Here is a 72,089-nt window from a genome sequence, read left to right as displayed (position 1 = left end):
CTTCCTCTGAATGCGCAAGAGAACCGATGCCACAAGGCATTTACCAGGAAAGCCGAAGGAAAGGCAGGGTCTAGAGACTTGCCATAAGCAGGGGACAGACAATGCATGAGTTATCATCTGGGAGGAATCTAATTGGACGATTGTTACAAACTAAAAAGAGCTGAATGTGGGCAGGCATTAGTGTGAACTCCAAGGGGGCTGCTACCACAGAGACTCTGAGCCTTCAAGTCTGCCCTCCAAGGCTCCCTCCTTGACACCAGAGAAGAGGGTAAAACAGAACTGGGCTAGAACTGAGACCAGCCACAACCTCATTTGGTCCCATCAGCCTACAGGGGACTGATAAGACCACAACCTAAGGACACAGACTGGAAGAAAGGGCAGTCGAGAATATTCCACAAGCTAAGATGAAAGGTACCTTTAGAAGGCCTCAGGCCAAACATGTTCTAAGTTTTGAATCTATCATAGCAAATTATAATTTGCTGTTATGATAACATGCTATAGTAACCGCCTTCTCCAACCATGCTTATAAGGCAAAACTAAGTATGACCTGAGCCACCCAAGTGCCTGGTGTTCACAGTCACAAGCCCAACACTGGAGACTAGAGTAATCCACTGGAATCCTAATCTAGTGGTGTCCACATCAAATAAAACCCCATGGTAAGTACCTGGCAGAAGGGATGTAAGACCCCAGTGCCCAGGGTCCTGTTGGCAAACACAGCACGGCATCACGAGGGACACCAACAGGTAGGAGAACAGCCTTGACAGCCAAAGGCAGCCAAGACCAGTTCGATGCAGGTACCAGCAAGCGGGAAAGTCCAGAGAGATGAACCGTGGATTGTACGCTGAACAGTGAAATGAAAATATTGAGATTAAAATGGTACCATAACAAAAACTGCAGATCCCATCAGTGGGACGAAGACATGACACACCATGTCCCCTGTAAGAAATAAAATCTAGTCTGTTGGGAGCAGTGAGACCCCAGATCCTGAATTTCTTGTAAACAACTTGTTTTCCCCTGATCCGAGTGCCTACAGCTGCTCTGAACACGAGACCTTCAGGAGTTCAGGAGTTCTCCTGATTGCAGAAGAGTAGTTTCTGGTAGGTTTGGCTGGGGCGTGGCTATCTCTATAGAATCTGCCACTGAACACAATAAAGGGGGTATTCTTGAGAAATTCAAAGATGACCCGTGTCGCTGTCTCTCGTCTGTGTGTGTCTCTGTATTTTAACCTCCAGCCCCTTGCCCAAAGATCGCGAACTAGGTGCCAGCGCACCCAGCGCAGAAACGGGGGCGCGGTGCGCGGCACTAGTCGTTCATTTTCAAGGGACCTCAAGACAGCCTAGGTCCAGACAGATAAACAGAAAATGTGGGGCCTCTGCTAGAGTGGTCTGGTCTAGCTATCAGATATCCAGACCAAGAGAGCAGAAAACTGCTCGCACCCAGGCTTGCCTGAAAAGCCGTGCATCTGACACGCTTTGAATAAACAAAGTGTAAAACGCAGGGATGAACCTGCAGGCAGTGTTTGCTGATAAAATAACAAAGGTAAACAGCAGAGGGGACGAGAAGAGCCAGGTGCCCAGTGAGGCTGGCACCTCCCCTCTGGTTACTTGCCAGCTGAGGAAAGGCGGGGAGAGGCTTGCTGGGCCCCAGCTCTGAGAGCAGTTCTCTGTGTCCCACGCACACACCTGCCGTTCTGAGCTCATGGCCCAGTTTGCAAAGTTATAGAAATAACTGTCTCGCTTTCACTACTCTTGAGTGTCCAGAGTTGTGTTTCTCATGGACCCCCAAGACCTTCTCCTACTAGGTCTCCATGACTCCAGCGGCTATATCTAGGTGACAAGGGCCAAGAAAAGCAGGCTGAAAAGAGACCCTGGGTACGTGATATCTGAAGAGACAGTACACACACACACACACACACACACACACACACACAGAGAGAGAGAGAGAGAGAGAGAGAGAGAGAGAGAGAGAGCGCAAACAGAGCTATCTTGCCTAGAAAAGGACCTGCCGGCTTGTGTTATGCATATAAAAGCAAACTGGGTATCAAAATAGGCACAGTCCACAGGAAGATGGGCTCAGGGATCCACAGCCCTGCCTGCACCTCCATTCCCTGCGGGACAGTAGGGCAGGTACTGGGCTTCTCTCCTTTGCCTCCTGAAATCCAAGCACGTTGTTCTTAGAGCAGATCAGGGTGTGCGTTTCTCTGCAGTAGCTGTTATTTTCCCAGGAAAGCATTGCCTGGGGAGCCAGGGCAGGCCCAGCTCCTATGCACCGACTGCCCCTCAGTTTTGTCTGAGGCGACTGTATTATTTCATCACCAGCTTAGTTCATACACTTCTTTCACACAATATCTTTGCAACTGCAAGCATTCTCGAATGTCTCCCCGGTTTGCTTTGCTGACTAGTATAGCTTTATCGATGAGCCGGTTCGTTATGGGAAGAAACAAATAACGCAGAATCATTGTTATGCCCAGTCTGACCTTTTGGTCTAATGCCACCTGGAGACAATGGGGATTCTTCACTGTGCCTCCTTCCCAGTGCTGCCAGGTCTCCCCCCAGAGGGCCTCTGCAGGGAGCATTGACAACCAGATGCAGCTGGTTTCTGTAGAGCCTATGGCTCCTCTGAGTGCTGTCAACCAGGGAAGGACCCAGTGTGGGGGTGAGATGATGCCCAGAGAGTCCACACAGCTACGTCTTTCCCAGAGCTCGGGGGAGAAGGGGTCAGAGGAGAAGGAGGTCTGACTTCCCCCTTATGACCTTGCTCATCACCCTGGCTGTGTCATGCCCTGCTTTGCATTCTCCTTATTCTTCTTCCACTCTCTCTGCACATCTGATATCAGAGCGACACCTCCTCTGCAGAGAGCTCAACGGGACACACTACCCTGAGTGAAGCACTTAGTATTCACTAAAGTGCACTTGCACAAGCACTGCTCTACATTCTATAGTGATTAAAAATTACTTGGGTTTGAAGAGCCTAAATCCTCACCTTGAGGCATGGCTCGGCAGTTAGGAGCCCTAGCTAGGGTTTCCTAGGGCCACAGTTAGATTTCCAGCACCCTTGTCAGGCAACTCACATCTGCCTGTAAACTAGTTCCAGGGGATCCAGCACCCTCTTCTGGCCTCTGTGAGTACCTGCATGCAACACACAGATACACACATACACACACGCATACACACATTCATAAAGATATACACATACACACACACATGCACACGCATACACACACACACACACACACACACACACACACACGTAATAAATCTTTATTTAAAAAAGAACCTGAATCTGGGACTTGGTTCTGCTTGGTTCCAGATTCCATACTCTTTCAAAGTTGCTTCCACAGATGAGGTCGGTCCTAACCAAATAAATCAAATGAATCATGATGATATGAAAAAATTAATCCATTTGTATTGTATTTCCAGATCCCAAATGATTCCACATGTCAAGTCTCCTTTGATCCGCTGTGTTGTTTGTCTCAATATCATCTTCGCGCTTAACCTCACTGGACAAACAGAGCAGGGGGAAATCCTGAGCAATTCCACAAAGTAAAAATCCCTGCTATCTAGTCTTGAGAAAAGACATTTGATCCCTTTTTATCAAGACTTGATTTGAAATTCTGTATAATAATCCCCGCATCAAGAACACTAAGATATCTAAATATAGGAGTGAGAAAGAATGACTTTTAATAACAACCCGAAGACTTGGAATTAAATCCTGAAGCCAAAGTGCTCTGTGATGGAGATGTGTGAGGTGCTGCCACTGGGGAGCAGGAAACTGTGAGACTCTAAGTGGTGACTTGGGGTGGCATTTTCGTGCCCAGAATTCATGGTGTTAGTGTGGAGAAAATATTCCATCCTCTAAAATCTGTCAGACTTTCTGAGAGACAGCAGGCTCTGCTACATGTTTCAGAAGTTATTTTATAGGAGAGAGACTGTTCTCTATTTTACATAACACAATAGATTGGTTATGGTTCCTATGTAGCCTGTTTATGGCTAATAATGGAGGAAACTTGATCCAACTCATTCCATATTCATGGACGCCGTTTTGAAGAAGGCATGAAGAAAATGAGCAAGCCACGCGTGTCTGTACAGAAGGTCATCTTTGAGGGTCAGAGGATTGCTGACGTTCCTCAATTTTCAGTGTGCATTTAGGGGTTGACAATATGCATTTTGGTAACAAACCATAGGGAGCGAGGAGAGGAGATGTCCGAACCCTGGTTCTCTTCTAAGGGTACATGTGCACATTTCTGGATCTAGCAAGTGTTGAGGTCCCTTTCAGCACTGCCATGAGTCTACTAACTCAATCTCGTAGCGATATTTCGAAAGTGAAGCTGTATGGACCATTAAAGAGGATGCTAATCTCAGCACTCGAAAGAATGCTAACCCCAAGAGAGGTAAGTAGATCTCTATGAGTTTATGCCATTGTTTTAGAGGCAGTCACCTATTTTCTGGTTGGATTTGAGACCCATAGGAAGAAATGGGATTGCAAGCCCAGGGAAGCACCTCTGATGGGGATGGCCACGAGCCCGAGGGCAGCACCTATCACTGATACTAGCTAAATAAATACGCAGTCAACATGTCTGCTAAATATTTATATCTAATAATAACATTCATATTATAAATATAAGTACTTATACCCTTAGACCAGCCTGTTATCTGCCCTGGTCAACAGAGCATCATTTTGTAAATGGTGGCTGATACAGAGGCTAATAAACTGGTCAAACACTGAGAATAAATGGGATATTTGTGCCACCCACTCCAAGATGCAGGGAACATTGCAGAAAAGGGGGAAGGAAGAATGTAAGAGCTACAGGGTGGGAAGGAGTGCTGGGCAGTTCTACCCTCCAGATGTGACAGGGTTAATGCAGCTGTGCCTACACACAAAATACACACATGCTCATGTGTGCACACAGACACATAAACACATGCATGTGCACACACAAACTGTCACAGGCAATACATAAATGAACACACACATATGCATGTGCACATACACTTAAGTGAGAACATACATACACATGAACACACAGAAAACACACAAACACATGCATGTGCACATACAGACATGCACACACTTATGCATGTGCACATACACTCACATGAGAACACACACGCAGGCATCCACATTCATGTGCGCACACACATGAATACACACATGTACACACACATGCATACACATGGACATACATACATGCACACAGAGACATGAAAGGAGATGGACGAATTGGGAAGATGATGAGGGTCTGTAGAAGGCAGAGAGGATAAGAGGGGGCAACAGGATAAGCATGCTCGTAATAATTCTACACCTACAAAACTTTCAGAAAGGTCTCCAGCCAGTGGTCCCCAGCCTAATTCTGCATGTACAGCACTCTGCATGCTGCAGACCCTTCTGCAGGAGGCTGATTATTCAGTGCAAAGAGAGGATGATACACAGGGTATTTGAGTTGGTTCGCTAATTTCCTTATTTTGAGATGAAAGTTAGAAATTCCCTTTCAAAATAGTTACCCGCTGGCAAATACTTTAGTCTATAATAGCTAACCCCCGAAATGAGAAAGAGAGCAAGGACTGGCCCTCAGATGTCCCAAGGAACTGGCATTCTGAGGGAAAGATGCTCGACACAGTTTAGCAACATGGCTAGCTTTTTCCCATGGAGAGAGGTGAGAGGGACTGACAGCTAAAGAGTGTGATGGCTCAGTAGGTCCGTCCAGTGACTCTTATTCCAGTGAGCATGCACGTGAAGTTGCAAGTACAGATTGAGGATGAGAGGGAGAGCACACTCGTTCTGGCAGGGCCAGCACCTCATGCATGTATGTGCACATGCCTGTGAGTCCACAAGTACATACCACACATGTGCACGCACTCACAGTATGCATGCACACACTCACATACATATGCATCTCTGTGCACATAAACACTTGTGCGCGTGCATACACACACACACACACACACACACACACACACACACAATGCAATAACCCAGAGATGAACATGCCCCTCTTCTAATTCTGTGGTTACATATTATAGTTGTAACAATCTATTTTAAGCATGAAAGAAAATTTTATTTTCAGTCTTTCCCACCATTGCCCCTTACGTTTCTGAGGTCATAATTCATGTAGACGTTGAATCTTTCAATTCAGCCACCCACAGTGTGTGTGGGGGAAGATGGGTGTGTGTGTCAAAAACATGTAACAGCATAACATGCTGTTACTTAAAAATACATTTTAAAATATACTAGCTCGTTATACGTAGTTAAATAAATGATTCAAACTTATATTTTTGATTTACACTGGTGGAAAAGCCATGTGCATTGGGTGGAATCCACACTTTTTGAATGTAGACCTTTCCCTGAGGTTGTGATAAGAGGTATGAGAGCCTCTGGTGCTGCCGGGCAGGAGCTCCCAGTCATCCTCATGATCACCATGGAAACCAGATGCTCTCCAGTGCACTCTGCTGCCAAGCTGGGATGTGCTTTCAATAAGGTGTAATAAACGCATTTTCTGCTTACTCGTTTGCACCTTTCTGATGGGTTTCTCAGGATATAATCCATCATAGCCCAAAGGACACTAGTAAACAGTCTATCATGTCACCTGTGCCCAGGTGAGGTGTGTATATGTGTGTGCTGTGTGTGTCTGTGTGCGTGTCTGTGTATATGTGCATGTATGTGTATATCCATGTATATGTTTCTGTGTGTGTCTATATATGTGGACATGTGTTTGTGTGTGTCTATGTGTGTCTATATTCATGTGTTAATTGTGCTAAAAAAAAGAAATGGCACAAGCTTTTCCTCCTAATGATTAAATTCTATGCTGATTTTTCACACTTGCACATTTTTCCATTTCTTTTCTGTTAAAAGAAGTTGTAGGTTCCACGTGTTTCAAATACCATCTTGAGGTGGAGACACTCACAGATCCTCACAAGTATCAGAAATAAAAAGAATGTACATGGACCCTGAGAACAATGAGACCCCAAGAGCCAGGCACTCTGGTCAAACTTCAACAGTCCTCCTGTTGATACCATGCATCCCGGACAAAGGGACTCAGAAGAAGTTACAAAGACAAAGTTAAATGGGAACTCCTTGGATGGAGATGATAGTCCAGGGTACCCCTCAATGTGTGGGCACATGTAACAGTCATGACATTAGCATACAGAGTAGCCTCTCGGCTAAATTCAAGGTTTCTTATGTATAGAAGTTTCATGCGTGTTGTTCACACTTACATGGTATACCTGAAGCAATGCCTTGTGAATAGTGATCAGTCACATGTGTAGATCTGAATGCGGCATACCAAGACAAAAGGGAAAATCAGGAAGGAAGCACCATTGTGCCATTCGCTTGCTGAAAATCCCTAGTCATAACGGGGTCTAAATAAAGTCCTGATGGCCTCGCAGATTCCCCATAAATACCTCATGAAATTAAGTTACAGATTCCACCAACAATGGCCCTGATTAGCAATGGTGACTAGCAATGATTAAGGCCAAGGGTATCGTGGCTGATGCACATTCTGTCCCAGCTCATCAGGTGGACTTCCTCAGGCTAAACTGGTTCTGCTTTGTGAATCATTTCATTCAAGGTGTGATTTTGACACTGGCAGGGTCTGGCTTCGTGGTCCCACATCTCATAGAAGGCTGGATTATCATCTGTGTGCCGTTGTTTCTAAGATGAGTCAAAGTGAGAACTGACCAGCACTGCTCAGTTCTTACATTTAGACCCCTGAAGTCTGCCTTCTGTGGGTATCTCTCTTCCCTTCTACCTTTAAATATATCAAAAATAAAAGAATCTATTCTCCCTATGCCCTTGTGCTTAAAGTGGCCCTTGCTGCTAAAACCCTGTTGCATTCATTTGCAGGAGGTAAAATGTATCTCTTCCTGCCTTTGTAGCATCCCTGCATGATGTGGGATGTCTCTCTGTAGGCTGTGAACTGTGAATATGTTTTATTACCATTGGTTAATAAAGAAACTTATTTGATCTGTAGCCAGGCAGAAAAGAGCCAGGTGGGAAATTCAAACAGAGATACAAGGAGAAAAGGGGCAGAGTCATGGAGGTGTCAGCAGTCACCGGGGAAGCATGATGTGAGGTAACGAACCACAAGCCTCATGGTAAAATTTAGACTAACAGAAATGGGTTAATTTAAGTTGCAAGAGCCAGTTAATAATAAGCCTGAGCTAATAGGCCAAAGAGTTTGTAATTAATATTAAGCCCCAGAGTGGTTATTTGGGAACTGGCAAGTGGGAAAGAAACATCCAGTCACACCTGTGACTTTGCTAGGGTCTCATGGGACAGTACTTAGATGCCCTCATCATTTTTCCTGCTGATGCTATCAGTGGTGCACTATGCCTTCCTATGCAAAGGGAGCAAACACGTATGAAGACAGCAGCATGCCGTGTGTACATGCAAGACACCTGCAAGCACTGTGGTCACCATATCAGAGTCTCCCTCTGGTATGTGAATTCATTCATTCCTCGATGGCTTAAGCATCCTTAGGAAACAAAACACTTCTCATACAGGCTTAGTGATAAAACATGAGGCAGAGCTGGTAGAAATAGCTTATCCAGAAAACAGGAAGCAGAAACTCGTCTTCAAAACTACAACAAACTACTCAAGAGTATAGGAAGGGCAGGAAGTGTGGGCGTCAATATGAAAATCACACGGCCACTATGATTAAGACCGCTGATTTTTTTTTATGCCAGAGTTTTCTTAAAGTGACACAAATCTAATACCAAGTGACCAACACAGTGATTCAGACTTACCAGGACATGGCTGAGCAGTCCTGCGGTTCTGCCACACCCGAAGTTAGACAGTCCCCTCCTGGTAGGCTGCCTTCCTGGGGTGGCGATGGTGCAGAGCCTGGCCAGGCCCTGGTGGCACTCACTCCGGCGGAAGTGTTCCGTGCATGTTCTGAAGAGGTGTGGTTTCTCGAGGCTTGCCAGGCTGTCAGAAGAGCTCGCAAGATCTTCCCCAGTGCTCACAAATACCAGAGAACTTCACTCGAGAACGTCCGACGTGGTTCTGCCATCCTTGGGAACAGTGCATCACCTGCAGCTACTTCAAGTTTCTGATTTTTCTGAGTCCCACAGGCACCACGGGGCACTACTGATGCCCGCTCCAGGGACAGCTGGGAAGTTGCTCCCAGGCAGATAGTGACTTAGAAAGCTGTTCCCATTCAGAGCCAGGACCCCAGGACTCTGCCGTGAGCAAAACGGTCAAGAGTGTTTCTGAGGACACAGAGGGCATCTGAACTGAGCTCCGCTATCTTTACATCATTACCTACATTTGAGTCAGAGAATTCTGGGATAAAACACAACTCTTAAGGCAAGGACTTGTTTTCTTTCCAAATTAGCAGTACAGGCTTAAGTTCAATAAATTGTATATGATCATGATTCAAAGAAGGCCTCCATTATGTTTAGTTAATAAACTAATTGAAAACTCCAGACATTTGAAGCCCCCTTAATAGAGAGCAACAACCAAACAGGCTGAGATACCATGAGGCTCTCAGGAAACAACCTGTAGGCAGGATGAAGTGTACTCAGCTTGATCGACAGACAGCGATCCAGCCTTGACTCAGAGGCCACTGATAGCCCACAATCACTGAAGGTACGGTGTAGGTGTATATCTGTGGGCTGCATCTCAGCTTTGTCACTAGAATTTTCTAAGTGGTTCTGTTGGCATAAAGACGGAAACCTTTTCTGAATCTCCTGGTGCCCGCTCCCTGGCAGGCAAGTTGTTGGGAGCTCAAACCTGGGCTTTCTGTACTGAAGCGCAGATAAAGAAAAACACAAGCGTTTCCTATAACAGGCGACATTCTGAAGAGGCCATCCTCTAAAGACTGGTCTCTAATCAGGAAACGCCTGGGGCTGAGCTGACCACCGCAGCAGCTTTCGATGCCGTATGACTTCGTGTGATGGTGTCAGGCTGAGGTCATGCTTCTGAGAACCGCCAGAAGGGAAGCTGCCACACTGATGTCCCAACATTCCTGGGAGGAGAAGGAGTAGCAAGACAACATTTGACACTAGCTTCTTCCAAAACCCCATTCTGTTTCCTTCCCCACCTAGTTCTCTGTAGAAAACTGGATGCTGGGATCGCATTTAACTTCGGCAAGTGAAGCAAGTTGACCTTACACCCTTGGGATGTGATTGACAGGTGTCAGGATCTGGGCCTGGTAAATCCAGCAGTAGCTGCCTTATTATCACAGAAAACAATTACGGCGCTGTCCTTGTCACCCACATTCTGACTCCCGGAGCCCTGGACAATGGAGGAACAGTGAAGCGTCAACAGAGAGAATGAGTTGGTACACGATGCTACGGATTTCAGTTTTCTGTGCCAAAGGGAAGGGAGCCATTAAGAAGGAAATAAAATCCATGTAACAGCTGAAATGACATGTTTAGAACGACTGTCTTGTTCTCAAAGCACAACTGTTCTGTGAAGTTTGCCGGAGCATTTAAGAACGTTAAGGGCAGGGTATACATCACAACCGCCTGGAACCTTGGAACAAGACTTTATCCTAAATAAAGGACTCTAGAGGCACACTTGAAGGAAAGTTCTAGCAATGACTTCAGCCTTACTATCTCTAATAAAGATAGTAAACGAGAGATCCCAGGCGAAGGCTCTACGAGTAAGGTGTCCCTGCAGCCACCGGCAGGGACAAGGGACTCTGCCCTGGAGCGAGGCATCCCTGCAACACACAGAGCTCATGTGACAGAAGTCACTACTGCCTGGGGACCTTTATCAGAGCAGACCTGGAAAGGGAAGGGACGTCCTTAGGCAGAAGATCCGTCTTCAGTGGGACAGCCCAGGGAACCTGTAAAGTCAACCCTGCCAACAGCAGATGTTTGTAGGAAGCCTGACTAAGATTTACCAGATGCATAATCGTGCAATTCCTTTCTATGGATGGAAAATCTAAGGCACAAAAACAGATAGAATGCACAGATATTTAAACGTGGCTGACTAAAAACAAATCATCACTACCATGGTCACCGTGGCTTCTCGTTTATGACTGAAGTGAGCAATATAGGCTCAAGCCGCTGCATAAATGTGGCAAGGAGGGGAAATAGAATGTGTGAAATGTATCATGTGCTCGTTATATGATGGTTAATGATATTAATTTTAAATTAACTATGCATGTTAAAATACCCATGATACGCATCTAAAATATAACAGAGAAAATATAACTTCCCTGAAAACATGAATTGTAAGGGAAAAAAAGCAAATAATAAAAGTTCAGATAATTCAAAAGATAAAATGAGGTAAGGGGACAGGAGACAAAAAGCACAGGATGTGAAATGAAGTATTTGAAGGCTTCACACAAACCATTCTTTTGCAGTGGCGTGATGCACACTTTTAATCCCAGCACTCGGGAGGCAGAGGCAAGAGGATCTCTGTGAGTGCAAGGCCAGCTTGGTCTACAAGAGCTAGTTCCAAAACAGTCAGAGCTGTTTCGCAGAGAAACCCTGTCTCAGAAAAACAAACAAACAAACAAAAACAAAAAACAAAACAACAACAACAAAACCATCTAATGTGGTCATTTCAGCAGACAGAACAGGAAATGGAAGCTGCTCATTCAGAGTTCAATGTTTTGAGTTGTCCTGGAGCCAGAAGGACACTCAGAGGTCGGCTGCCAGGGGAGTGCCAGATGGTTCCTGCCCAGGTTGGGTGCCCACCTCACATTGCAGGAGATCTCCTACTGCACTAGTTTAATTATCACCCCCAACTAGCCCCAGATGCTAATTATAGTGTAAGTGCTTCTAAGTTGTATTCTTCTGAGAAATAAAAGACTCATCTAAGCTATGTAAAGACAATGTTTCCAGGGGACATAATCAAACTTTAGGTTCTGTGTGCATGAAAACAAAGCATAAACTTAAAAAAAATCCTTAGACTTTTACAGTAAACAAAAGTTTCTCATACAGCACTCACCTTTCTTGCATAAAAAGGACTGGGCATCTGAATGCACTGACAGCTTCAGAGAAGACAGTTACCTGAGGGATCCATTTGCAAATTGTCTCCACTTACTTTCCAAATTTCTCTGTGGATTCTCTCGGCTATTCCTGCATATCCCTGGGGACTGAGGCCCACCTATGACCTTGGGTAGGGACAAAGCAAAGCTCCAGTAGAAGAATCCATGGCCCTAGGCTGCACTGCTCAAGCACAAACAAAGGAAGCAAATGTTACCCTGTCAACTGCAGCCACATGAGAGGTAAGTGTGATTCGGGGGGAAAATGAAATTTTAAATTAAAATGTCAGCAGTAGAGAAACTTTTATGTGGTTTAGAGTAAATGAGAAGATTCTGTTGGCAAGTAACTCTGGGGAAGAGGACGAATACAGATAGGGGGCTGAGAGATGGAAAGAGAACAAAATGGAAACGGAGAGATAGATAGATAGATGATAGGTAGATGATAGATAGATAGATAGATAGATAGATAGATAGATAGATAGATAGATCATATATGCTTCCAAGTATGTTTGGATGACCATAATTACCTACATATCCTTCTTTCTACTATTGAGTATCCTTTAAATGTATCTTTAGAGGTCAGGTTATCTTAACAGGGAAATTAGCTTACAATGCTGATGCATTGTACATATTCAAGAAAATATTTCTTAAGCCTGAGTTACCTTAAAGCAAGAAGCACTAAGGTGAGCTTTGTTGTAATGTAATTCTAGGGTCAAGAGAGACTGAAATCTGATTCTGTTTGGATACAGGAGGTGAGGCAAAGAGGAAGGCGATTTAGATGCCCGCTCCTCATGGAGGAGTCATGAGCAGCATCTCAAGGAGAATCTTCCTTCAATGCTGCGTTTCATGACCTGAAGTAAGGATGAGAAGCCTTGAGGGGCAGGACAGTTGGCAGCTTTCATGACAAATGCAAATGTATCATATTGCAGATTATAGGTAACAGTCACTACCCATTTTCATATCTAATATAGAGAATTTAATAAAGCATGTAACTGGTAATTCAGGGTCCTAGGTACTTGGACCTTATATAAAAATATCACTTACAAGTATGTATAGGCTCACAAGAAAAAGATAGGCCATAAAGTCCAACAAACACGACCAACAGCACAAGGGAAAGTCCAAGAGGCAACAGTCCTATACAAAGACCTACAGGGAACCGAGCAAAGCTGGGAGCAGGAGAGGTGGCCCTCCCTAAAGAGCAAGAGAGGTGGCCCTCCCCAGGGAACAGGAGAGGCTGTCCTCCCCAGGGAGCAGGAGAGGCGGCCCTCCCCAGGGAGCAGGAGAGGCGGCCCTCCCCAGGGAGCAGGAGAGGTGGTCCTCCCCAGAGAGTAGGGTACCCATTAGTTGTCCAGTGATTTGCCAACTTTTACAAATGAAATTTAGTTGAGAGTCAATCGTCTCTCAGACATAGCATGAACTTTTTCAAGTCTGGATTTCCTCTTGACTTAATTATAGCAAACTTTCAACAGCTATTAACTTGCTCCCTGCACAGTTTAACATCCGTGGTGGCTGGATGTGTCCCACCACAGGCTCACCCCAGGTTAACTGACAGTGCATCCTTACATGAGGGGCTAAAACAACACGGTATAAATTTTAAATAAAGTCATCTTAGTTTCCATGACAGGGATGCTGTCAAGGTCCTTTGCTTCCATGACTTCACATAGTTTATAAAGAAATAATAAAAACATAAGTAAGTATTCAGATTTTATTTCTTCTACTTAGAACTATAAACTTGGGAATATCGGCAGAAGAAAGTAAGTATGTAATTGAAATTCAAAACTCTTTCCAGTATGATCTGATCTTTGAAGAAACCATAACCTGTAAAAATAAATAATAAAGCTAATATTCAGCTATCAAGTCTACAATGGATGCAGGTGAAAAGCAGAAAAGCTAAAAACGCTGTCTGCTTCTCCAGACCCTTGTTTCAGCTGTTCGTTTGTCCAGTCTGCTGCCTGGATGCTGGCAGAAGAAAACGCCCTTGCCCTGTTGCCCTCCTGCCTGGGCAGCCCCCGAGCTAATGAGCAGATTCAAAGGGAATGCAAGACCGAGCCACAGAAACAGAAAGGCAGAAAGCGAACTACCTCGGTAGCTTGCCTCCTGGCAGAGCAACCCAGCTGTCCTTCTGAAATAACAAGGTAGAATATATTAATCATCGTACATTTATGCTATTTCCCAAAAGATCAATGTTTGTCAGCATGATGCTCATTCTGTGTAAGAAGAAAATGGTAGGGACAGCATCCTTTCAATTAAAAGCAAGTAAAAATGCTAATGGTCCATGCCTAGAGCCCCACTGGTGGGCCAGGGCCAGAACAGCATGCCCGTGTTCCTTCTGACCGTGGAAAATCTCTTTTGGACCCTAGGAAAAATTTTTAATTGCATGCAAAGATTGTAGACCAGTCACTGTATCATGTAGGGAGGGAAAAAAAGAGTCTATCTTTTTAAGAACACCAGGTTACCTGCGTTAAAATGTGGGGTTAGCACTGGCTTACAAAGGCATGAGTTGGGATCCAACCACAGATTGCTGAGTTTTGAAGGAAACTGACTCACGGACTAGTACCATCTACCCATCCTAACACTGAGCCTGACTGTGAGAACACAGCTCCGTCCATAAGGGTAGGGATTTTTTAATAGATTCAGCACAGGCTAGGGTGCTAGCTCTGCGTTTAGATGTAGGTGGGATGGATGTAGGGCCAGATGTACTCATGCACAATCGATGGGTGAAGTGTCTATCAAGAGGTGTGCTGCTGTGAATCCTATCATTTTCTCAAGATGACGATGTAATCTCCATGCATCCTTGGAGAACCTTCCAATGCATACAGTCACCAGCATGGCTCATCTGACACCATGCCCAGCACCCTTCACCGTATGTATAGAAGGTGAAGAGGCTCCACCTCCACCATGTTTATACAGGGTAAAGAGAGGCTCCACCTCCACCATGTTTATACAAGGGGAAGAGTGGTTCCACCTCCACCATGTTTATATGAGGGGAAGAGTGGTTCCACCTCTGCCATGTTTATATGAGGGGAAGAGTGGTTCCACCTCCACCATGTTTACACAAGGGGAAGAGAGGTTCCACCTCTGCCATGTTTATACAAGGGGAAGAGAGGCTCCACCTTCGCCATATTTATACAAGGTGAAGAGGCTCCACTTCAGTGAACACCAGGTGGGATCCAGTAAGGGACAGAGCCGAGAGTGTGGCTTTGCTATTCTGTAACAAAAAATTACCATAAATGATTCTATAAGTCAAGGGGACAGGTACTGGGTGAGAGCCGGATTTTGAGACGTGAGCCATAGGTAAAGAATGCATCCAATTCCGTCCAAACCTGGGCACAGCCTAGTGCCTAAATTCTTGTAAAATATCTGAACGAAAGGAAATGATCTAGAACCTTCATTTTAAAAGTGGGGAAGATGTGGTGTGATAAAATCTCAGCACATGCAGGAAGAGGCTTATGACAGCCAATAGCTCAAGGGAATGGTGTATTAGGACAGAGAAGTCGTGGCAGACACTGCATTTTGAGTCAGGAGGCAGAGAGCTGTGAATGCTGATCCTCAGCTTGGTTTCAGTCCAAGACCCTCGCCCGGGGAAAGGCAATATCTATAGTTAATGTAGGGCTTCGCTTTTCAATTAACCCAACCTGTACCGTCCATCACAGGTCACCAGCGTGGCAGAGGGCTTCCCTCCTGGGTGGGTCTCTATCCTGCTGAGCTGACGACTATCAAGCTTGGCACTGGAGAACTAAGGAGACAAGAGTGCTTCCTCCTCCTAGTCTGTGCCCAGCTCACTGGAGAGCCATTGTTCTTTGACTATAACCTCAGCCGCTGGATTTGTCTGCACATCCCACTGCTCAGTGAGATCTAGAGAATGTATGTTTCTGTGCCAGAAAGCGGGAGAGAAGTACAGGTATAGCCTGTGAGAAATCATCCCATCCTCAGTGAGGTTTGACTCCTCCTCGATCCTTAAATTAGACAGAACATCCATACCAGTTCTGCTCCTGGGGTTCTGACTCTTCTTGTCTTCTGTGAGAAGAGGTTTGGGGTCAGTCACCACTCATGATCAGATTTGGGGACAACTGAGGTTCTCCCACACAGATTGACTCCAGCCTCTCAACCATTTAAGTGATGTTTATGATTCCATTAGCCACAGACAGAGAGAGATCAGTAAAATTGAATCTGGAGAAGGGGGCGTGGATATTCTTTCATTCATTAATAAAATATGGAATGACCCCTCGTTTCATGGCCATGGGAAGGTCTTTGTGATACTAGAGCGATGAGAGTTCTATATTCAAACCCTACTGACACGCCATTACATAGTAAATACGAAACACAGAAAACATACGCTGATGTTGTCTAGAAGGGTCTTCTGAGATTAAAAATAAAAAGGTCCAACCCAATTTCTCCTCCCATAGTCCCACAGTGAGTTTTTAAGCAAATTTCCGGTTGCTGCCATTACTCTTTAGAATGTGCTGACTGCAGAGATGTCTAGCGTATACACATGTTGCTCAATGACCTCCCAAGCAAATTTAGGCTTTTATTTTAAAATCCTTTAAATAGGCCAGACATGGTCTTGTTCAACTCTAATTTCAGCCCTGGGGAGGCAGATGGATCTCTGAGTTTGAGGCCAGCCTGTTCTACAGAGCAAGGACCAGGATAGCCAAAACTACACAGAGAAACCCTATCTTGAAAAACCAAAAATAAATAAAGGAATAAATAAATAAAAATACAATAAAAATCCCTTCAATCTGTCTATCCTATAAAAGTGAAATATTTAAAATTTTCCAAATTAATCTTAACATTTACTATTTACTTTTTCAAATGTAAATTTCACAATGTCTTTATTTGTTTATATGGACTCTCTTCCCAGATGATAAGGGCTCTGTGAGAAAATCTCTCTCTCTCTCTCTCTCTCTCTCTCTCTCTCTCTCTCTCTGTTTGTGTGTGTGTGTGTGTGTGTCTATCTCTGTTTCTCTGTATGTGTCTGTCTCTCTCTGTATCTCTGTCCTCTGTCTCTCTGTCTCTGTGTGTGTCTGTCTGTTTCTCTCTCTCTGTCTCTCTGTTTCTCTCTCTCTCTCTCTCTCTCTCTCTCTCTCTCTCTCTGTGTGTGTGTGTGTGTGTGTCTGTCTGTCTGTCTGTCCTGTCTCTGTGTGTGTCTGTCTCTGTTTCTCTGTGTGTGTCTCTCTCTGTGTCTGTCCTCTGTCTCTCTGTGTGTCTGTCTGTCTGTCTGCCCATCTGTCTCTGTCTCTCTCACTCTCACTTGCTCGTTCACCTGCTCTCTCCCTTCCACACCCCACCATTCAGCCATGGCTCTTCCTTCTCTGGGCACAGGCTCTTTCCATAGCAGTGTCTTTGCATGCACCGCTGGCATCTGTCACAAATGCGCCTTCATTTTCTGTGATACCAGGACAGTCCCTATTCACTGTTTAATACCTTCCCCACCGCTCTGTTCTGTCTCCAAATGGCTGCAACGGCTGTCTACTAAAGCCCTGACCCATGTACAGTGATAGACATTGTCCCCCATTGTCTGTCTAACCTAACTGGGCCATGAGGCTTCAAAGAAGGTGAATTCTTCGTTTTTGTATTCACAGTGATTTAGGTTGAGCCAAGTGGATGGAAAACCGTCAGGGATTTTCTGAACTTCAGAGAACCGTTGTAGGTATCTCCCAGCAGCAGGAGACATTAAAGCAGGAAGTGACTCAAAATCCATCAGAAGTTTTCATAATAAAATTGTACAGTCATTCTAACCTGACCTTGAAAAAATACCTAGTGGGAGAAGTTTATGCAATAGTACAAACTGTTCTCTCATGAGTTTAGATGACAACATGCATGGAAGACGGAAGAATAACAAAAACAGAGACAGGAGAGGACCCCAGAGTAAGGTGACTCATGCCAGGACACCAAACTGTTCACATCGTCTCTCTGTGAGGAAGCAGGACAGGAAGTGACACCATCTTGTCCACCATGGCATCCGTCACTACCCAAGGAAGAGCACTGAATGGAGCATCAGTCAGATAACAAGAGCAACCGCTTTTCGTGGCTGTTGGTGGTCGTCAGTAGAGGTTGAGCTCCAGCTGGCATGGAGAAAGAGGTCAATAAAAGATAGTAACACTGTTGATAGCCAAGTGGCTGATGGGTTCTAGAGTACACTGGCCACCATCTGGGATCACCAAGGAAGGGAGTCTGAAGGAGTGCTTGCCCCAGTCAGGTGACCCTGGGCATGTCTATGAGGGTTCATCATGATTGCCTTGATTGGTAAGAAGGGCTCATCCTCAGTATGAGCAGCAGCATTTCATAGGCCCTGAACTTTGCAAGTGGAGTAATCTAGTTGAGCAGCAGGCCAACGAGCAAGGACACACTCATCCTCTCTGCCTTCTCCAGAACGATAGAGTGTAACCTGAAATTGGCATCCAAACAAACCCTCTCCTCCCCTGAGCTCTTCTGAACAGGATGTTTGACCACAACATCCATGAAACCAGCACATAAAGCCCCAGCAAAACGGAAGTGGGAGCCCTTCTCCAGCCTGGCATGAAAATGTAGCCAGAGTCCGGGGAGCTCAGTTAATAACCTGAAGCTTGCTGAGGGAGGCAGTGAGGACAGGCAGTCATGAGCCGGCTGTAGATACATAGGAGTGGAAGACAAGAGGAGAAGTCACCACTGAAACTAGAAGACAGTAAATTTAAGCAGGATTGACTCTGTCACTAAGGGCTTAGAGGAAGCTAGGACATGATCAGAATAGGTCACCATCATGTCAGCATGGCTACTATGTTGTCGTTGACCCTAATCATCATCAGCGAGAGAAAAGAGTGCCAGTGTATCATCTGAAACAAAACACGGATCGGATGGGGAACTTTCACAAGGCCCCCACCCAGGTGAAGAGCTGCAAACAGTCAACAGCCATGAGGGAAGGAGAATCGGTTTTCTCCAGGGACGACACCCTTTCCCCAATAGGTTAGCCCATGCCAGTGGTCAGCCCTCAACACATGCACATATGAGCAACACTAAATGGACTCAGCAGGGTGTGTGCATGTGCATGTGCGCGTATGTGTGTGTGTGTGCATGTGTGTGTGTGTGTGTGTGCATGTGTGTGTGTGTGTGTGCGCGCACGCGCATGCGTTTGTGTGTGTGTGCATATGTGTGTGTGAGCACGCACATGTGTGTGTGTGTGTGAGCACGCGCATGTGTGTGTGTAAAGCAATATAAATTAAAGAAGAGGTCATGAATCTGAGAAGGGGGTCAGGGAGGGAGACACAGGAAGAATTAGAGGAAAGGGTAGAAGTGAAACTCTCAAAAAACTAAAACTTTTAATTAAAAAAACATACATTTTTAAAAATGTTTAAATCATTTGGTCTGTGCCCTGAGGGGGAAAAGTCTCAACCTGCTTAATATCATCAATCCTTTAGTTATCTGCAGCTCAGTCTTGCTCAATTTGCATTGACTTCTCCTTGAAACTCAGCCCACGGCTGAGAAGCAGAGAACTGGGAGGTAGCTGGAATCCGGAAGCTGCCTTGTCTGCTGGCTTACCCTGCTGAGAGACTTCTGTGCCCTCTGCCCCAGGCTCTTCCAGCTTTTCTTTCACGGGCTTTCTCATCTTGCATCCCAGGGTCCACAGTGACATCATTTCCTCTCTCTCTTGTTCTCTAACGAGGTCGAGGGCTATTACAGTTTTCTGTTCCTTCTGTCTGGTATTAGCAGGCTGATGACTAAGGACCAACAATGATTGGGCTAAAAATAACTCTCTTCCTCCAGACCACCTTTACCATAGAATTCCACAAGAACACAACTGAACTCTGCCATCCTCTCATCTAGGTCATAGATATCACCAGATATTCTTAACAGCTGAAACAACTTGTACTTCCAAACAATCCCAAGTCATTCTGAGATGAGCATGAAAACAATAGAGCCCCGGAAACAGGAAATCAGTCAAAACTTGCTCCTGTACGGTCTTTGCCCGAGTTCTAGCCACATCTCTTCAGCAAGGCAGAGACACAGACACACGGACCCCTGGACTTGAGGAAACTCCAACCAAGGCTGGAAACAGATGCTAAAATGAAAGCCTTAATTGGTAATTACGGAATCGGCTACTGTTAATAGTGTGACATGCACGGCTCGGTGAATTTTAAGAATAAAATGTATAGCTCTCTGGAAGAGGAGGAAAAATCATGCTTTATGTTCATATAATCCATAATTCTTATCTATGCTTAGCCACGTGGCATGGTAACTTTTCTAAGCACAGCATTCTCGGTATCTGTTTTGCAGCTACGTCTCTGTCTTTCCTCTTCCCAGGATTCTCCTAGTCTGGTCACCCTGCCTATACTTCTTGCCTGGATACTGGCTAATCAATATTTTATTAAACCAATATGAGTGACAAATCTTTACGTGTACCCAATCATTATCCCACAGCATGACTGTGGGGGTTGTGGACCCCCAGACCCTGAATTTCCTGTAAACACTTGTTATGCTTGCAGCTGCTCTGAGCAAAACAATTTGTTTTCCTGTGTTTGCAGCTGCTCTGAGCACGAGACCCTCAGGAGTTCCTGATGACAGGGGAGTGGTTTCCGGTGGGTTTGACTGGGGCGTGATGTCAGTTAAGGATCCCTATATAAGCTGCCCTGAAACACAATAAAGGGGGCATTCTTGGAGAATTCAAGGATGACCCATGTCCCCCATGTCTCTGTCTCTGTGTGTGTCAATCTCCAGGCCCTTGTCTGAGACTCACAAACTGTCACGTAGTACAGGTGTGTACCGTACAGTAGCGTGTAGCGAAGAGCATGAAGAGCAGATGTGGTATTGTGCTTTACACATGAGCGTATGGAAGACACTTCATACCCAAATCATAACATTTACTAAATATGAAAATAACAAAACTACTAGATAACATGGTAATCAGAAAAATCTGTCACAGTGCCAATGAGGGTTGCAACAAACATGGTGGCCTTTTACTGACATCTGTGCATTGAGCCATGATCATCACCACCTCTGCTCATCGTGACCTGTGACAGAGTCAGGTTGTGAGAAATCAGAATTTATGAACTGTGGGTAGGCTGTGCATTTTGTCCTTTGATTTTAATTTTGTGTTGGACAGCATCTTGCCTGGTTCCAGTGGACAGTGGACACTTAATATATTAACAGACCTGACATGAGTAATGAGCTGTATTATAATAGGGTGAAACTATATGAATGATTAAAGCTTCAGTCAAAGTCTATAATAGAGAACAAGGCTTAATTCAACTTAGAAAGGGCACAGAGTCCTTGCTAACGACAAGCTTGAAGGCTTGCTAATACTCTAGGAAAAAGTGTGGTCATGAACACTTGTCTACTTTGCCTCCCAGTATAGGGCTGTGTCCCCTGGGCCTTAACATGTTGGTTCGTGAAATTCAAATCTCTTATTTTGTGTTTGTTTATCAGATGCTCATTAGTACTCGTAGCCACAAACTCCTAGTTTAGGATACGCAACAGTAGGGGTTAGCATTCTGTCTCTAAGGCCATAGAATCTCAGGGAGAAGGAGGGAGAATGAGCATGTCTGAAACAGATGATGTCCGCACAGGAAGGATGATGGCCGAGGTGAGGACCGACACTTGAGCTCCATTAGAGAGCAGTTATCTAATGGTTGGGGAGAATGTCTCCTAAAAATAAATGTCTAACACAATGATCATTACGAGAGAGGTCCTAAGACCATAAAACATCATCGATGTGGGAAATGGCTTTGAGTAAGGTCACTGAAGCAGAGCCCTGCGTGTCAACACATTATCCTTGTGCTATCTGCAACTTGACACAAAAGGATGATCTCCGCTCCTATGAGTGAATAAAATATGATTTATAGACCTCAAAATCCACTTATAGAAACTCTATGAGAATGGAGTTCCATCCAGATCACCCAGATGGATTCTTGACAGTCCAGGGGATGTCTTCCCCTCTGACCTCTCAGGGCACAATTTCTTCCCATCGTCTTCTCTGAGGACATGCTTCTCTTAGAGCTGACAAGAGGAAGCCCCTCACTCAAACCCACCCATCAGTCAGATCTCAGGGCACACTGCTCATGTCAAAGGAAAACCAGAGGCTTAAGAATATAATATCCCCACCCACCCTGGGACATCGATCCTGGGACAGGTGGAGGGGCTGGCCCTAGGGTCATGGAGGCAGGAAGACTGTCCATGTCCCTCATCAGCTGCAGTGCTCAGGAGAGTGGCTCCCACACCTCACCTGGGAAACACGGTAGAGTTAGCCCTGATGGTTGGAACTGGAGACTGTTTTTTGTGTTTTATGGCTGCCCTGACCCAAATAATTACACAGACACTATATTAATCCCAACATTGTTTAGCGGATGGCTTAGGCGTATTTTTAGCTAGCTCTTACATCTTAAATTACTAACCCATTTTTATTAATCTATGTATCACCATGAGACCATGGCCTACTGGTAAGGTTCTAGCATCTGTCTCTTTTGGCAACTACGTGGCGTCTCCCTGATTCCACCTACTTTCTCTATATATCTCTACTTGGATTCACCACTTGGATGCACTCTGCTAAGCCATTGGCCAAAACAGCTTTATTCATCAACCAATAAAAGCGACACATATACAGAAGGACATCCCACATCAGATGGTGTGGATGGGGGGAGAGTTGATGCTGAAGGCATCAAAGCAGGAGAACTGGCCCTGCCCCTCGCTCGTCGCTGCAAGGGATGAATCAGCTGGTGCGGTGCTGAGAGCCCACCTTGGTGGTGTGCTGGCAGGCTGACCAACCCTGCAGGTGCCCAGGTTCAGAACCACGGTTATGACTTGGCCCTCCCCAACATCTATGATCTGCTGAAGCACATGAACGACCTGACCCGCAGACCCAAAGCCACAGGATCTCCACGACACAGGGAAACCACGGGATATCCAGAATGAATCCTGATGAAAACCCAGCATCGATAGTGTAATAGAAACCAGACCAGTGACTCTTTGCAATGAACACTTGTAAGAAAAGACACGTGGACAAAAGGGTTTAGTGTGTGACTCACTGTGTCACACTGCAGCTTCCATGGTGAGACTTTTAATTATTTCCCTTTCTTTCGTTCCCTTAAGTTTTGTTTTATTTGGGTGCATTGCAAGGGTCAGAAGGTGGATATGAAGGGACAGAGAGATGAATGGGTCGAGATGCATGATGTGAAAGACACACAATAAATAAAGAGTAAAAAAGAAAGGTATTTGTCTTAAACTGTAATCACTTTGATTTCCCATGAACAGGGAGGTCTCCTGCATGTCCTGTCCTCAGGCATCATCTTACTAGAAACTCTGTGCTTTCAGGAGAATCTCTTATGGGACAATAGCCTTGTAGACGTTCATAACACAATTAGGGCCTAATTTCTACTTTGAAATAGCCGACATTCTCAAATATCTGGAGTTTAGGGATATTTGCTTAGGATAGTGCGTTGTTTTAAAGTATTATGACAATTAATCATGATTATCTCTGTCTTGTCTGTATGTGACCTTGAGCTAGGTGCCCTGTATCTGAGCCCATTGCCTGAGTTCTCTAACAGCCCCACAGTCAGGACCCTGGTTAAAAAGTATCATCATACAAGAATCTGAATGTATCTAGTTGAGACAGAACTCATTGAGGACACACAGAATCAACACACACATAAATAAACTGACCTAACCAAACCATTAGAATTTAAACTGACATTTTATGTAATCCTCCAGGATAAATAATGGAACTAAATGTTTCTGAGAATAAACAACTTGGGGGTAACAGAAAAGACAGACATCTCAAGAACTACTCCTCCTCTCTTACTTCAGCGTTTGAGAAAGCCAACCCCATAAACACATATTCCCAACGGAATGATGGTGGCAAAGTCCACATGACAGAACTTCACTCTCTTTTTAGGTAGCCTACGATCGAATTATTCTGATTCAAATGAAACTTCGCTAGATGTGATTATAGTTTATGAAGGTTTAACTTTCAAATAGAAGGGTTACCTTAGAGAGAGCCAATGAAGAGAATCTTGTGGAATCCAAAGACCTTGATGAGTATACATACCTACAGTACTGCTGTGTGGGTCTGGGGTGCAGGGGAGAGGAAGAGGGGGAGGTGTGTGTGTGTGTGTGCGCGTGTGTGTGTGTGTGTGTGTGTGTGTGTGTGTGTGTGTGTGTGAGAGAGAGAGAGAGAGAGAGAGAGAGAGAGAGAGAGAGAGAGTTTAATTCTATGGGAATGGTTGTTTTGCCTGCATGTATGTCTGTGCACCACGTACATGCCTAATACTCACAGAGGCTAGAAGAAGACATGGAGGATCTGGAACTGGAGTCACAGATGGGCATGAGTTGCCCTGTGGATGCTAGGAATTGATCCCTGCTCCTCTGCCAGAGCAACAAGTGCCCCAACCACTGAGCAGTCTCTCCAGCCCCTGACACATATTTTTTTTAATCTAAAATTGGAAGAAGAAACCCATAGAAGAAAAATAAGTAACATGTGAGCCACATAAAAAGATGTTGTTAATAAATAGATACAAATGGAACAAGATAAGACGGCATTTCCTCTCCACCTGGCAAGCCCTGGGCTTGTGCTCCGGGAAGATGGACAGGACAGTGAGAGTTCCCTTGCTGTGGAGTGCAGCTCTGCCCTCTCACCTCCTCCCACCTGGAGGACTCCATCCTGCCAGCCTGCTCGCAGACGATTTTAAAATGCCACAGTAGTCAGTGCTCACGGCCACACTATACACAAGCAGGGAATATCTTTAATGACCATCAAAGGAGCAATGACTCTCCGGCATAAAGCGGTGTGCTCTGTGGCTGTTAGGAGGAACGGAGGTTATAGTTGCTAATATGGAAATCATTGTGAATATTCCTCACTGTTGATATTGTTAACTGTAAGCAGTCCCTAACAACAAATTCTCTTTTGTGTGTTTTGTATGGACATGTGGACGGATAGACGCTAGCCACTTCATCACACCCATGCCCTCACCTACCTTCCTGAGCTCGGGTATAACTAGACAGATATACTATGAATTTCTTTGAGAAATGTGACATGTTTCAGATACAGAGAGAGCTCCTTCCACATAGAAACTTGATTTTTAAATTTACCATGCAGATACCTGGAGTCTTATTATGAAAATCAAATTGATTTCTTTAATCATTAATAGTAAAAATGAGCATGGCAGGTAAATAGTTGACAAAGGAATAAAACAAGACAAATATTCTCCAAGTGCAAATATGTGCTCTACAGGGTTTAGCACAACATAAGGGGAGGTAATGAGAATCTTATCACTGTGTTAGACTAAATGGGGCAAGTCCTGGATCCTCAGTCTCCCCTGTTCACCAAAATAGATCTGAGGCTTGGTGAGGTGCTCTCGGGTAAAGAGATGCTGCCAAGCCCAATGACCTGAGCTCAGTCCTCAAAACACAGGCTTTTACCTCTGAAAGTGTACCATGGCGTGAGTAAGTATGCACATACACACTACAGAAATACAAAAAAACTTATTCCAGATGTTACTAAACAAAGAACTATTTACTAAGCCATAAGACGGTTGGGGAAGAGTAAATAAGTCTTAAATAAAGTAATGCATCTTCAAGGGATCCAAAATGAAACGGCAAGGAAAAGTGTCTGTGGTGATGATATTAGCTGAATTTATGTTTGATGTTTCTAGTAGCACCCACCTCATCAATGACAAGGGAACTCAAAGTGCAACTTGCAGGGAGTACACACAGTCAGCCTCCTACCTAGGCACCCATCTCTTAGGAAACCACTCCACCATGCAATTGATATAAAGACAGCCAAGCAGCTTCTGCAAAGGAAACAGAGAGTCTGGGAACCTATAGCCCTGCATGGATCCATTCTGAGGAATGTCCAGTAACCAAGAGCAGGCAAAGAGATGGAAGACGTTTGCTGAAGTCTCCTAGGAAAGAGAAGATACTGAGGCAGATGAAATGGGATATCTGAAACTTAGGACACTGAGGAAACGCTACAGCTACACGAGGAGGAGCTGGGGAGTAGGGCAGTGTGGGGAGTAATCACAGGGTGGAGTGAACAGAGCATAGGGTGTGGCAGCGTGGCAGGAATAAATTAGGCCTTAGATGCATTAGATCAGGACCTAAAGCTCCCTGAGGCCACATTTTTATACATAAAACCCAGTAGATTTCCTTGATGTGAGTCTTCTGTAACTTAAAATACAAAATATTCTAAGGAATGCATATGAAAGTAGATATTTTTCTCAAACATTTTTATTTTCCACTTTTTTAAATATTTTGAAGACTGCTTTAGAGTCATACACAGATAGCTCAAAATTATGGAAATCCATAATTCTAAAACAGGAAGAAACTCCCCTACTGATAAATAATTCATGGCGGGACTCCACAGAATGATAATCTACGCTGGTATGTCTAACGCGGAAACTGAGTTATGAACAATTTATATTCTCTTAATGTAAAAGTAACAGCCTTTGACTCTGAGCATCCCAGGGAGCAAAGCTGCTTTACATGAAATGTGTCCCTCAATCGAGACGAGCAGAAGAGGCTCTGTTGGCTCAGCTCCCGGGACGGTGCTTTCCGGAGAAGATGCTGTCCATTCTCAGCCAGATGACACTGGTACAGGCCGGTTTTTCTGTCTTCCAGGGTGGAGCCTGTGGCTGCATCCAGGGTACCAGTGCCTACCGCTCACTTGGCACCCCATCTCGTACAATGCAAACCCCACACACTCTGTCTGGCGGCCACAGCTTCTGACGCCTTGCTTGCCAAGTGAGTTTTTGTCTTCTCAAAAGACAGATTGAGCTTGGAAGTACCCACACTTACCAAAGCTTCAACATTTGGGAGGGAGTTGAAACACTCGGATTCTTTGGTTTAACAGGGGAAAGTGGGAATAAGAAACACCCACACCGGAGATTTCTAAGTGGCAAACGAGGACGTTCTCTGTATTCCTCTAGCCTTCCTCTGACCCCTCGGACCTCTCTTCCCTTCTAGAGAAAGTCCTGCATTCTGCTGGTTTATACGGCAAACCACCTACTTCCCAAGTGTATGCTCTTCCAAGGGCTCCTTAAAGAGTATTATAGCCTAGTCCTCTGATTGGGATTCTCATGCCTTCATGTGACCCAGCCTAGACCCTGTCTTACTTCTGGTCTCTTGGTCACTCTTCAAAGTCAAATGAACCCATGGGCTACAAGGCACAGATTCTGCCAGAAACAGCCCCATATTTCCTAAGTAGAACTGAACTTCAGCACCCAGGCCCTATTCTCAGAGTGCTTACTTACATGAGATACTTCTCTGTCCCCTCTGATTGATGTAAAAGCTATGGATAGGTTTTACAGTTCAGGACTGTCTTCTGCTGGGGTCTGCTGGATGTTTGTTTCCTCTGGGGGTAGCCATACGTTCAGGAGAGGAATCTATCAGAAGTGTGATGTTGTTCTTACTGTCCATATCACAGGACCCTCCTATCAACACAGGTTATGACTCTTTATTACGCGGCAATATTTTCTGAAACCCATCGCGGCCAAATGGTATATCAACAGAGAGATGGGCTCTCAGTAATGAAAGGCTCACAGAAGAACCATCAGAAGGGCTTACAGTAATGAAAAAGCGAGACGCATGGGCCTGAGCCTCTGTGATGCGCTGTCTCCCCAATAGAAAGCTATTTCACCCCTTTAATAGACATGTCTGCTATCGTCATGCGAAAGATGGAGGGAGGGCCGCTCACTCACATCGGAGAGTAACCAGCTGTCTGTTGGTGTGTGTGTGGTGGTGGGGGGGGGGGGTCTGAAATTCTTGCCTTTGTGGGATTTCGTGCTGCCCCCTGGTGGAGAGACAGCCATGTGTGCCTGCTGCCGGAGGTGATATGCATTAAAACCTTCTCACAAAATAAAGCAAGCCGCTGCATCGGTCACGGCACTGGGCTCACAGAATGGGCACCGCTGGGTGTCTTTATTAATAACTACATAAAACGTGAGATCCTTGCTGTGGCTGCAACCTAGTAGACTACGAGAATCTGAAGAGACCCGCGGTCAGTTCCGGAATGGCTCTAGTTTCCAAGCCCCAGTCTGTGGTTCTTCCTACGGTTTTGGCGACCCGCAGTGAACCACAATCTAAGAATCTGTTAAATGTCAGGTATATAAGGACATTCCGAGTACCGTGATGAAATGCTGTACTCCTGTATTGGGCTCCTGACTCAGCTCGCGGGCCATCGCACACTCGGGCACTGTATCCAGGCTGTGTGTGCGGTCTTCCCATCGGTAGTCCGCTCAGCAGCCATCTTGAGAATCAGAGCGACTGGCACAGGTTGCACTGTGTTTGCGTCCCAAGCATCTTTATTCTACTCAACAACGGTCTCAAAGTACAGGGAGCAGGACCCCAGAGATTTCCCAGTGCATCACGACAGCGTCCATTTTTGCTATATTACTTTGTGTAGGCTTTACTGATCTGAACATGGCTGTGCCTGCCATCAGGAAACGGGGGGGGGGGGGGGGGGGGGGAGGCAAGCGCTGGTGTCGCTACAGTCCATTCCATGCCTATAATCCGCAAGAGCGGTAGAACGAAACGTAATATAGATGCACGGGACATTGGGAAACAGGGTTTTCCTTTAAATTAGAAAAAAGTTAAATGGTTGATATCGTGAAATAGCTTAAAACTTTAAACGTATGAAATAGCAAAACAAAGATTGAAAAGCCAGTAATCTCTTCCCAGAACACTAAGGGAAAATACTAACTATATTTTTAGATTTTTATCAGCTTTTTTTGTTAGAATATTGGATTCTATAGTGAGAACCATATTTTTTTTGATATATTCTATTTCTGAGTTTAGATCCCAAGCCAAGGACAAATTTATATGAAATCCCAGAATATGATATGGCATAATTTCATAAATAAAGTTTAGAAAAAATAACACTTCAGGATTCCAAAGTACTCACCCCAAATAGAACCTGAGCACACATGGGATCCATGAAGACAGGAGATCTAAGGACACGAGATCGAGGTGCCCGTTTTCAGGGGTGACAGAAGCCCCGCAGTGGGAGCTGCTGAGAGATACATAGTGGTGACAAGCGCACATCCTAGAATAACCCCTGGATCCGTGACCACTCTGTCTAGACGGAACATCAGTGAGGGCCAAGATGCCCAGGGAAGAAAATGGTTCCCTTCCTAGTTTACTGTGGAAGACCACATTTCTGCCTCCCAACATCCTTCACAACCCTGCGCTGTGATCACTGGACACCACGCTGTCCGTGAGCTGGGTGCTGAGGGGCAAACTGACAATGAGATGCCTTGACTTTCCTAGACCCAGTCGTCATGAATATCTTCCCCAAATTCTGACGAACACACACACTCTCACACAGAAACACGGAGGGACACACACACAGAGGAACACACACACAGACACACACCCATATACACAGACAAATACACACACACAGAGAGACACACACACACACAGAGAGGCAGGCGTGTACACACATGCCAAGCCCTTCTGGATCCCTTTATTGGGCCTCTAAGGATAAATTATCTATAACTTTTTCACAACCAAGAAAACTGTAATACTAAACTCCAGGTGGTAAATATTGAAACGAATTATTGAAAATCTTTAGTCTGTTCCTTTAAAGAGACCCATGTCACCACTGACATGCACTGCCTGGTAGTCATAAAATCTATCCATTTGGTGGAAGGGTTCAGGATGAAATATTCAAGAACAACGTTCAGATTTATGTTTTATATATTGCTGGACAGTCTAGCCAGTCCAGGTCTAATCGAGAAGTGGCCTTATTCATGAGTTTCTTTGTAGACTATAATCATTGCAGAATACTACTTTGCCAACACCTGGTTTGTAAAGTAACCCCTCAGATTTACAGACATGATACCACATTAGTTTCCAGACTTAAGAAGCTAGTTAATCAGTCAAAATTAACATAGCTATCTGACAAGTCTTAAATCCAAACAGAAATGTTTCAGCTTCATCTTAGGATGTGAGGCGAGGAGATGGGTTGCTACCATAGTGAGTGGAAAAAAAGAAGATTACAGTGAATTTTCCAGGGAGTGTCTTGCAGAACTGCTAAGAGCCTATGAAGTCTGCCCATGAGTCTGAGACAGGCCGCCATGGCGGCTGTGGGAACAAAGCATATGAGAGAGCAATAGAGCATGGCCCCATGTAACAGCGGGGAACATAAGGGACCCACCAGTCCCTGCACTAAGGGGCTGGAAGTCTCACAGCTCACACCAGTGGCCTGTGCTTCTCCCAGCGGGGGGCAACCTCCTGTGGGACGGTGTCACAATAGGAGCAAGCTTCCTCTTTGTCAGTGCTTTTTTTTTTCTTTTTTTTTTTTATTGAGAAAAGGAGAAAAAAAAAAAACCAGTTTCCACCTCCTCCCAGCCTCCCATTTCCCTCCCCCTCCTCCCACCCTACGCCCCCTCCTCCCACACTTCTCCCCCTCCCCCCACTCCTTTCCCCCTCCCTCTCCAGTCCAAAGAGCAGTCAGGGTTTTCTGCCCTATGGTAAGACCTAGGACCTCCCCCCTCCGTCCATATCTAGGAAGGTGAACATCCAAACTGGCTAGGCTCCCACAAATCCATCACATTACGTAGGATCAAACCCCCGTGCCATTGTCCTTTGTGTCTCATCAGCCCTCATTGTTCGCCATGTTCAGAGGGTCCAGTTTTATCCCATGCTTTTTCAGTCACAGTCCAGCTGGTCTTGGTGAGCTCTCAATAGATCAGCTCCACTGTCTCAGTGGGTGGGTGCATCCCTCGTGGTCCCGACTTCTTTGCTCATGTTCTCCCTCCTTCTGCTCCTCATTGGGACCTCGGGAGCTCAGTCCAGTGCTCCTGTGTGGGTCTCTGTCTCTATCTCCATCCATCACCAGATGAAGGTTCTATGATGATATGCAAGATATTCGTCAGTATTGCTCTAGGATAGGGTCATTTCAGGTTCCCTATCCTCAACTGCCCAAGGAACTAACTGGGGACCTCGGCTCGGGCACCTGGGAGCCCCTCTAGGGTCAGGTCTCTTGCCAACCCTAAAGTGGCTCCCTTAACTAAGAATTGTGGTTCCATGTTCCCCTGTCCAACCTTCCTTTATCCCAATCCTCCTGTTTTCCCAAGGCCTGACCTCCTTCCCTTCTAACTTTTCTCTCCCCATCTCCCCTTACCCCCATCCCACCCCACCCCCAAGATCCCAATTTTCTCCCCGGCAATTTTGTCTACTTCCCTTAGCCAAGAGGATAACTATAAGTTTTTCCTTGGGTTCCCCTTCTTACTTAGCTTCTTTAGATTCACTTTTAAGCATAGCCAGTTGGAATGAATGCTCAGAGCGTGGGAGGCGAAAGTGTCACCTGTAGGTGTTAGTGCCATCAAGTTGACAGGATCTAGAATCACCAGGAAACAACACCCTGTGCATGCCTGTGAAGGAACGTCTCCACAAGGCTGACTGGAACAACACCCTGTGCATGCCTGTGAAGGAACGTCTCCACAAGGCTGACTGGGGTGGGAAGAACCACTCTAAGTGCTGTGGTACCATTCCCTGGGCTCAGCTGATCTCAGCACTGGTTGCATCCCTGTCTGCCTCCAGCTGGCAGGTGCCATGTGTCTGACCATGACAGGCAGTAGCTCAATGGGGAACCAGAGTAAGCTTCCCTTGTTTACATTGATCTTACCAGTACCTTTGTCGTGGGAACAGAAAAAGCAATCAATACACAATGTGTGCATAAAATAATAGAGATCTGGGTGTGACTTCGCTTTTGGAACTCACTGATCTCCGTCCATGTTTCTGCTGTGCCACTCACGATGGCCAAGATATGGAACCTGCCTACACGTCCCTGCTCACATGGCTGGAGAAGCAAATTCTCGAATATAGATAGATACTATGGAATTTTACTCAACATACAAAAAGTGAAATCAAGACAAGTGCAAGAAAATGAACGGTAAGGAAGACTATTACATCCAGCAAAATATGTCAGGTTCAGAAAGACAAATATTGCATCTTTCTCTTGTAAGCAAAATCTGAATTGGGGTATATGTTCATGTGAGATATATGTGTGTGTGTGTGTGTTGGTATACATATATATGTGGAATATATATATACACACACATAAAAGCAGAAATGAGAACATTGGAGGGAAAGATAGGGGTCAGCAATTAATGGGAGAGCTGTGGACAACATATAAATATGAAAAATATAATGACATGCAGGTGGGAAAACTTCCCAAAGAAACCCATTTCTCTGTAAGCTGCACACAAAGAATGGTGGAGGAGACACCCACGCTCAGTAGCACTCCTTTCTTCTAGACCCTCACGGTGCTTTCTCAGACACAGAACACTGCTATTCTCATAGTCCTGGATTTCTGTGGAGCCTTCTCACTCCCTCTGTTCTCACCATTCTACAAAACTGCAGGTCAACAGAACGGAAGCAGAGCTCAGCCACTCGACACCCTGCATCTCCCACCGAGGAGTATGGCTGATGAGTAAGAGTCTAGGCTTGAAGTCCAGTCAGCGTGAGTTGCTTACCTAGAACTTGTGACCCTCAGTCTCCTTAGCCATGAGCATTGTTAGGAGAAGGTGTGCAGATATGAAGACTCCACACATGTGGCTCTGCCTGACTCTACTTCCAGACATTCAGATTTCCTGATTGCTGAGTTCACTTCCTAGAGGAAGAGGAAGCAGAGTATGGTGCTGGGGCTTCACAGCTCATGGAGAGGAAGAGATTGCATAACGCCAAAAGAGACAGCCAGAATGGGATTGAAGGAAGGGAGCAGACTCAAAGAAGTTAAGGATCCTTCCCACCTACACCATGTGTCTCCTGAACCCCAAGACTATCGGAGTAAGGGGAGCCTTGAACAAAAAGAGAAAACTAAGGACAAGTGACCCACAATGTGTCTCCTGAACCCCAGGACTATCAGAGTGAGGGAAGCCTTGAGCAAAAAGAGAAGACTAAGGACAAGTGATCCCCAATGCCTTTCATTATGATTCCAGTCACCTCTAGTAGACAGAAATTCTAACAGTTACAGAAACTCACATTTTCCCAATTAAAATGGGGATGGATGTAAGACCTGGCAGCACATTCTTCTTCTAGATCACAGGAGAAAGAAGGAGTCCGGTGTTCTGGGGGTTAAAAGGAAAGAGAGACAGACAAGCAATCTTACCCTCCATTGTGTGGCTTCTGCTGTGGGATAACGCTCTTGTACACTGTCAAAAATGTCATGTACATTTTTCACTTATATTGGTTTAATAAAGCACTGACTGGCAGTAGCCAGGCAGGAAGTACAGGTGGGGGTAACCAGACTAGGAGAATTCTGGGAAGAGGAAAGGCAGAGAGTCAGTTGCCACCCAGACACAGAGGAAGCAAGATGAGAATGCCTTACTGAGAAAAGGTACTAAGCCACATGGCTAAACATAGATAAGAATTATGGGTCAATTTAAGTTGTAAGAGGTAGCTAGTAATAAGCATGAACAATAGACCAAACAGTTTATAATTAATATAAGCCTCTGTGGGTTTGTTTGGGACTGAATGGCTGCAGGACCAGGCAGGGCAGAAGTTTTTATCTACAGGCTTTTCTTTGGGAGATCTGAACAAATGTCTCCTGACCCCAGATAAGATATTAAAACATAGCAAGGAAACAATCCCATCCAAACTGAGCTTGATCAGCCAATAAACTTATTGAGTTACTTACAGCATTGGGAGTGAATTGTGTCCACATGGCCCATCCCCACCTGGCACAAAGCAATGACTCGCGATCCACAGTTTCTTAGCCACCCTGTGGACAGCCCCACCAGTCTCTTCTTGCTCTGGGAAGAGCTCATTCATGAGTCTTGTAATTTTCTCTTGAGTTTTATGAGCCTCCTCTCTTTCCCTCCATGGGAAAATGCTTCATTCTGGTGAAAATGGCTCTATTATGCCCACCCCTTTTTCACAGAGGGTGGTGTATAACAGCTGGTACTCATACAAAGACATCTTCTTATACCTTAGGAAGCCCAGGACTCTACTTGGAATTTCCATGCAAATGGTAGCACAGGTTTGCCCAAAACGGGTCCTCCTGGCTCTGGAGTTTGCTTTCACCTACGCCATGGAGCAGTGGTTTCTGCTCATTTTCAGAATGGCAGCCTGATTCACCCCTCACGTCCTCTCAGCAATCTGTTGTGAACATTAACACCACTGACAGTTTACCAGCCCCTACTGGGTCATTTGGGGACAGCAAAGGTGACGCCTAGGTCGCAGGGTCCACTGTATAAAAGCCTGTTTGCCTGTATCTGGCCCCATCCAAATCCGGAGTCATGCCTGCTCAGGTACAGTTACTCACCATGAAGACAGGAGTGGGAGGCGGCAGGCAGACAGGGCCTGAAGCTCTCGGCAATGAACACAGCAGCTCACAGAAGCATAGGGAAGCATAGCACGGCTAAATTCAATGTTTTCATCATAACAAACTCACCTTTAATATATCAAATGCATCAGTTACACATGAACAAAACTACACAGACATAAAACCTTAAGATCCGACCGTGACCCTCCTAAGACGGTACAGGAAGTGAACAGAGCAAGACTCTGCATTGAATATCAGTCTCAGTGTGAGGGCACTTACAGGGCTGCCGGACCAGTGATCCTGGGGTATCTGGAACAGACAGTACCCCAAATTACAGCTGAAACACTGAAGGCAGGTGAAGCTCCCCGCCTCACTCAATGTGCGTGTATTTAGTGCCACGGAACAACAGAAACTAATGTTATAAGCCAAACGATCGCATTCATCAGGAAAAAGACACAAATACCAAACAGGATTTCTTACAATAAACTTGATTTGTTTCTGTCAGACGCTGTGTCCTTGTACTTGCTTTTCTATTTTTACAACGTAATTTGGGAAGACATCTAAGAAAATGCCAAATGTCTCTTCGTTCTGGCTCGCTAATAGTGGTAATCAGTGTTCTCAAAAGCGCAGATTCATCGCCATGGCTGCTTCCGGGTTGAAAACTGCTGAGTCACGTTGTGGGGGTGGCTCCTGATAGGGCCTGTCTGGAGAGCCTGCCTGACCTTCCTCCCAGGGCCCTGGGCCGCTCCTGCCACCGAAGCAGAGGGCCAAAGAGCGCCGTGCACATGGGCCCTGGTCTTACTGCACCACAGCTATCGGTGCATTTTGTTCTAATGAAATGGAACTTCATGTGTCTGCCTTAAAGGCAAAATGGGGGTCAAATCTCTCCGAGGAAAACAACTTTAAAATTCAAAGCAAGGAAGCACATGCCAGCACACTTGGCATGGAGTTCTCTCGAGGCCTCCCTGTCTTTATGGTCCGACAAACGGCACATTTCTGATCATAAAGGTCTTTTGTTGTAATGCCTGACTGTGGCCTGTGTGGCCCTGAGATAGGGGTGAGGGTGCTGCTGACCTGTCTCTCAGGGAGCCAGGGGGCTTGTGATCTTTATAAGGCCCCTGGCGATGGCAGCAGCACCGCCATGTCTGAGCTCCTAAGGGATGTGGAACCCAGCCTTTTGCAAGCAGACTGTAGACAAGAAATGCTTTTTGTGTGACCCCATCAAGTTTGTGTCTTCATAAAGGAATAGAGAGTAAGCCTAATAAATAATAACATAGAAATAGGCCAATATACAGAATACATTCCACTATAATAGTGCAATATTAGAGTGAAATACAATGTTCTATTAACTTCTATATGAAAATTAGAGACATGAATCAAAGAAAAATAGCATTACCTGTGGTCAAGTTCTAACCATGATGTTAATTGTCATAAAGCTGGAAAAAAATATTTTTGAAATTCAATTTTTATATAAACATGTTGTTTTCTTTGCTGCACTTTCCTCCTCTTTTTAACCCCTAAAATCTCTAAATGTTTCCATTTCAAACTCTCTCTAGGATCACACCCAGAGCTGACATTACAAACACTGCCTTACACGCAGCTGACTCCACAATTCTTTCTGACCTCTTTTTAGGATCTCGCTAAGCATCTGTGCCTTAATATATGTGAGGCAAAATGTCAGACCGCTGAAATGATTGTGCTGGATGTGAATGTCGTATGTCTGACAATGTTAAGAAATTACATTAAACTTCTTAGTGAAGATGACAGTGTTTGGGTCATTGCAAAAAGGATTTTTTTTTTAACAATAGAAAAAAACAGAAATATGAGCTCTGAGATATGGGATTTGCATCACTAACCTGGTGGTGCCACTGTGGAGCTGGACAGGGAGGGTCAGAATGAAGAGAAGATGTGAGGACAGAGGCCTCCGTGAGCTGATAGATATGGCTACTGGCTGATGCCTGTGGAGTTCCTAACTCTCACTGAGGACACTTCATGAAGAAGCCCTCCACTTCCCACCTGGAAGCAGGCCATGCCCTGGTGCTGCACAGCTCTCTGATGACCTGTGCCCTGCACCTCCTATATCTCGCTTGTCTGCTGGACCTCTGGCTGGAGTGACCCAGGCATGCCAGTGAGTCAGTACCAGGACTGGGGCGCTGGGCCTTGGGAAACTGCCAGGAGCAGGATTGGGGAAGAGACCCAGCAGCTCTGGGAGACCCACGGGGCAATTGTTATTGGTTGTTTTTCACTCTTTGAGCTCTTTACACATTTGGGGGCCCCCACCCAGCTCCCAAATAAATCCACATGAAGTCTTATTATTACTTATAAATGTCTGGTCTTTGCTTGGTTTGTTTCTAGCCAGCTTTTCTTAACTTAAATTACCCCACCTCCCCTTCGACGCTGGGCTCTTTCCCTTTCTTCCACCTGTATCTTCCTTTCACTCTTACTCATGGCTGACTGTGTAGCTGGGTGGCTGGCCCCTTCTCCTCTTGTTCCTTCATCTCTCTTGCTTCTTTCTCTTTTTGTGATCTGTCTGCCAGACCTGCCTATCCTTTCTTCTGCCTTGCTATTGGCCGGTCAACTCTTTATTAGACCAATCAATAAGGTGTTTTAAGCAGGCAACGTAACACAGCTTCACAGAGTTAAACAGATGCAACATAAAAGAATGCAGCACATCTTTGCATCATTAAACAAATGTTCCACAGCATAAACAGATGTAACGCACCTTAAATTAATAGTAATAGTCTAGAGCAGCCAATGGGCATTTGCCTCTTGCTTTCCATCTTGCTCTGATTAGAACGAGAAACTGATCAGCTCTACGTTTTATGAAACAAACCCCACAATACGGTGTGTGAGCAGCAGTTGGGGGCCAAGGGTGGGACAGGGACACCAGGGAAAGAGTTCCTCGATAGCTCAGCATCTTTACTGTAGTGTGCCACTACCTCAGCTATCAGTGCACAGAGCCTGCTCACACAGACGACGCCGTTTGGTGGCCACAGTTGTACCAATGACACAGTTTTCGGTGACATCACTAAACTAAGTAATCTAGTTAGCCTGTTCTCAAGATGCCATCATGCTGACAATCCTCTAAAATACGGGCGGTGTGGCATATACCCCTGCTGAACAGCCTGGTGGGGGTACAGCAGGAATGTGGCCTTCTACAAAATACCTGGGCTTCCCGAAAGCGCCGTCTCCTCTGCCATTCTCCTGCCGGGTGAAACCGGCTTCCCCTGAGCCCATCAGTACTCTCACTGTGCTGACAGTACACAAGGCTGAGGAGCCAAGTGAGAGTTCATGGGGAAGTGCCATTTAAGTGCTTCTTAGGAGAAGGTTTGAAATCCTAGGTCCCTGTGGTCTGAGCCATCTCATCTAGGCCAGGGTTACTCGTTACTGTCAGCCTCGGCTGAGACCCCAGGTGATGTCAGCGAGCATGGCTGGCCCAGCACACAGGGAGGAACAGGGTGGAGCTTGCTCAGGAGAGCAGACCCTGTTTCTCTTTGGTTGTAAAATAATGGCTTCCGGGTTAGTAAGGCCTTGCAGTGCCTTGGGAAGGGGGCTAAGAGGTCACCTGCTGAGATTCCTACTCTCTACAAAGAGAAAGGAAGAGAGCCACGTTAGCAAAATTTCTACCCATACAGCGGGTTCTTATTTCTTCACAGCCAATCTTTAAGGTAAACCCAAGATGAAGCAGAGGCCAAGCACAAACTGTCTGTTCTGCCTCTAGCACTGACTTCTCATTCCCAGCACCCCTCCCAGGCCTCCACTCTCTCCCTACTACAAGCTCACTGAGTTGGCTGAGACCATGGACTAACGGAACTGGGGAGGTCAGTGTGTGCATCTCGGTACCCCCAGGCTTTTCCAGACGCGGATTCCCCAAGGCCTCAGATTTCCTCGATGAGACACAGTGGTGGCACCTATTTCAAAATTCTGTCAATAACAGCACAGCAGAGCTTGGTGTCTCCCCACAGCGGTGCTCCGCAGGTGTGAGATGTGTTTCCACTGAAGACCAGAGAAGAGCTACATTCCACATTAAACTATAAGCAAGGCTGTAAGGGAACGTGACGCCAGAAGGAAAGAGGCATGTGGATTAAAAGGCAGCTTAGATGGTATGCCTAGGCTTCGGTCCCCAAAACGAATCACAAGAAGACAGCAAAGCTGCTGTCTGGAACCTGAGGTAGCAGGGAGAGCACTGTTCTCATCAAGACAGCCAGAGTGGGGAGGTTTGCCTCCCCCCCCCCCCCGTTGGGGTTCCCATCTGTTACATAGCATCCTGAGATGGTCTGTGCATCCCCTTCTCACGGGGAGTGATTTGGTGCCTGCTCCCTTCTCATAGTTTTGGCAGAGACCCGCCTGCCCACAGTAAACTGCCCTCACCAGAGTCTGTGCAAGAGACTGCACCATTTCCAGAACTATCCAAGAGGATGCCTGCCACTGCTGTAGTGTTGGGAAAGAAAAGTGAAACCAGCACAGGCACAAGGAGACAGCTAATCCTTCACCACAAGGGGGAAGCAGCGGCCCACTGTGAGGAGAGCCACCCTTGGAGGCTGGGCGTTTGGGGAAGCAGCTCACTGCCTTGCCTGAGGAGTTTCTCTTTGGCATTGATAAATCCCATTTCACTGGTCTCCATGTCATCATTCAGCACTGAAACAAAACCGGTTTAATAATTGTCATAAGCAATATTTGCATTGAATCTTTATTCTATTTACCCCAATTTTAAAAGGTATGTTTCCAAAAAACCAGTAAAATTGATTTATAGATTTTACTTGTCTAATTAGCCTGTGATTTCAGTGCATACATGGCACATGTCCAAGCTGGAACGCACACTTTCCTCTTGTGGCATATTTGTGGTTCAAAACAGTCTGTCTATGCAACAACTAAAGTTATTCCAACAAAGTTTATTAATCCTGAACAAGGAAGAGGGGGCTGAGTGCTGACAACGCTCTCTCAAGATTTAACCACAGACCATATAGTGCAGAAGAAAAAAAGATAGACAGCAATAATGTGAAGACTGCCTGCCCACATTTACCGTGCAAAACCCACACCTACCGTGTCCCTCCAATGCGTCCTGCTCTGGCGAACCACCAGGGCCTGGTTATACCGTGGCAGCTGCATGTATCCTCCTTTCTACCCAGCTCCTAGGGTGCTGAGACTCGGCCACACAGGTCATGATGCCCACTCTAGAACATTAAAGACGAAGATAACCTGTGCCTTTGAGTTACTAGGGTCGGGTGGTCACTGATTTAATCTTAAAGGTACAGTAAGTTACTATTCATTAAAAAAAAAAAAAAGCATCATTTTCAGAAACCCAATCTACACCTCTTCCTAAGAATAGTTTTTCGACAGCCTACAGAATGGAAAAAGACCTTCACCAACCTCACATCAGACAGAGGTCTGATCTCCAAAATATACAAAGAACTCAAGAAATTGGTCATCAAAAGAACAAATAATCCATTTTAAAAAATGGAGTACAGACCTAAATAGAGAACTCTCAACAGAGGGATCTAAAATGGCTGAAAGACACTTAAGGAAATGCTCAATATCCTTAGTCATCAGAGAAATGCTTCTTTCTGTTTATAGGGAATTTCCTTTCGAAGAGCGGCGCTGCCTGGGGAGATCATGAACACGGCAACATCCCATTCTCACAGCATTTGGGAAGGTGAATTTGATTAAAATCTACGTGTCGTCTCCACCTCTCCCGTCAGGCATTTGATGGTAAGTGAAACTAGCAATTGCCCATGCTGTGATCTCATTTGTGCTGATTGACAGAGTCAGGTAAGACTGAAACACAGTGTCCGGTCCAGGGAATCTTGAGTCTGGCAGCTGTCAGGACCAAGGCTGGCATTCGTGCTTGGCTCTGAATGCATTGTCTGCAAAGGTGTTTGGCTGATTCCCTCTGATGAACGATACAATAAAGGCCATGCCGCTAAATTTCTCTGGTGACAAGAACCTAAACTGACTTCACATCAGGGTTTCCCACATTGCAGAGACTTCTTGAATGAATAAATTCATGTAAGTGGAGACAAGGACACCATAGGTAACATCTGTCTTAGGCCCTGTGGAGTAGAGGTATCCTATGTACCTATGTGTTCTGGTGACACGGGGCAGAGAACAGGGACACTGAGGACACAACAGTGCTCTGTAGTGCCCCATCTCACTGTTCATGCAGACCAATGCCTGCGTTAGACACAGCAGAACTCACCTTTTAATTTATATTGAGAGCTGGAGGCAGATAGTGGGGTATTCAGTCCTGTTTGGTGTCCCTACAACGATACAAAGGAGAAAGCTTGTGCAGGCGGCATCTTGGGAGCTAGGGCTGCTTTCGTATCACCTGGAGTCCTGCCATATGCAAGGCTGCCTTTGGCAGTGGAGGTTTGTTAACTTTTAGATATTTGTCTTTTCTTTTAAAAGGAACAGTAAGTTTGAAGAGTCTATCAGCCAGTAACCTCTAGAGCAGCAGAACTCAAGGACGAACACGGTAAAGGGGATTTATGGGGTTGACTTATCTGGTATGGTCTGGGGAGCCCAACAATGGTTCTTTATTCTCCAAGACTGAATACTAGGTAGCTGCTGTCGAGCTGTGGGGTCTCCGAGGCCTCAGGATGGCACAGGAGGCCAGGGGTGCTCACAGAGCCACTGGTCCTCATGCTGCCTTGGAAGGATGAGGAAGCAGGTTCTGGTGTCAGGAAAGATGGAGGAGGTGGTGATGGTGGTGGTGGTGGTGGTGATGGTGGTGGTGATGGGCAGCAGTCATCAAGTACTTCACCAAGAAGAGAAGGAAAGAAGGCATAGAGCAAGCACTTTTCCCTCAGAGCCCCTCATAGCAGGGGTTGCCATATCCAGGGTGGATCTTCTGACTTCTAATTAACGAATCAAGATCTCTCACAGGCATGCCCAGAAGCTAGGCTAATCTACATAGCCCCCGACAGGGTTTCCTAGAAGTGTGCCTCAAGATGATTCTAGATCCTGCCAAGTTGGCTATCTATGAGCCGTCACAGGAGGCCTGTCAGACTTCACACTGAGGGGTTGTATGACAAACTGGAGCTGTTGTGATACTTAAAGTCAGGGTACAGAGTACCCCAAGTCAATAAAATCAGAGTAGGCCTGGCTGGGAGCAAGCAAGCAGCCAACACTGAGACTTGGTCAAGAGGAACCAAAGAAAGCATTTCACTAAGGGTTTTTCAACACTCTGCAAGTCACTGACAAAAAAGTGTGACTGGAGCCAGTTCTAGGACTCAGGGGACCAGTTAGTGTGACAGGGAGCTAGCTCTAGGACTCAGGGCACCAGTTAGGGTTCTCCAAGGAACAGAACAGACAAGAAAACCCCACGTATTGAAAAGAGATTTACTGGACATTTTTCAGGTGGGCAAACGATGGCCACCTCGTACAGGAGGCTGCGAATCTAGAAGTCACTTGATCCGTGAAGCTGGATGTCTCAGCAGTCCCTGTTTGGCCCTGGGGACCTGGAGGATTCCTGAATGCTGGTCTTCAGCCTCCACGAGGATCCTGAAGAAGCAGGTTCCAACACAGGCAAGGACCAGATGAGCTTATCAGTCACAGTGAGGGAAGAGCTGTCTCCACCTTCTATGTCCTTTCATCTGACTGCCACTAGGTGTCACCCACACTCAGGAGGAGTCTTCCTGTTTTGAAAACCCTTCACACCCCTCACAGGAGTGCCCAGCAGCCTGTGTTTCAGTTGCTTCCTGAAGTAGTCAAACTGACAACCAAGCTTAGAGCTATCACACAAGCACGCCAACCTCATAACAGATCCACTGCACCGCTTGACGTGAAAAGGAAAGGTGGATGGAATGTGAGGAGCTAACTCAACACTGGCCCAGGTTAAGAAGGTCCATGCGATGTGTCCAGGGCAGTGCTAGCCTGCAGTGAGGCGGTGAGGCAACTTTTATGGCCTGCAAATATTCTCACAACTTACTGAGGAAATAATAAGCGTAGTAAGTTTCAGCATTGCTACCTGAAGAGTGGCTTCATGGCTCCCTTACCATGGACACCATAAACAAATGTTACCTTTGGTAGGAAAATTATAAACTTTTAACTATACTTGCCCTTTGGAATATGCCTCTATAAACACGAAGAAGTACACTATTAAACTGTCAAAGTTCATTTGGTATGTGAAACCCAATGATTCCAGAAGGAACACGACGAAGCTAGTCTGAAAGTATACAGACAGAGCGATGGCTCGCGTCTGTAATTTCAATACTTGGGAGCTTACAGTCACATGACTGTAAGTGCAAGGTCACCTGACTCATCTCACACAAAGACACAAAGTATAATAGCACTATAAAATCTGAATAAAAGAACTATGACGAATTACTTTAAAATAAATGAACATTAATTATTTTGGCATTACATTAAATATTTAATAATTTTATTCAAATTACAAAAACCACAAACATTTATTCAATTGCTTCAAAAAGAAGTCTAATTGCTTCAGATAACTGATACCCATTGCCTCAGGTCCCACACTTCTCCATTTCAGGGCTGCCATGGAGGTACATTTCTGAGTACAGATATAATGCACAAGATTGTGACTTCAATTAACTATAAAAGCCACCTCTAAAAGCCAAAGCTTTCTCTACCGATGTCACAGCTTGCTCTGTGTATGGGCAGCTCGTCAGAGGGTCACCAACAGGAGACAAGCTCTGTGAACTCTGTTAATGCTGGAGTGGACATTCATGAAAAGTCTTTCTCTATTGAATATGTCCCACCTCAGAAAGATTAAACCTAAGATAACTAAAACTGCAAAGCTTTTTATTTTGTAATCAAGTCAATTAACTTTCATGTCCGGTGTTTAGGTGATTCTTTTAACTTCCCCCACATTATCAAAAAATCTTACTAATTCATTTGACCATAACCATAAAAAACTGTTTATTAAAATAGTTCATGATTCCAGGAGGCATTTGAGCTCTTGAATAAAAAGATTTACTTTTATAAGTCTAACTGTAGTAACTCTGATTTTTTGAATTCTTTTACTAGCTAAAAACAATTACAATTTTTAACTCGGGAAAATTCTGTTTAGAAAACCAAAAGCTGTGATGGTTCTAAAAGCTCCCAAATACACTTTACTGATACTGAATCAGAATTCTAGTCTCTGCAAGGATGCCGCACAAGCGCCTCTTGAAACTGTCGTTGTGCGTCATGGTTATCAGCCAAGTTAGAAACTTTGTTTTTAGCATTGGCTCTTTCGTCTTTTCTACCCAAAAATTACTATCTTCGGGTAACGAACGCTTTTGAAGTATTTAAGAGATAAAATGAACATCGCTGGCTGTTTCATCGTGAGTGCCACTGCTGCCTGACACAACCAATGTTCTCCCTAGAGAGCTAGCTCTAGAGCAAATATGAATGCAACCAATGTTCTCCCTGGTGAGCTAGCTCTAGAGCAAATGCTGACGCAGCCCACGGGGAGAGCTAGCTCTAGAGCAAATAATGATACAGCCCACGGGAGAGCTAGCTCTAGAGCAAATACAGACGCAGCCAATGTTCTCCCTGGAGCTAGCTCTAGAGCAAATACTGACGCAGCCCATGCTCTTCCTGGACAGCTAGCTCTAGAGCAAATGCTGACGCAGCCAATGTTCTCTCTGGAGAGCTAGCTCTAGAGCAAATGCTGATGCAGCCCATGCTCTCCCTGGAGAGCTAGCTCTAGAGCAAATACCGACTTTCATCCTGAAGCTCACACTTGTCTACTGAATCGGTCACCCAATGTTCTTGCAGGATTTTAAACTTTTTCTTAAGAGTCCTCCTGAAAGCTTTGAAGTCTGCAACTCGGCTCGGATCTTCCCCAACGATCACATGAGACACCCCCTCAGATAAGCAGGACACTACCCTGGCTCCATGAAACCGCAGCTCAAGCGCTGTCACACCTAATCTCGTTGCTTCGATTTTGGAGCTCAAGTCGTTGACAACAGCATACAAGTCCAGATACACGGTGCAATGCCGAAACATACTGAGAGGAGAGTGATCCCAGGAATAGCGGTATTCTAGGTCGGCGATCACGGGGGCCATTTCTTCAGGAGTCTGCCGCTCCCTGGGTTTAATTCCTGAAAACACTTCTTTCAGTTGATCCAAATCTGTATCAACAAAATAGCTATCACCGTAGCAATCATATTCACGGGCAAAGTGCTGCTTTGTTGACGGGCACATGTGAACCATGAAGCGAGGCTGCCATGGCACACACGTTTTTGTTTTAAAACACTCCAGCAGCCACTCGGGCTTGACAACATCGTGTTCGTCAGAGGAGATAATGTTCCTCACTCTGATGTTCCTGCACCCTGCGATCACACAGTACGTTTCTGGGCCTGGATTCTGCACAACGCAGCCACCAAGTTCTGCAATTCTGTTCTCCAGGTCAGGCTTGGGATAACCCTCCACCCCAGTCATAACGCAAAACTCAACGTCCTCAAATACATTAGAAACCTTACTTACATTAGAGAGGTTAGGTGCTTTCAAGTGTTCGATAATTCCGATGGTTTTCTTCATTTTGGAAACGGGTTTCCGCCTCTTTTCTCTAGGTTCATCATCGTCACCGACATGAAGGTGCTTTGTGGCAAGCTTCCCGGATGCTCTCCCCCTCAGTTCTTCCAGGTCACCCAGGGTCATACACTCATGCCACTCCTTGTCATCTCTGATCTTCTCGATGCGTGGGAAGCGCAGTGTGGTCCCAGTCTTGTACATGTCACTGGGGACGATCTCTGCCGCCTTGATCTGGACAATCACGGAGTGATGGGGCTCGATGTACACTTCCGGCTTCTCTGTGCCGCATAAAATGCTACTCGGTGGAGATTTCTTATGGTAAGGCTTCCAATGTTTGGCCAATTTCAGGCCAAGGTCATAGAGCTCCTTCATGGTGTATCCTGACCCAACACGGCACAGAGAATGGAACACAGATGGCCTCTGACCGTGAGGCGGCGCCTCTGCCACCGCACACAAAAAGTGAGACATCATGCCGCCTCGAGAACCTTTACCCCAGTAGCCCCCCACAATTAAGAGATCTAATTCATCCATTAATCCAGTGACATACTCTGGTTTAATTTTTAGCCACCCTTCACCTCTTTTGTCTGGCTTGTAAATTGACAGAGGGTGTTTAACCATGATGCCCTCCTCTCTGTTATCAATGGCTTCATTTAAGGCATCCACCACCTCATTCTTCGTGTGAGCTAGCTTTTTCTGCACGATCTCTATTCGACCCTGGATGGGTGTCAAAGTATTGCTAAGGATCTCATATCTCTTCCTCAGGGTCTCACGCCCTAGCTTCTTATTATTAACCATCAACACGTCGAAGACACAGTAACACGTCTGCAGGTCGGAATCCTCCACCATCCTCTTGATGTCAAACTTGACCCCCTTCTGCATGAACGTCTGTGTGGTCGGGTTGTAGGCCATCATCTCGCCGTCGAGGATGCACTCTTGCACATCTGTGCGGAAGGCATCGTGGATGAAGGGGGTGAGGGAGCCTTCCTGGGGGGATGCGCCAAACTGATCGGTGTAGTTATAGCCGTTTCTGGAGAAGTACTGATACACTTCCCCATCTTTGTGCATCTGCATGCGTTCGCCGTCCAGCTTGGTCTCAATGTAGAAACTCTGCTGCTTCATGTCCTTTTCCACGCGCTCCACATCGGCTACGGCGGCTAGCATCGGCTTAAAGGCAGAAAAGAGGCTGATAGAGATATCACTGAGCCCTATGGAGGGGTCATGGAGTTGCTGGCAGACCTTCTGCAGATCCGTGGTGACGTTGTGCAACTCAACTGCGTCGTTATGAAAAACGTTAAGTATCGTTTGCTGACTGACACCAAGCTTTAAGTCTTTAATGATCATGCGGATCAGCCACTTTTGCTCCAGGGCTGAACTCTGTGATATCAACTGGAGAAGGCTCTTCTTTACTAGGTCTTTTCTTTTGCCAGAATTGTTGCTGGCGACTAAGTCCAAGAGTTCATTCACCTGCTGTATGGTTAAGCTTCCTTTCTGTAAGCACCGCGGCTTTAACACGAAGTACGCAATCATCGCAAAGTCCCCAGCATCCGTGCGAGCGCCAGTCGGTGTTCGATAATTGAGGAGCTTCAGGGCGTCCTTGCCTTCCCTTGGTAAGTTCAGTAACTCGATGTAAAGCTTGGCAAGCATGGTTTCTTTGATACCATAAGCCATCCTCTCTCTCTCTAACTGAGGAAGAATAAGTCTCATGGCTGGGTAAAAGGAGTCCGGAACGTCCTTCTTGTTCTTATGAAGGGCATCGTGAAATTTCCTCCAAGAATCTAAAAATTCCTTAAAGTGCCTGATCTTCTCTGCACGGTCTTTACTTTTATGTATCCGCTCCAATGTGGAACATAAATCTGCAAAGGGGACATGAGCTGCGACGGTTTGTGAAGACTGTGAGGTAGCCATAGAAGGGGCAGCAAGTCCTCTGATTTGAACTGATAAAGCAAAGAGAGAGTAACTTTAAGTGGCAGTTGCAATCTATAACTATTTAAAACATTGAGCTTAGAGGGGTGATTTGGATCCCAATACCTATTCATAGTTGTCAAGGAAAGCAGGTCAATGCAGTAAATGACGAACCCACACGCAGCGACTTTTCCTGCTGCCCTGACTGGCATTTCCCATCCGGTCTCAACAGCTTCACGTCCTGTAACTGAGCCCCATTTATCTTACATGTTAACATCACTGGCATTCTATCACCTAAGTATTTAGCACAGAACACAAGAATACTCTTTCTAATAATGAAAAGTTGAGTGAGATGAGGTAAACTTATTTCCCAGTCTCTGAGGAAAGTCTGTTATGCTTCGTCTTTCTTGGACAATCATACAGCACTCAAAACAAACGACACGCTGCCAGTGCCTTTAAGGAATCACTTGCTTGTTGAACCGGAACCTGATTTCTCAGGCATTCTGAAATCCAAATCATTGCTGACAAGACAAACCAACGTCTGCATCCATCTTCATTCCTTCACTGACGGCTAAGACAGATCCTCTGCCACTCAGAACCAGCTGGAGTCCTGTCGCCATAACAGCCCCATTTACACCTGTTTCTATCACAGTTACACAAATATCAATGCATTATTTTAGCTCTTTTGGATTCTATCTTTGCGCTTGCTATTTCCCAAATGTTTGGTGATTACATACAAGCCAGACATTATGCTATGGCCAATATAATTCTGCTTTGCGGTAGCATATGTTCTATACGGAATAAAGAGTACAATAAGAGAAACCTGTTAACACATTAAATGCTTAACAAAAAGAAAATTAAAACCCTAACAATCACCGCCCTTTCACCAAAGACATCTAAAATCAAGGAAGTAACTGAGTAGGGTCTAGAATGATTCCTAACATGGTTATACACGTATGGAATTTGTCTGACATTTTAAATATCCCTGAAAGTTCTCTAGGGATCTATGTCAGTCACTTTAACATACTTTTTTAGTTTTAGCTTTGGGGCCTGTCCTGGAACTAGCTCTTGTAGACCAGGCTGGCCTCAAACTCACAAAGATCCGCCTGCCTCTGCCTCCCAAGGGCTGGGATTAAAGGAGTGTGCCACCACTGCCCGGCTTTAACACGGTTTATATTGCATAACAGTCTAGCAAGTTTTCTAAAAGTGATTTCAAGCAAAAGGTAAGTTCCAGGAATCAAATCATGCCTCATCACGTGACTTCAGACAACAGCATCTGGGTGGGCAATGGTGATTATGAAAGATCCCACCCTCCACTTCTCCGCCCCACAAAGAAAAGCCTTGCACCAAGTGCTAATTTGTGCTATCCATGAGTATATTGCAGATTTGCTTGCAGAACTAATTACTAAATGCTTACAAGGGATTTGTGGGAAAGCACAAAGGATGGGGACTGGGCTGGTTAAACACCAACACCAGCACAACTGGCTGCGGTTCTGCCCGCACCGGCAATAATTCACAGCCAGTACTTGTGGCCCATGGGGGACAGCAACAAACCTCCCTTTTCGGTCTTATTTTTCACAGAGAAAACCCAGTTACCCGGTCGGCGAGATCAAGAGAAGCCCACCTGGGGCTGTAGCTCCTGACGTTTCTAACTGCATTTTCGTTGACTGCCTCCCCTGCTGCAGCTGGCTCGCATAACTGACTGCACCACCTGCTTCTGTCAAAGGGGAACACGATGGTGCACAATCTCAGACGCCATTCTAACTCTAACTTCTACCCAACTCACATAAACGAAGCATATTAAGAAATTCGTTCTGAATGCTCAAGTATAGGCACATTGTCTATAGGTCTCTCTGCAGAATGCATGTGGTCTCTAACGTTTCCTCAACAAACTGGAGCAAGCGATTCAGGTGAGTTTATACTCACGGTGTGCTGCAGGAAACGGTGAATACACGCGCATCTTAAAATAACTATACTCGCAGATAACAGATTGCAAATTGCTCTAAGAACACACAACTTTTGCTCAATACAACTGCAAGGGAAGTTATATATCTGAATCTCTGCTTTTAACCCCATCTCCAATTTTATTTTACTCTTTTTGTTTTGCATTCTGAGGTTTGAGATAATGCTTTCCATTTGCAATAAGAAAAAAATTATGATCGTTGTAGATAGGCTTCAGGCGCTTAAGTTCAAACGCACTCTTACACTTTCTAACACTCGATAAAATCGACTACCACAAGCTCTCGAAGGCGCTCAAGCCGGTGCCGGAAAAGTCAGAAAGACTGACACTTGTTACTTCAACGTCTGCTAACCTAAGCAACCTGGGCGGCTGGGGTGGGAAGGGGGAGCTGTGTGCAGAGGATCACCGCCACTGTCAGAAGGGATGTAAGCAATTGGAACGAACATGATGCCATCCCTCGGTGGCTGCCAAGTGCAGGAAGGATGCCAGCCTCACCAGGACCTCGCCCGCCCACCCTCTCCCAGCCAGCCATACCTCCAGCCTCGCAGTACGCCAAGCTTCGCTCCGACCGGAAGCGGCTCTCACAGCAAGCCGGTTCTGCGTTTCCGCCAGCTGCTTGCCGCGCAGACGCAGTGGGGGCAGAGCGCCTGTCACAGCTTAAGGCCCAGGGCGAGTGGGATGCGCAGGCGCGTTGATGAGCAGGCCGGCGGGCGCGGCGACTCAGAGCGCCTGCTCACAGGGCCTGCCCAGTCTCGGGCTGTAACCGAGCAAGTTCCTTTCCACGCCGCTGAGTGTCGACGCTGAGCCGAACTTGAGCAAGAGGGTTGCTGCCCGGACGTGCTCGGTTTGCAGCCTTCTAGGGGACGAGCGCATCCTCCCTCCCAAAGTGTCCAGGGCTGCAGAAAACGACTTTTGCAAAATTATCTCAGGTTCTGTTTGTAGCGTTTTCACTTTGCAGAAACGACATACAACTGATATTCATAATTCATGGCACAGAAATCTACCTTCACGGACCACAGGCTTCCCAAATGTGGTCGGTGACTGGAAATAAAGTTAGCCGATAGTTTTGTTGAACTCCCACTTCACTCAGTAACTACTAGATTATCAAAATAGACGGGACTATAGACTCAGTGCCCTACATCTAAGGAACTCTTGCCTTCCACTGGAAATGTGGCTGTGACCTGCCCTATTCCTCCAATCAGAATTCAGAAATTACGGGCAAAAGGTGAGAACGCCTGGGATCATTGCCTTTGAAAGTGAAGCTTTGCTGCACGGGTGAGACGCTAGAGGATTTAGGGGCTTTAGGGGTGGTCTAAGTGCAGAAACTGAATTAGACACCAACAACAGTTCAGGGCTAGTCCTGAGGTTCCTTGTGGTCAGTTATTTTCTGTTTAGTTCGCCCTCATCTCCCGCCTGTTCCCGGTGATGTAAAGCCGCAGGTAGGAGGCCCCACTTGCTGGTCCGGGGAGACAGCTCTTGTGCCTGATTCAACCGCTCCAGGGCTCCGACGTCAGACACAGGCAGAACTCGGCACGACGAGTAAAACTGAAAATCGACTCAAAGCCCTGGCAGTGATGTACTGTTTTAGCCACACGGTTCATGGAGAAAACCAAATTTGTTTTCTTTTGTTTTCACTCATAGAATAAAAAAAAAAAAGAAATAAAAAAAAAGACAGGAGCGCTCCTGGGTATGGTGGAAAAGTAAGTGTATTGCAGATAAAAGGGAGGGCAAAACCAGAGGCAGAGATGTCTGGGAGAGTTCGGAGAGACTGTAAGAGTAAGACGTCATCAGTCTTGACAGGTCCGCTTCAGTGACGGTAAAAAACAAAATAAAATAAAATAAAATAAAATAAAATAAACAAAAAAACAGGGCAGCGTTTGGCCTCGGGAATTCGAGTCCTGGCTTCCTGCAGTGGGTGCAGACGGCGCGAACTGCAAACTCCTAGCAGTTATCTTGCCCCTTGCGGGCCACCGTAGCGCGAGGGCAGAGCCTGGCGCCCTGCGCATGCCCAGAAGGGAAGCCCGGCTTCCGACTCCGGGGAGGAAGCCGGAGAGCAGGTTATGTGGGGGCCGGCGGGGGCATTTGCCAGCGACACCGCGCGCGAGCCGGAAGTGCGGGAGCCCCGGGCTAGACGGTGGCGACGACGGCCCCTTGGCGGGAGGAGGACGATGAAGAGCGGCGGGGGCGGCGCGGGGCCTCGCTGCTGCGCGGAGCCGGGTTCCGAGCCCGCGGCCGACTGCGCAGTCCGCCCGCGAGCCTGAGTGAGTGCGGCGGGGACGGGCGGGCGGGCGGGATGTCGGGCGGCCTCCCCGACCTTCGCACCCGGCGCCTCGGAGCCCGAGTCCGTGTCGCCCTCGGTCCCCTCCCCTCCTCCCGGAGCAGTGGGTCCTCAAAGCCCCGGCTTGGGATTCTCTGTAACAGGTGCAGACCCGCGAACCCCGCGGCTGCAAGCCACGGGGCCTTCAGATCAAGAGTTTCCGTACGCTTGAAGTCACTTGGCCAGGGCTACCGTCTATGTGAAGCCAGAAGGCGTCAGGGAGTGTGCTTGACTGAGCTGTCAACCTTAAATTGACCCCCTTCATCTGTTTTGCACTTTCTACTAGGCAGAGTGGCCCACTGGCTTTAAGTTTGACGTTTGGTTTTGTGGGGGTTTTGTTTGTTTGTCGATCCACCTTGTCTTCTGACTTGAGTTAGTACGTACGTGTGTGTGTGTGTGTGTGTGTGTGTGTGTGTTTAGGCGTGTTCTTTTCTAAAGCACTGTTCTATCTTTCTGAGAATTAGTGACGGTCCCTGTAGAGTTAATGCCGTAACTGTACTGCCTGAGACATCACCCAGCTGAGCTGTGATTGAGTTGGACTTACTCGTTGCACACCTTGGGCCTTGCTGTGCATTGAAAGTGTACAGTGGAGTAGCATAAGGTCGCTGCCATCCAGGAACTCCCAGCCTGGGTCAGCAGGCCCGTCACCACATAGGTAAATACTGGCACCTAAGTTGGCACGAACTACAGCGTGGAACTGGTGGCAGGAGAGGAAGGTCCAAGGGAAGCATTCCGGAGGCTCTGTAGTCTGAGCTGGGTTCCCACAGAAAAATGAAGCCTTACCCCAATAACTTTTCCACATGCAAATGTCGTTAACTACCCGTGAGTCATTGCTGTGATTTAGCTGGGATTCAACCTGCCTGCTGAGACTTCCTTGGCTGTGGCGTGTAATAAAACGCTGGAGGGGCAGCGCTTATCGCCGCATCTTAGTCATGTTTCAAGTAAATGCTTCACCCGGCCGTTGTATGTATATTAAGAAATAGTCAAAAAGACCAAGCAAGTTGATGACAGGCTGCGCCTACAGGTAGTGCTTGGCTTGCTGGCTTTCCCCAGAGCACTGGTGGTAGCTTATCTTCTGAATGGTTTCCTGTCAGACTCTGCTGGACCAACTGCGGTACATAGTGCAGAACCCAGGCGCTTCTGGGATGTCGGGCTCTGCTACCTCCGGAGAATTGTTTATATTCTCTGTGTGGCTCATCTGTGAGCGCCTGATACCTTTCTAATGGCTGTTGCTCTGCCTCAGGAAAACCTCAGGCCCTTAAACACCCACTTGCAAATAGAATAGAACTAGGCCAAGCCCTGGTTCTTGTAATTACGATGTTTGGTGAGTGGCAGAGCTTCCAAACACCTTATTACATTTTATGCCACTGAGTCTCGTAAGTCTTAGATCCCAAAGCAGTGCATCCTGCTAAGTTTGCTTGCCAGGGGTGCAGGTTTTCCACAGTTTGGAGTGACCCTGGGAGCCTAGAGCCTAGGTACTCCTATGAAGTCTGCTTCATATAAGAAAATAAATGTCAGCTTAATACCTAAAATTTGGCCTGTTTACAATAGCTTACCATTCAACAGTGTAGCGTCAGTGTTTACATTTTAGACTTGAGAGTTTCTTTTTGTCGTTTACCATTTTCTTACTTGCAGATAAAATCTCAGAACAAATTGTTACTGGCTTTCATCGTGACAGTAATGTATCATCCAAGTTTTTTCTATGATTGCTTTTGCTCATCCTTGGGGTTTTTGAGGGGAGAAGCACAGAGATGATCCTAAATTCCTAGCTGGTGTGATTTGGAGGCGTCTGCTTCAGGTTTGAATGCTCCTGGTACCCGACAGTCCCTCCAGTGTCTCTGTAGGCAGATCTGCTCATCTGTCCCCTAGGACTGTTAGAACACACTTTCTCATTATTGATGGCATGTGGGCAACCATCAGGGCCACAGCTAGCTCGTGCCACGGTGTCTTCAGCACACTGAGAGTAGTGATTTGTGTTTGCGCGTCAGCTGTGAGGCTGGCACAGTGTCAGAACTTCCTGGCACTCACCAGCAGACGAGAAATGTTGATATGAGAATGGAGTTCTGTGTTCCTTGAAAGGTGACTGGGATCTGTGAATGAACATCTTGAGGTTTTTCCCTGGTGACACAGTTATCAGCAGGGACCTGTACTCACCGTTCTTGACGGTTTACAGCCAGCTAAACATTGTGATTCACAGAGGTTTTCAAAGATCTCTTGATGTCGGTAGCATCAGTTAACAAATACAAACTACACTCTTTTCCACTTAAAAATAATTAAAGTAGAAAAAGATTGTATCTGTGAGGCAGTTTTGACCTTTATTAAAAAATATACTTGTCTATGGTAAAGAAATAGATTTGACCAGTTTACTGTCTAATTTATTACCATACCGACAACTAAAACACTTCTATTCCTATAGCTGCATTTCAATTGCTCTTACACTTGTTACTCTTTAGGTGTGATGTTACTGGGTAAAGAACTATTGCTTGAAGGATTTAAATAGTATGCTGCTCTTAGTTCCAGGACTCATGGGGAGGCCATAGAGTTACTTGTCTTAAAGAGTGGCGCTCAGACCTTGGTTTCAGGACCGTGTTATTTTTTAACACACATGCACTCTCGTGTTTGTATGTGTGTGTACACATTGAGTTTGTACATGTACACCTGAGGCAGTGCCCTCACAGTTCAGAGGAGAGTGTTGGATCTCCTGGAGCTGTGGAGAGGTGTCCAGGTGTCAAGAGCTAAACTCAGGTTCTCTGTAAGAGTAGTGTTTCCTCTTAACCACAGAACCACCTCTCCAACCTTCAGGACCTCTTTATGTTTTGAGTAATTATTGAGGACTCAAGAGAAATTTGGGTTGTATGGTATTTTATTGTGTAAAAAATTAAAAGTGAGAGTTTGTGAATTAGTAATAAATCCATGACAAAATAGCAAGTGACATTTCTTGTAAACCTCCTGTACTTACAGAATAGGCTATGGTACTGTTTAACATTTTCAGCTTCACTTTAGTCTCTGCTTAGTGAGGCTTCTGCATCCGAGCTCCTGCAGGTACAGCATGCAGAAGTCGACCTGCACCCGAGCTCCTGCAGGTACAGCATGCAGAAGTCGACCTGCACCCGAGCTCCTGCAGGTACAGCATGCAAAAGTCGACCTGCACCCGAGCTCCTGCAGGTACAGCATGCAGAAGTCGACCTGCACCGAGCTCCTGCAGGTACAGCATGCAGAAGTCGACCTGCACCCGAGCTCCTGCAGGTACAGCATGCAGAAGTCGACCCACACACAGTTGTGGCTGTAGGTGGAGGAACACAGTGTTCGCTGCTGCTGCTGCTGCACATTTAGGGGCAATTTACTTAAAGGTCACTTACACTGTGGTATTGGGAACCTGTGAAGGAAGTCTTGATGCTCAGGCAGTGAGATCCAGGCCCACTGGATCTGTCTTAGGTCTGAAATGAGTGTGTCACGTTACTCTCCTGTCAACCTAAACTCCTGCATAGTGTCTGGCCACTTAGAGTGTGTTCACTGAATTCAGCATTTCCTGCAGATGGTAACACATGTAATCACTTGCCAGAAATCACACTTGCTGGTGCCACTACCACGAAGAGTATTAGAAATTTTGTTGTAATAATAGGGGCGGCGGGCCACTTCCTGCCACCCGGCCACCCGCACGACTAGCTTTACCCGAAATAATTACACAAAAACTGTATTCTTTTAAACACTGCCTGGCCCATTAGTTTCAGCCTCTTAACCCATTTCTAATAATCTATGTAGCGCTACGAGGTACGCTTACCAGGAAATATCTTAACCTGCGTCTGTCTGGAGTGGGAGAACCATGGCGACTCCCTGACTCAGCTTCTTTCTCCCAGCCTTCTGTTCTGTTTACTCCACCCACCTAAGGGTTGGCCTATCAAATGGGCCTAGGCAGTTTCTTTATTAATTAACCAATGAAAGCAACAGATTAGAAAGAAATCACTTCCACATTTCCCCTTTTTCTGTTTAAACAAAAAAGAAGGCTTTCATTTTAACATAGTAAAATTACATATAGCAAAGCAGTTATCAAGAAAAAATTACAGTTACAATATTTATATCTATTTTATCTTTTATCATAACTAAGGAAAACTATAACTATCCATTCTTCAACTCCATCAAAGACTCCAGAAGGATATAATACTATCTAAGTAAACAAGAAATAAGAAAACTCTAGAAATGACAGAGACATCTCGCTGCCTGGACCGTCACTCAAAGTTCTTTTGTACTGTTGGGGTATCCATCTTCAGCCTTCAGGCTCATAGTATCCAGAGACATTTTCATCAAGCAGGAAATTTCAAAGATACATACAAAATTACAACATAATTTGAGCTTCATTCATTTCCCCCCAAAAAGGCCTTGTAAACACATATGTCTGCATAAATGTAATACTGACCATGGTTTGTCAGTTGCCTATTAAAGCAAAACTGTCACTGTGAGACGGCAGCTAGTGTAACCTGCACTTCATGTGTGTCCATGCTTAGCACAAGAGCTTCATGTGCGCTTCTGATACCATGCATCCCATGCAAGCCTTAAAGGTGTTAGCATACAGACAACAGTTTTTACTGCGGCTTCATTGCTGTCACATGACTCCTGCCTTTCCCCTTCTCCCTGAGCTCACGGTTGGGGATGGAGGAAAGTCTTACCTGTTAGCTCTGTGCTTGCACAGGCATGAGTCTCAGCCATCATGGCATCCACACAGCAGATGTCAAACACTGGAAAGGGAGGCAGCACCGTGGTGTTGCTATGAAGACGGTGCTGATTTTGTGGGCCCTGCCCAGGCTCTGGAGCAGCTCCAGAAGTCGGCCATCTTTCCCGAACTTGGGGCATAAAACCATCCCTCTCAGCTGGAGCCTCAGCTCACAGCTCCTAGCTGCTCTAATTTCCTCTCTGCTGTCCTTGCCAAGTATCTATTTAGATTACTTTGAATCCTTTGTGTTTCCATGAATAATTGTGCTAAGTGATTAAAAATAAGTGGCACCGACAGCTGCTTAATGAAAAGGAAAGAATCCTAGCTCTGCAAATGTGCTCCGTCCTGCTCTTAAAAGATGCTCGAGTTTTCCCATTTGTGATGACAAGCCGTGAAGGTTGACGCCTGCTTTAGTCTCTCTGTAACTGCATGAATGTGAGTGAGGCAGGTACAGTCATGAGGGTGTCTGCCACGTGAGCAGCTCGGAGGCTGTTTAAGAGGACTCAGCAGATCACGGGTCACACAACATGAAAACTGGCATATTGATTGTATTCAAAAGTGCAGAATTTAAGCAGCAGGGGTCAGAGTGGCATCTTTGTCTGTGACTTGCCCTCGAGCATTAAGTGGTATCGCATAGTGTCCTAACTAGTAGGCCATGCTTTCTGCAGCTCCATGTCTTCTGAGGGTTTCTGGGGACAGCCACATCTGGACTGTCCCAGCAGTGAGCAGACGTTGGACAGAGCCTGCTGAGGAGTCCACTGGAGAGGAGAGGGTCTGATGGTGATGGGAGTTGTTGGCAGTGGTTGCCACCGTCAGGTGGAGATGGTGGCCAGTGAGCTTTTCCTCATGTCATTCTCGGAGTTTCCTGGCAGTGGGTGAGCCCAGAGTGATAACATGGTAAGGACGGGATTGAGAATCATGACATCAGGTATTCCCTTGACACAGGCCGAAACCACACAGCAATGATGTGGAAGAATGGTGTGGAAGAGGTTAATGCTTAGTGAATCTACGTTCTTTATAAGCTAGTCTGCTTCTTACTGCACAACCCATCTATTGGGAAAAGTCTCAGCTTTGAGTAAACCCATTACTTCTGATTGTGATGCTAAGATGTCAGTATAAAATGCATTCTGGCATGCAAAATCATTTGACAAATATTTATTCTTTTCTGGTGATAACTCATAAATATTTTGCCATTGGTACATACTTTGAGGTACAGTTGATTACCTGAGCCATGGTACATGACCAGGTCGTGGAGTGAGCTGGACATTTCAGACTTGGAAGACCTAAGTATTGCACAAGGCACCAGCCAAGCTCTGTACTATTCATGGCGACTTCTCGAGAGCCATGAATGGCATCAAGTATATCTTTCCCGTTGGTAGCTCAGGTACAGTGGGAAGACAGCACAAGAGGGGGAGTAGGTCCCACACAGTGCAGCTGTTCCCTGCTTCTCATAACCCTGTCTTGTTAACAGTCCATGGGCGTAGCCTCCAACACCCAGCAAAGGACACGCTGTTCCATATGGCATCCAGCTCAGAGGCACCCTCGCTGAAACTTGCCTGTAGCCCTTCACTGTTCTCAGCCATGATGGAGCTCGCCAACAGCTCACAGTGCTGCACAGAAGCTCAGCTGTCCAGGGAAATAGGCCTGAAGCCTAAATGCTGGTTACTTTTATATATGCCAAAGGAGGAGCTCTTATGAACCCTTTATCTGATTAGGAGACTAGAACCAGAGCCCTTATCGGTGCTGCCCCTAGCTCTGTGCGGCTGACTCCTTCTCTTTGTCAGAACGTCTGGCCTGCATGTAGTTGATAGTGCATCTCGGTGGGTAGCTCAGGGTGAGTGGTTTGCTGACTGTTCGACTGAATTAGCAGAGTCAAGGTCCTAGAAGTTACGTTCGCATGTTGCCATCCCCCTTAGAGTATCCTTGAGGTGGATGGTGGAATGAGGCAGACAGACTGGGTTATGTGGTTTCATTCTGAACCATAGTCTGTCAGTACGAAGGAAACATACATGTTTATTAATCTATTCTAAAAACTCAGGTTCAATTGGTATTCTTCAAAATGAGCTCATAATTATTCCTGCATTGTCATGGGATCACCCATTGTAAATTATGTTTATCATTGTTGTCAAAATTTTATTATCCTTTAAGGTGGCTTTGAGGAGCGTTTTTTTTTTTTTGAAACTCCAAAGTATATTACTTATTGCCAATCAGTTACACATTCAGACAAATGGCGTAAGTACCCTCTGCTCAGAATATCCTGTTTTAGCAAGGTGATCATTTTCTTAGACACTTCGGTTCTGAGTGCATAGCTTTGAGGGATACTGTACTTAGACAAGAAAAGGGACTGGGGCTGTAGTAATGAGGACTGTAGCTGTAGAGCAGTCTGAGCAGACCTAAATGTGGGTTTGAATTCAGAATGTGCTTCCTCTGTGTGTGTTGGGCTTTCTAGTTCCCCTTATACTTTGTCTTTTTTCTTTTATTTGAAAACTAAGTTATTTTGTCGCTACTTACCCAATTACAGGCACACTTTCCATAGTCACAGGTTTCTTGCGGGGTTTCAGCTTGCTTTTTCCTGTTTTAGAGTGGAGTTAGATGATAGATTGGGAGCTGTGGAACCGAGGCGTAAGGGCAGTGGGATTTCCGTGTGATTTTGTCTAGCGAGTCACTAAAATGAGCCTTGAGTTCCTTATTGTTGGCCCCTCATCATTGGCAGCTCTGTCAGATAACTAAGTGGGCTATGAAAAGAGCAATAAGGATTTTGACTTGCTTCTTAAATGAAATCTTAAATGGTATCTTACCATATTTTGCAATACTCCAATGTGTATGCAGGCTCAATATGTGTGTATTATTCCAAACCTTTTAAATCTGTTTTTGGGTCATAATTAAAGTCATTGTCATTGTTCCTGTTACTTTGCAGAGCTGGGGATGAAATCCCAGGCTTGACATGTGCTAGCAGATGTTCTCTCATTGACCTATATATGCTGCCTTCGCGGCCTTTTGTATTTTATATCAAGTTGGAGCCACTTTCTTTCAGTTTTCCTTAATCCAATTCAAAAATACGTCCAAGCTTTACATGGGAAGCTGCATGCCATGCGCCATCAGGGTCTGTGGCCCCAAGGGATAACTATTGACAGGCGGCAGGGAGCATGCGGTAAGCAAGCAGCGAGTGCAGTGCTCTGTTGAGTGTGCCTTGACTGCATCCTGTAGTTCTGTTTTTTTTTTTTTAAGTTGTGTTTTTATTTGACCTTCAGTGTTTCTTTTCCTATAACAAAGCTTGCTAAATGGATGGCATTGTTTACTTCAGAAATTAAAGATAAAAGGGTTATGCTATTATTTATGCTCAACATGATTGCTTTGAATAAAAATCCAAGCCAGAAGACGGGGGGGGGGGGGGGGCGTGGTTTCAATTGCCTGTCATGCTGGAGCCCCTGGTTTAGCTTCCAGCACCATATAAAACTGAACATAATGGTGTAATGTTGTAATCCTAACACTGGAGATGCGGAGGCAGGAGGATCAGAAGTTGTTCAAAGTTGTCTGTATATAGAATTGACTGTATATAGACTTTTTAAAGAAAAAAAGCTGAGTGTAGCAACAAAGGAAGCAATAGTAAAAACTCCTTTATGAGTAAGACTCTCAACCAGTGTATAAGGGTTGACAGAAGTGAGGGAGAGAGGGGCTCTAAGAAGTGTGCTGCCTCATGAGTTATTGTAGAGCGAGGACAGCAGCCACATCCAAGTCTCCATCTCCTCGTGGATAAAAATGGGAATGATCTTAATTTTTTTTTAAATTAAATCATTGAAAACACATGATTGGTACCTGGAAGCAGAGAAGCGCCTTTTCACGGTGTGACTGTGTTCTATGACTGCGGGTTGGGAAGACAGTATGGAGCTAGGAAGGAATTGTGAGGACGTAGTCCTAGAGTACTGAGTACTTTTCATGAAGTACCTCTGAAGTCAAGATGCTGCTGAGTCACTGGTTCTCTCTGTGTCTCCTAGGATACCTACGTGGAGCTACCATGGAAAAATCCTGGATGCTGTGGAACTTTATTGAAAGATGGCTACTAGCCTTGGCATCCTGGTCTTGGGCTCTCTGCCGCATCTCGCTTTTGCCTTTGATAGTGACTTTTCATCTGTACGGAGGCATTATCCTACTTCTGCTAATATTTGTGTCCATCGCAGGTATCCTGTATAAATTCCAGGATGTCTTGCTCTACTTTCCAGAACAGCCGTCCTCCTCCCGCCTCTATGTTCCCATGCCCACGGGGATTCCACATGAGAATATTTTCATCAGAACCAAAGATGGAGTGCGCCTGAATCTGATCTTGGTGAGATACACGGGAGACAATTCCCCCTACTCCCCAACTATAATTTATTTTCACGGGAATGCGGGCAACATAGGCCACAGATTACCAAACGCACTGCTTATGCTGGTGAACCTCAAAGTGAATCTCGTGCTGGTCGACTATCGGGGGTATGGGAAGAGCGAAGGAGAAGCCAGCGAAGAAGGACTGTACTTGGATTCTGAAGCTGTGCTAGACTATGTGATGACTAGACCTGACCTCGATAAAACAAAGGTTTTCCTTTTTGGCCGCTCCCTGGGAGGAGCGGTGGCCATTCACTTGGCTTCTGAGAATTCTCACAGGATTTCAGCCATCATGGTGGAGAACACATTCCTGAGCATCCCACACATGGCCAGCACACTATTTTCCTTCTTCCCAATGCGGTATCTTCCTCTATGGTGCTATAAAAATAAGTTTCTGTCCTACAGGAAGATCTCCCAGTGCAGGATGCCTTCTCTCTTCATCTCTGGCCTCTCTGACCAGTTGATTCCGCCCGTGATGATGAAGCAGCTGTACGAGCTGTCCCCATCCCGGACTAAGAGACTAGCCATTTTCCCAGACGGGACGCACAACGACACATGGCAGTGCCAAGGCTACTTCACTGCGCTCGAACAGTTCATCAAGGAAGTGATCAAGAGCCACTCTCCCGAGGAGATGACGAAAACATCATCCAACGTCACCATCATCTAATGCCACCGCCTCGATGGGTGCCCTGGGTTTCAGCTTGTGTAGAGTGACGTCCTCTCTGGGTGTGTGCTCACGGGGTCTGCACAGTGGCTGAGCGTTGACAGGCCTCAGCACTCCGTCCCGATGATCCTATAACTCTCCGTATTTTCAGAACTGGTCTCTTGAGATTCTTTCATAGTCCCACCAGAACTTCTAGCCTGGTTAACACCCTTGTCTTTAGTTTAAGATGCCGGTGTGCTAGAGCTCATCCAAAAGGTTCCTGTTGGTTAAGTGGTAAAATCTATGTTGTAATCAGATGGAGACGCAAACAAGAAACCTTCAGGTGTCATTCCTTTAGTAAATATTGGGACAATCACGGTAAGCAAGCCTAGTGCTACTGCGTTGTCACCTTAAACATTAAGATGAAGTGCATGGTGGTGTTTTATTCTTGACTTATGCAATGCGATATTTTTAATGTAAATAACTCTGGTCACATGCCAATGTATATGGTTTCCTGGGTTATATCTATTTTTATGTAAACTCTATTTTGTTTGTGGTGAGGAATGAGTGTGAGGCCTGTGAGCAGATTCTATGCTCTGCTGCTGAGATCCGGCTTTTTCCTAATAATAAACAGGACCATTTTCCAATGTAGATGTACTGTGTTTCTGTTAGGTACTGTCTGCATCATGGCTCGTGGGCTAGGAAGTTAGCATTTTACTGTAGCTTTCTTTGCACATTGAACTTTGTAACACTCGTGATTTTAGTTAAACAGAATTTTAGCCTCTGCCAGTTTATGAATCTCCAGCTAAAACAGTAACAGCCGCAGCAAGGGCTAGAACTAGCCGATAGTTGAGGTAGACTGTCTCAACCAATGTGTGCTGATATGCCTGACCTGACAGAGATGAGCATCATTTATTGTACTTTCTGCAAGTCAATTACATCATGAAAGAAAACCACAAAAGCAAATAACCAAGTATGACTTAATATCTCAGTCTGTGTAACGGGGCTCCATACAAAGGGACGGTCTAGGCAGTCTCAGTTTCCCCAGCTGGGTCTGAAGGGCCCCAAAGCTTTGGCCAGCCTGTCACACAGGTAGCGTTGAGGAGTTGTGGGTGGGAGGTTGTGCTTGACCAAGTAGCAAGCCTCTGAGGACTGCAAACATGCGCTAGCATGCAGCCATGGGGTGGGGCCTGCCGAGTCCTTCCCCACAGTCCTCACCAGATAGACCTGCTTGAGCCCTGCACAGTAGGTCAGCTCCTACACGACTGCAGATCACTTAGCTATAGTTATTGACCTTCCACAAGCAGCTAGAGCAGAGTAATAATCAGTCAATAATCTTGACCTTAATTTAAAACTTTCCATGAACATAGGGCTAGAAATACTTTTGCCAAGTAGCGTTCTTAGCCTTCATTTTATGCCAATGTTTAGAAAATAATAATGTATAGCAAGTATAATTTCTAAAGAATAATGATTTTCTATAAATTATTAATTGTAAAGAGTCTTGTTTTTTAAAGAGTTGGTACTCATCATGGAGGGTGTATTTTGTATGTGTAAATTCACTACATAATTAAAGGCTGCTTTTCATCCTGTCAGTCTTTGCTATGTAGAACGACTGTCCCGAATGCTCATCTACTGGAAGGACCAAAAGAGTAACAGGCGGAATGTAATTTCTGCAGAAATCAGCTCTCATGCATACTTGGTCACCTCTGACACTGACAGAGTGCTGCATCTGTGGTCACTTGGTCTGGAGGGTGAGTGACCAGCCAGCTTGGGTTGTGCATGTTCTCCTGATGAGATAGGACAGCAACCCCTTCCGCTTCCCGTTCCCCTTCCCGTTCCCCTTCCCGGCTGTTTTCCCTGCTGCTCCTTCTGTTCAGATTTGCAGGCTGGGACTTGAGGGGTGGAAGATCATTCTGCCGCACCTACCGCCTTTGCTCTACTCGAGGAACCGTCTCTTAGGCAGCAAAGACAGCTGTGTTTAGAGTTGTAGGGCATCACCTGTTACCAGCTTTGTGTTTGATGCAGTTCCTTTGATGAGTAGGGATAGAAAACAAACCCATACATTCAGGGGCCGTGACACCCCAGCGTCAGTTCTAAAACTTTCTCACTTGGCCTCAGTGAACCATGACTACACCTGAGTCAGTCATCTCTGGGGGGGGGGGGGTGGTCATGGTCTTTCTGTCGATTTCTAGCATTGTTCAATAGCAGTGAGAGAAGTGGATAAAGAATCTTAAATTATTCAGCTACTATGAATTTATAAACACTAAAATTATCCTAAACATGACAAATCGGTTTACTTGGAAAAAAAATCTAAAATTCCTTGTTTTAAAGAATAATAGAGAAAACCAGATTTTTTTTTTAAAGAGGATCCTACAGAGAATACTGACAAAAGGGTGTCAGTAGACTAGAAACCACTTGACAGCAGTTGGTGACTCTGCTCTTACACAAAGAGGCAGGGATACTTAATTGCTGAGATGAACAGCAGAGAACTGTAGAATGCCATTTTCAGCCAAAGTCCCAATACAACATGGCCCTGTGCCTGATGAAACTAAGTGTTTCACAACATTTATTTGACCATGATGACACCCATTAAATGCTGCAATAAAATGGGTTGATCACACAACAGCTTAAATCACAGGTGGGCTGCAGACACTTGAAATGAGACAGGTCAGGCTCTGCTGACATCACAGGTGAAGGCGTGTGTGTAGCTGAAGGTTCCTGCCTGCTTGGCTTGGGTGGGAATAGGTCTGGTAGAAATGATTAAATAGTATGTAAACTGTCGTGGAAGCTGCTCTTAGTAGTGGTTTGTGTTAACGTGTCTTCCCTCCTTAGGATCAGGAGTTAGTAAGGTGATCCATTGAAAGAAGTCACCTTTTCATCTAGGCCAGTGGTTCCCAACCCTGGGTCACAACCCCTTTGGATCGAATGATGCTTTCACAGGGGTCGTCTAAAACCATCAGAAGACACTGATAATTACATTAGGATTCATAACAGTAGCAAATTACAGTTACGAAGTAACCATGAAAATAATGTTGTGGTTGAGGATCACCACAACATGAGGGACTGTGTTAAAGGGTCACAGCGTTAGGAAGGTTGAAAACCACGAATCGAGGCCATCATTGCCATATTTGAGTCCTTTGGTCATCCCCTGAGCCTTTTTCCCATCATGTTTGATAATTACATATTTTTTAAAAACTGAAAGGAAAAGAATTAGTATTAAGTACCTCCTTTGGATAGTTGACGTGAGCTTCGGTATCTTCATGACTCAGGTAGAGTTGGAGTTGACAGTTGGAGCACTTGTTCAGCTTGCTGGGTAGGAAATGCAAGGCTCTTGGTGTTCTCACTGCACATGCACCTCCTCTCCCCAATCAGAAGCACTGCTCGCTCGCGTGGCAGAGCCCGTCAGTCATCCTATGCCAGTCAGCGTTGGCCAAGGGCACAGATATACCTCCATTTATATTTTGTATTAAAAAGTATAGATTAAAGACAGGACTGTATAACCCATACTTTTTGACATAAAGTGCAATATATACATATATCACGGGTGTGTGCAGCATAATTTATAACCGTTTCTGTCAGTACAGCGTATGCTGAAGTGTCAGCTTCCATAGCGAGGTGCATTCAGTATGAAGTAAGTTAGTCCAGTTTCATAATCTGAGCCATAATTTTGTTATTGCCATATTTCCTTTGAAATAGTAATAAAGTTTTATAGCTCATATTTGAATGTCCTCATACCTCTGCACTAACCATGGCAAGGAAAGTGAGTTTCATTTTTTAATTTGGTTTTGTTTGTTTGTTTTTACGTTTAAGGTATACTTTTTATTTTTCTGTACTGACATGCAATAAATTGATACATGAACAATTTGATTAATGTTAGATAGTTTGTATTCAGTCTTTTTAAAAATTCTATTCATGTATTGTAGAACATTAAGGTAACTAATTGTTCAATAAACCTGTTTGACTGAAAGCAATGAATCTTACTCTAATGGTGTGGAAGAACATGCTTGCATTTCCTTTTCCCAAGAACATGACAGTCATCCTGTGTGCATTTAATTTCGGCTGATGTCAGCAATATTTCCTACATATGAACTACTGTGAGTGCCTAAGCCCCAGACATCTCTTCATTTCGTGGATGCTGTCAACTGTTTGCCATTGTCTCCTTATCTTCAGATTTCATAAAGTACCTTTCTAAGAAGTCTTCTTGGTTTCTTTTCCCCCATTTGTGTTTACGTATGACCCCAGCTGATTAAAGTGGTCTTATAGTTGGTCTTTATGGGTCGTAACTTCCTTTCCTTAAAAAGACACTCTGTATTGAGTAGTGCCCACCCAAGGAGGATGATGGAGGCGCGGGGCTTGCCTTAAAGCATCCTGAAGAAGCCTCCCGGCCAGTCACTGTTACAGACTGTCTGCTGTGAGAAGATGTGCTGGGAAGCAGGCACTCAGGTGCTGTCGAAGACCCCCAGCCTGGATTCGAACTGGAGACGACTTCAGCTCTTCCTTAACTTCCCGCAACATTCTAGAAAGTAATGAAGTTTGACCTGATAGAACTGATTTACTGAGGGATGGGCATGGAAGAGGTGGTGTTTGGGTACTTAGAAGCATGGCCTGGGGGTTAATGGGTTTGTCACACTAAGTCACCAAGTCTCCATCTCAGAATTCTGTAACAGGTGAGTAATGTGGCCGAAACATGCCCATCCTCCATCTCTCAGTCTGAGTCTAGAAGACATTTTTTAATTTTACTCAATGAAAGAGCTTGAAAAATCATGTCCATCTTGGAATAGATTAGAATTGCTGCAATTGGAATCCGAAGTAGACTCACTGGGGATCACTCCCAAAGAATTGCCAAGAACTGGAACTTAGAAGTGTATGACAAACTGTATGTACTTGTAAATAGTTACGTGGTTGTGGTCTTGCAGAGGCTCAGCACACTTGGTTAACCGCCTGCTCTCCTAAGCCTCTCAGCTGGAGGACTGGCTGGGGGTGCTAAGGTAGGTCCTAGTAACTGGAAAGCCACTTGCTGCTCCCTGCTCCTCACAGTGCTGCCGCTCCCGTGCTGAAATCATGACAGTCGACAACATTTATTGAGACCTTATGATCAGTATTTCTCTCCATTTTTTGTCATTTATAAAAAGATTTGTCTTTATTTTAGATGTTTGGGTATTTTATCTGCAAGTATCTGTGGGACCTTGTGTGTGTAGTGTCTTCAGAGGCCATAAGAGGGCATCTGATCCCTTGGAACTAGAGTTACAGATGTTTGTGAGCTTCCTTGTGGATGCTGGGAGCCAAATCTGGGTCTTCCAGATGAGCCACAAGTGTCCCTACCCGTGTTTTGTCATTCTTATAACTGAAGGGTCTACCAATCCTATCCTAACCTTGAAGGTTGCCTCCATCCCCCACAGTGGGAGTTGAGTAGCTGCCTATCAGGTTTCTATTGCATACTCCTGTTTTCCTTTCCTCCTGTAACAGCAAGGCCTGACGGAATTGTTTTCTGTTGCATGGCATTTAATGGGGTCCGAGACACCTTGTCCTCATGAGTTACTAAACCGCCCCCAGGGAAGGAAGCACAAAGAAGCAGTTACTATAAAAATGGGTTTCATAGGGGTTGAACCTAGAACCACAACTAACAGATCTATAACTTAAATACATGTCTTAAATTAGAAATGCTGGGAATAACTCGTGGTTAAATTTTCAGGAGATCCTGAGAGATCCAGCACAAGGCTGAGGAGAGGAAAAGACAAAAGTGGAGTGTCAAGGAAAAAGCAGAGTTTGGGGAATGGACACCGGTCAGTGCGTGTCAATAAGGCGAGTGGCAGAACCGCAAAGGAGGGTGCACTTGGGAAGATTGTAGAAGGAAAAGCTGGTGGGCTGGACTATAATACTGATCAACAGACCAGAAGTGGCCCACCAGGATAAGACGATAGAAAATTTTTTCTTTCTTTTTTGGAGGGATTGGCAGGGGCGAGGTGGTAGTCCCATCTTTGATTTTTTTTTTTCCCCCACACACTGTCTCTTAAAATTATCACCATTAAAACACAAGTAAATGTCACTGGCATTTTCCTGAGGTAATAGCATTAAAAATGAGAAGGACAAGCAGCAGACTGCACCAGAAAGTCCAGGGACAGGGCTCTGCAATCTCCAGACTGTCGCACCCTGCATGCTGGGGTTCCTGTGTATTGACAACTCAGTTTCCAGTGGGTGCTGTTGGGGAGGGGCTCTAGGAGGTAGGTAGTCATGGAGGAGGGCCACAGCCAGCTTGGCATGCAAGGAAAGAGAACTGGCTAGCCTGCTCTCTGCCTTCTGAAAACTTGAAAAGGGTGGCCAGCTGTCTCCAAGCTCTACAGAGCACCCCTGTAGTAGATGAGCTGCTGATGCCTTGGTCTCGGCTTTCCAGGCTTCCAGAATGGTGAGAAATAGAATGTTCTTTCCTCAGCCTCCAGGTTTGTGGGATTCTACTCCTGCAGCCTGAATGGAGTAAGTAAACAATTGGAATTCCTGAGCTGACCTAGAGATGAGAACTGACTTCCCAGTGAAGTCTCTGTCTGTGTCAACCCTATCATGACTTAACATGTGGATATCCTGTGACTTAGTCACTAGCATCTTGAGTTACAGACATCAACTGTATATATATTTGGTTCAGAAAAACCTATAAAGCTTATGAATTAGGAAACAATTCTCTTTCCTCAAATATGTAACTAGGTTTCCATAAACAATGAATGAAAAGCCCCTCATATGTGGGCAGTGCCCCCACTGCATGAATCAGCCATAGCAGATGTGAATACGTGTATCTCCCAGTCACATTCTCTCCAGGGGCAAATTTCTCGAACTCAAAGTGGTCTTTGAGTCACCATCTTGTGTCAAAGCTCATGAATGCTATAGTATGCAGGTCAGAGCTAATTAGGGTATTAGAGTTAAGATGATCATAAAGATCACAGCCTAGTGTAAATGATAATTATTCTCATTAAAGTAGAGTCATTCAAATAAACGTGCTTTTAAATAAGAATCACTAGTGCTGGTTTACATAACGATTTTACTAGAATACAAGATGAGCAGTAGCTACTGAGCTCCATACTTTGAATGGAAAAGCCTAAATGAGATTCAGATTTTCTATGCCAACTTATCCATGTGCGTAAATTGCATGTATTATGTGTTTTGTCTTCTAAGGGAAGCAGATGAAGCCATTTCTGTTGTGATAGCGTCATTTTTCCCTTCTTAGTATGATTATTATTGTATGTTCAAACTTGAGAAAATAGGTCACTGGGCAACTTAGTGCGTCTTGTCCCATGACACAGACTGAAAGGGGGGACTAGAAACCTACCAGGTACTCTTGAGAACCCATCTACCAGGTTCGTGAGAAGCCCATGTTAGCAAACAAAGTATGTTCTACTGAAGGCAAACGAGAGCCAGGAAGTAAGATGTTGAATGTGAGGCTGTCATGTGGAGCTTTGTGGATTTCCCTTCCTGCTTGAGCCTCAGGTCTTCTGGCTGTGTGGGGAGTCCATAGGTCCTGTCTCCTTACACTTCTTATTCTCTACAACACTTATTACTGTGTCCTCCCTCTCTCCCTCCCTCCCTCCCTCCAGTCCTTCCTTTTTCCCTTCCTTCTTTTTTATTGGGGGGTGAAGGGTGGGGGGAAGCATGAACTTAGAGAAAAGCAGCATGTGTTAATTTTTATCTCCTTGACAAAGTGGAGAGAAACCATCCTAGGAGTGAACAGTTTCCTTTGGCTTATGTTTGAGAGGTCTCTGCCCATGGTTACTCACCTTACAGCCCTGGCAAACAGCTTTAAAGTGTTCTGGGACAAGAATGACCCTAAACACACATGCCTCTACTAGGCCTTGCCCCCTGATGGCCATTTCACCTCTGAGGTGAGTGAGTCACCCATTCGTTAGGTCTTCGCCCTCAGTCTATCACCTCTCAACAGTACCAACAAGCCTTCCACAGATGGTCCTTTCTGCAACACACTGCAAACCACAACAAACAATAAAAGTAACTTCTCCTAAATCATGTCTAAGCTGTGAAGCTAGTGTTCAGTCACCTGTGAGCGGTGCATATCTACCAAACATCCTCTCAATACAGCCTTTTTCATAAACACTCGATGCATGCAGCCTTTAAGGTCAAGAAATACAAAAATGCATAGTTGCCAATGAATCTCTCCCAAGTCTCCTCTGTTATCTGAGTAATATCTTTTACAGAAGAGGAATTTACAGTACATTTAATTGATGATCCTTGGTTTTTTTTAGTTAGGTGAATAATGACCCTAAAACTAGAAGTTTCCAATCCTGGCAATCCTCACAGTATCTGACTTGTGAGGACAGGTCATGACGGGTGAGATTAAAAAGTGTGACTTGGGAGGATTGTTCTGGGCTGTCTGGATAAACCCTGATTCCGAAGGTGCTCCAAAATAAGAGAGACACTTAGCATACCAGCAAAGTAGGATAGTGTCGGGTGGGGATGGAGATGAGAGCTAATGACCAGACCACAAGCCAAGACAGTCAAGTGGCAGCAGCCACTGGAAGCCAGACACAAGAGGCAGACTCAGCGTGGGCTGTGGTCCCACTGATGCCTAACCAAGGTCACAGAGATGGAATTCTGTTACTCTCCAGCAGAGAACCTCATTTGGTTCAAGGAAGGAGGGGATTACTCCCTGGAATTCTTACATTTGCAAGTGTAATTGTGGTATTGGACCATAGATAGAGGAAAGTTTAGAGTCCTACTATAGAAAGCTGGGATTTCTTTGATGAGACTTGGTAGAAACGTCTTCATGAGGGTTCTTCTGATGGAATCAGAAGGAATTGGGTGTCTTAGAGAAAGCCTGCTTCAGATTACCCATATGGAGAGAGCTAGGCCTCTGGTGATCACAATGACAGTGTGTTGTATGGAGGTCGCTTGTTCGTTTCCTGGCTGCTCAGCCCCAAAATAACCACACAGAAACTGTATCAATTCAGTTAAATCACCGCTTGGCCTATTAGCTATAGCTTATTATTGGCTATCTCTTACATCTTAATTTAACCTATCTCTATAAATTTGTGTATTGCACATATCTGTGGTCTACCAGCAAAGTTTCGGCATGTCTGTCTCTAGTGGTGGCTCCATGGCTTCTGACTCCTCCTTCTTTCTCCCAGCCTACGTACATTTATCCAATACTGTAACCCATTTAGAGGTCTTTTTTCATCTGAATCTGTCTTTATTGTGTATCTGAAATTATTTCCTGATCAGAAGACCTTCTTAAAATGTTAAGCACTTCTTAAGAACCTAAGCGACAGCATTGCTAGGGCAAACACTGCCCTGCCTACTTGCTCTGCCAAGTCCAACATGGCAGACATGTCCTTTCACTGCCTCTGAGACTGCCAGGTGGGAGCCATCCTCACCACCTCAACTCTGATAACCAGTTGGCCCATGTTGCCACCAAGTAACTTGCAACACACTGCCCACAAACCCCATTTAAAGGCTCAGCCTCCTGAAAGAGCCAGAGTTTGCCCTGTGCTGGTAGCATGGCCCAGAAAGCTGCCATTTCAAAACTGCTGCTTTTTTTCTACTACCACTGAATCAGGAAAACCTCTCTTAAAGGAGCCATGGTGTTAAGCCATGCTTAACTCTGCTTTTTGTTTGTTTGTTTGTTTTATTCTTTTTGTGCCTAGAATTCCTTTCCAGACTCTACAGCAGGGGCATGAGGCCGCTGGTCACACTGCAGTGCAATCAGGAGGCAAAGGGAGGCTACAGCTGGTCACACTGCAGTGCGGTCAGAGGCAGAGAGGCTGCAGCTGGTCACACTGCAGTGCGGTCAGAAGCAGAGGGAGGCTGCAACTGGTCACACTGCATTGCGGTCAGAGGCGGAGGGAGGCTGCAGCTGGTCACACTGCAGTGCGGTCAGAGGCAGAGAGGCTGCAGCTGGTCACACTGCAGTGCGGTCAGAAGCAGAGGGAGGCTGCAGCTGGTCACACTGCAGTGCGGTCAGAAGCAGAGGGAGGCTGCAACTGGTCACACTGCAGTGCGGTCAGAGGCGGAGGGAGGCTGCAGCTGGTCACACTGCAGTGCGGTCAGAGGCAGAGAGGCTGCAGCTGGTCACACTGCAGTGTGGTCAGAAGCAGAGAGGCTGCAGCTGGTCACACTGCAGTGCAGTCAGAGGCAGAGAGGCTGCAGCTGGTCACACTGCAGTGCGGTCAGAGGCAGAGGGAGGTGGCAGCTGGTCACACTGCAGTGCGGTCAGAGGCAGAGGGAGGCAGATGCACTACAGCAGGGGCATGAGGCAGCTGGTCACACTGCAGTGCGGTCAGAGGCAGAGGGAGGTGGCAGCTGGTCACACTGCAGTGCGGTCAGAGACAGAGGGAGGCTGCAGCTGGTCACACTGCAGTGCGGTCAGAGGCAGAGGGAGGCAGATGCACTACAGCAGGGGCACGAGGCAGCTGGTCACACTGCAGTGCGGTCAGAGGCAGAGAGGCAGATACTGATGCTCCTCTAGTTCAGGACCTCAGCCCCTAGGGTGGTGTCCTCTGTCCCCAGCTGCCCCCTCTGGACATCCTCTTATGACACACCATGAGATGGGCCTATTGATTTTAAGCTGACAACTGAATATATTCATAACTGTCAAAAACATAGGCTGTAAAATAAAAGAATGATTTCATAAGTACATTTCTTACTCAATCTTTATATTTGTTGCCAAATAAAGGGATGAGCACATAACTTTTTAAGAAAATGTCAATATTTACACTGCTTCGGCTGAAATGTCTAGCATCTGTTTTCAGTATTGCTGAGCAAACCTCCTGTGGATTTGTGCAGAAATCAGATTCTGCAGCCCATAAACACCTACACGGTGAATAACACCATGGATAGTTTCCTGTAAACAAACAAAACCCAGTCTTTTCTCCTCAAATAGAAAACCACAAAAATGGCAAGGATTGGTTAATGAGTCGGATAGAAATTCTAGCATGGAAATATCTAACATAAACATGCAGCGCAGTCTGAAGCACACGGAGAAGGAAGAACGTGAATTGAGATTCAGAGCTGTTGGCATCTAAGCAGAATGGAAGTGCCCGGGAAAAAAAGTGGGAATGAAAACATATCCAAAGAAGAAGCAATGGCTGAAAACTTCAAACAATTGATGACAAATACCAATATCCATATTTAAGATGAAAGAACCCCAGACAGGGTGAACACACAGTGATCAGTACGTAGAAACTTTTAGTAGAAACGCTGAAAGGAGAAGTTAGGAGAGCTTCAGAAGAAACCAGCCAGTATGTCAAGGGCTCTCCAGTGAGACAGAGAGCACACTGATCATCGGAAACCCTGGAGCACAGGAGGGGAGGGACTGCAGGCTCACATGCTGGGGACAGCTGCCACTGGGGGCGTGTATAATTGGGGAAACTGAGAAATGAAAAGGGAGAGCCGGGAATGTTGCTATTGGACCCACTCCTCGGGAAATACAGGATGTTGTTTGCATTGGCAGGAAGTAATGTACAATGATTCAAATCAGATTGATGCATGCATGAACACAGCGCATTGGTATTGAGAACCGTAGTTAGTAATCTAACTAACTCCTGTCTTCACTT

At 45.6% G+C, this 72,089-nt stretch overlaps 2 protein-coding genes across 2 annotated transcripts; one reads left to right on the top strand and one right to left on the bottom strand.

The window, feature by feature from the left end:
• Nucleotides 1-42,121: 42,121 nt before the first annotated feature.
• Lig4 (DNA ligase 4) lies at nt 42,122-49,113 on the bottom strand. Its single transcript, XM_041673993.1, has 2 exons — nt 49,048-49,113; nt 42,122-46,585 (listed from the first exon to the last, which is right to left on the bottom strand). The coding sequence occupies exon 2, from the start codon at nt 46,554-46,556 to the stop codon at nt 43,821-43,823; it is 2,736 nt and encodes a 911-aa protein (XP_041529927.1). The 5' UTR covers nt 46,557-46,585; nt 49,048-49,113; the 3' UTR covers nt 42,122-43,820.
• A 1,419-nt stretch (nt 49,114-50,532) lies between these two features.
• On the top strand, nt 50,533-64,510 carry Abhd13 (abhydrolase domain containing 13). The gene is made up of 2 exons (XM_041673723.1): nt 50,533-50,774; nt 59,534-64,510. Exon 2 carries the CDS (start codon nt 59,554-59,556, stop codon nt 60,565-60,567), a length of 1,014 nt encoding a protein of 337 aa, XP_041529657.1. The 5' UTR covers nt 50,533-50,774; nt 59,534-59,553; the 3' UTR covers nt 60,568-64,510.
• Nucleotides 64,511-72,089: the final 7,579 nt, after the last annotated feature.

The sequence above is a fragment of the Microtus oregoni genome, unplaced genomic scaffold, assembly GCF_018167655.1.
Source record: "Microtus oregoni isolate MIOR12 unplaced genomic scaffold, Mior012 000024F_ref0000369, whole genome shotgun sequence".
Classification (NCBI taxonomy): domain Eukaryota; kingdom Metazoa; phylum Chordata; class Mammalia; order Rodentia; family Cricetidae; genus Microtus; species Microtus oregoni.
This window is presented reverse-complemented; position numbering and strand designations above follow the sequence as displayed.

Bases quoted from the DNA above. Each gene is read 5' to 3' on its own strand.
- Lig4 (XM_041673993.1), bottom strand. From the start codon at position 46,556: ATGGCTACCTCACAGTCTTCACAAACCGTCGCAGCTCATGTCCCCTTT.
- Abhd13 (XM_041673723.1), top strand. From the start codon at position 59,554: ATGGAAAAATCCTGGATGCTGTGGAACTTTATTGAAAGATGGCTACTA.